General features: G+C 43.7%; 6 protein-coding genes across 9 annotated transcripts; 5 read left to right on the forward strand and 1 right to left on the reverse strand.

Moving 5' to 3' along the window:
- Positions 1-2,317: 2,317 nt before the first annotated feature.
- LOC123346705 (olfactory receptor 12-like) lies at positions 2,318-3,265 on the forward strand. The gene has a single exon (XM_044984180.1). The coding sequence runs from the start codon at positions 2,318-2,320 to the stop codon at positions 3,263-3,265; it is 948 nt and encodes a 315-aa protein (XP_044840115.1).
- A 3,680-nt stretch (positions 3,266-6,945) lies between these two features.
- On the forward strand, positions 6,946-13,788 carry LOC123346196 (olfactory receptor 4D1-like). Of its 4 annotated transcripts, none has more exons than XM_044983457.1 (3): positions 6,946-6,976; positions 11,381-11,500; positions 12,404-13,788. In XM_044983457.1, the coding sequence occupies exon 3, from the start codon at positions 12,424-12,426 to the stop codon at positions 13,366-13,368; it is 945 nt and encodes a 314-aa protein (XP_044839392.1). In that variant the 5' UTR covers positions 6,946-6,976; positions 11,381-11,500; positions 12,404-12,423; the 3' UTR covers positions 13,369-13,788. The 4 variants fall into 4 exon arrangements, with proteins under 4 accessions (XP_044839392.1, XP_044839390.1, XP_044839391.1 ...); XM_044983455.1 differs by lacking the exon at positions 6,946-6,976 and adding an exon at positions 8,251-8,401; XM_044983456.1 differs by lacking the exons at positions 6,946-6,976; positions 11,381-11,500 and adding an exon at positions 8,251-8,401.
- An 8,439-nt stretch (positions 13,789-22,227) lies between these two features.
- LOC123346707 (olfactory receptor 4D2-like) lies at positions 22,228-42,678 on the forward strand. Its single transcript, XM_044984183.1, has 2 exons — positions 22,228-22,290; positions 41,711-42,678. Exon 2 carries the CDS (start codon positions 41,731-41,733, stop codon positions 42,676-42,678), a length of 948 nt encoding a protein of 315 aa, XP_044840118.1. The 5' UTR covers positions 22,228-22,290; positions 41,711-41,730.
- Positions 28,421-29,728, forward strand: LOC123346706 (uncharacterized protein F54H12.2-like). Its single transcript, XM_044984182.1, has one exon. It carries the CDS (start codon positions 28,421-28,423, stop codon positions 29,726-29,728), a length of 1,308 nt encoding a protein of 435 aa, XP_044840117.1.
- A 10,086-nt stretch (positions 42,679-52,764) lies between the features above and the next one.
- On the forward strand, positions 52,765-53,736 carry LOC123346708 (olfactory receptor 10A7-like). The gene has a single exon (XM_044984184.1). The coding sequence runs from the start codon at positions 52,765-52,767 to the stop codon at positions 53,734-53,736; it is 972 nt and encodes a 323-aa protein (XP_044840119.1).
- An 8,758-nt stretch (positions 53,737-62,494) lies between these two features.
- Positions 62,495-63,463, reverse strand: LOC123346709 (olfactory receptor 2G3-like). Its single transcript, XM_044984185.1, has one exon. It carries the CDS (start codon positions 63,461-63,463, stop codon positions 62,495-62,497), a length of 969 nt encoding a protein of 322 aa, XP_044840120.1.
- Between the last annotated feature and the right edge of the window lie 7,830 nt (positions 63,464-71,293).

The following is a 71,293-nucleotide window of genomic DNA, read 5'->3' on the forward strand; positions in this document are numbered from 1 at the left end:
ACACCCTCTCAGTTCTGGAAATAATGTTATCTTCATTTTCAGGACTGGGAACTAAGGAGCAGAAATATTAAAGCTGAGAGTTTTCACAAGAGCTTAATGGTTAGACCCCTGATTTTTAATGATATTTAGGATCAATTTACGGATTTTGGGCATTTAGGATTAAAGGTATTGATCGGAATGGCCTCTTCTGGTCTTGGAATCTATGAATCTAGGAATCTAGGAGCCTAGTGAGATTTTGCAAAAGCATCTAGATGTCCAACACTCATTGAAATCAATGAGATTTTGGTGCCTTGGTGCTTTTGAAAATTCTACTAGGCACAGAAATACCTTCAAAAATCTGGTCCTAGGTGACTAAATCCTATTGAAATGTAATGGAGTTGAGTGCCCAATTCCCTTTCACTGCTTTGGAAATTGGAAAAGATGGGGATCGAAATGAAAATCCAGAGGTGGATAAGGAACTGGTTAAAGGGGAGACTGCAGCGGGTCGTATTGAAAGGTGATCTGTCGGGTTGGAGGGAGGTTACCAGTGGAGCTCCTCAAGGTTCGGTTTTGGGTCCGATCTTATTCAACCTATTTATCACTGACCTTGGAACCAAAAGTAGGATTGGGCTGATAAAGTTTCAGAGAGGTAGCCGTGTTAGTCTGGTTCTGTAAAAGCAGCAAAGAATCCTGTGGCACCTTATAGACTAACAGACGTTTAGCAGCATGAGCTTTCGTGGGTGAATACCCACTTCGTCGGATGCATCCACCCATGAAATGCATCCACCGGATGTATTCACCCACGTCGGATGCATCCACCGGATGTATTCACCCACGAAAGCTCATGCTGCTAAACGTCTGTTAGTCTATAAGGTGCCACAGGATTTTTTGCTGCTGATAAAGTTTGCGGATGACACAAAGTTGGGAGGTATTGCCAATTCGGAGAAGGATCGGGATATCCTCCAGGGAGATTTGGATGACCTTGTAAACTGGAGTATTATAAATAGGATGAAATTCAATAGTGAGAAGTGTAAGGTTATGCATTTAGGGATGACTAACAGGAATTTTAGTTATAAGCTGGGGACGCACCAGTTGGAAGTAACGGAAGAGGAGAAGGACCTCAGAGTCCTGGTTGATCGCAGGATGACTATGAGTCGGCAATGTGATGTGGCCGTTAAAAAAGCTAATGCGGTCTTGGGATGCATTAGGCGAGGTTTTTCTAGTAGAGATAAGGAGGTGCTAGTCCCGTTATACAAGGCGTTGGTGAGACCTCATTTGGAGTACTGTGTGCAATTTTGGTCTCCCATGTTTAAGAAGGATGAATTCAAACTGGAACGGGTACAAAGAAGGGCCACTAGAATGATCCGAGGAATGGAAAGCCTGTCATATGAAAGAAGACTTGAGGAGCTCCGTTTGTTTTCCTTAACCAAAAGAAGGTTGAGAGGAGATATGATTGCTCTCTTTAAATATATCAGAGGGATAAATACCAGGGAAGGAGAGGAATTATTTCAGCTCAGCACTAATGTGGACACGAGAACAAATGGATATAAATTGGCAGTCGGGAAGTTTAGGCTTGAAATTAGACGAAGGTTTCTAACCATCAGGGGAGTGAAATTCTGGAACAGCCTACCGAGGGAAACAGTGGGGGCGAAGGACCTCTCTGGCTTTAAGATTAAGTTTGATAAGTTTATGGAGGGAATGGTTTGATAGGATAACGTGATTTAGTCAATAGGTCAATAACGTGCCACCACTGGTAATTAGTACCGAGGGTCAATGTTGGGATATTAAAAGTCTTTTTCCTGAGTGTCTGGCTGGAGAGTCTTGCCCGCATGCTCGGGGTTCAGCTGATCGCCATATTTGGGGTCGGGAAGGAATTTTCCTCCAGGGTAGATTGGCAGTGGCCCTGGAGGTTTTTCGCCTTCCTCCGCAGCATGGGGCAGGGGTCGCTTGCTGGAGGATTATCTGCTACTTGAAGTCTTTAAATCAGGATTTGGGGACTTCAACAGCTGAGTCAAGGGAGAGAATTATTTCAGGAGTGGGTGGGTCAGCTTTTGTGGCCTGCATCTTGCGGGAGGTCAGACTAGATGATCATAATGGTCCCTTCTGATCTTAAATTCTAAGTTCTAAGTTCTATGATTCTTGGCCCCAGTGACTGGGCCAAGGCCTCACAGGGAGTCAGTGGCAGAGCTGGAAAATGAACATTGATCTGCTGAGTCTCAGAACAGGGTCTATTCCACATGACCATCCTCCCTCTTTTCATGAAGCCCGTCATTGAATCTTCTTCATTTGCCTCTTCTTTAATCCTTATCTCTTGCCTTTTCCAAAGGATTTAACAGCCATGGCGCCAGTGAGAGAGTGGAACCGCACAGCAGTCATGGAATTCATCCTGCTAGGGTTTGGAAATGGTCCAGGATGCCAGATGATCCCCTCTGTCTTGTTTCTGGTGATTTACACAATAACCGTGCTGGGAAACACCATCCTGGTCCTCATCATTAGAGTCAACTCTTGGCTTCACACCCCCATGTACTTCTTCCTCATGAACCTGTCACTCTTAGACCTCTGCTTTACCTCCACCATCGCCCCCAAAGCCATGGCAAGCTTCCTATCAGGGAGCAAAGCCATTTCCTATAACGGATGTGCCACCCAATTCTTCCTCTTCTGTCTCTTCCTCACCACCGAAACGTTCCTCCTGGCAGCGATGGCGTATGATCGATACACTGCCATCTGCAACCCACTCCTGTATCCCGTCACCATGTCCAAGTGGGTTTGCATTCAAATGGTGGTAGGGTCATATATCTGTGGCTGTGTGAACGCCATGGTGCAAACAGGCTTCACCTTTACGCTGCACTATTGTGGGCATAATGAGATCGATCATTTCTTCTGTGATGGCCCTCCCTTGATCAGTCTCTCCTGCAGTGACACGTACATCAATAATCTTGTGATGTTTACCTTATGTGGCCTCATCATAGCGAGCACTGCCTTGATTGTGCTCATCTCCTACATCTACATCATCTCCACCATCCTCCGGATTCGCTCTGCTGAGGGCAGGCACAGAGCCTTCTCCACCTGCACCTCCCACATGTTGGTTGTGACTTTATTTTATGGGACCATTGCTTTCATGTATGCCCAGCCCACTTGGTTATCTTCTCTGTACCCAAGGAGAGCAGTATCTGTGTTTTACACCTTTGTCATCCCCATGTTGAATCCCTTCATCTACAGCCTTAGGAACAAGGAAGTTAAAGAAGCTTTGAGAAGGACTATGGGCCACAAATCCTTGACAAAATGAACCTTGCATTTCGACAGAGAGAAAGAACACAGTATCTCAGCATTCTTTATAATTTGCACAAAAAACTGGAGCAACAAGAAAAAACTACAAAATTATGACACACCGTTTGATTGTGTTTTTTTCTTATTTCTTATCAGGTTATAAACGAATGAGTTTTTGAGACATGTGGGTGGACATCTAGTACAACTCATCTGTATGTCCATCTCTTTCTCTCTGACTGTCACTATCGCTTCTCTCTCTAGTTAACACTCTAATCACACTTGTGCATGTCGGTGGCTCAGGAGATCATTCAGACATAGAGACTAACAGAATTCTAATATGTCTTTATCATTTGTAGAGACCTTCGTGCTTCAGGACATGAGCCAACCACTGACTGCCTGGGCTAGGATGAATTTTTCCTCACAGTTTAGCCTATAATTTTCCTTTCTCTGAAGCAGCTGATACTGGCTACCCCTGGAGAAGGGTGCCTGGACTAGAAGAACCACAGGGCTGATGCTGCATGGCAATTTCTCTGTCAAGTGACAATATAGCATGTTAAAAACAATAAAGTATTTCCAAAGACTTCAAATCTTTGTGTATGTTTTTACATTCCTATATCTGTAGAATAGGTAGGAGCCATCTCCAAACCTGGGGGAGCTGAAATTAGTGTGCGCTACAAAAGGATTTAGGCATCTAACTGCTACTTTAGGTGCCTACATCCAACATTTCGGCACCACTGAGCTCCACAGAACCCCTGCTGCTTAACCCTGTAGGCCTTTAAAATCCCTAGGTGCCTGACTTTCCAATATTCAAGTCCCCAAGGCTCTTTAGTTTCTGCCAGTCAGCAGGTGCACGTACACCATGGTCTAAGTGTCTGGGTGCCTATCTGATCCCTAAGCCCCAATGGGTTCCTCAGAGCAGGCGTGGCACCACCTGCCTATCCTGTGGGGATTGATCTGGTAGGTGGTCTCAGAGCACACCTAAACAGACACAAAATGCTGGGGGTGGGGGCAGGTCCCTTATCACTTTTATCTCCTGGGTTGAAGTACTCACTTGGGATGTAGGAAACCTGAGTTAAGTCCCCCTCCCTGTGTGATGTGTGGTTGGTATTTGGACTTGGATTTCTAGCCTGCTAGGTGAGTGCCCTAACCGTGGGCTATGGGATATCGTAGGCTGAATGTCTCTATCTCTCCTGCAGAAGCTGTTCCACTTTGTGTGACATAATTAAATATACACCGAGCAACAAAGGGAGCGAGAATGAGTCTGTTGTGCAGCAGTTTGGGCATCCAACAGAGAGATGCTATTGGGCAAACCCTTCCTCTTATCAGGCAGAAGGGGGAAACTGAATTGGATTCATCCACAGCCTGGCTTCCTACACTAACCACTGGACTGAAGGGGAGGCCTCCCAGACCCACCCCCTGGTAGTCATAAACCTCCTGCTCAGCGGCTGAATCCTTTAGGCCCCTAAACTCACTCAGTGCCTAAATTCTCAGTGTAAATGTTCCCTAGGTGTCTATGTTTCTGCCTCTGGGCATGTGCACTGCAGCATCACTTGGGGATCTGGACACCTATCATCCGCTTGAGCCCCAGCGCAAATTCCCAGGCTGGGAGAAGGTGGGTGTTCCTCTGCCTACCTTGCTTGCAGGGCCTGATCTGGTAGGATGTATTCATAAATCCACATAAAAAAAGCAGGGGAGGGGCAGGGCCTTCCTTATAACCTTTAGCCTAGTGCTTAGGACACCTTTAGTTCTAGCCCCATGTACCCTGAGGGGCAAAGGAAGCTGAACAGGAATCTGCTACCTCTCAGATGAGGGACTGAACCACTGAGCTATGAGGTATTCAGATCTAGAGCTCCCTTAATCTCTCCTGTTGAAGCCATTCAGCTTTGGCGGAATAGACAGAATCATATGGGTGGGTGGGGAGGGGGGAAGAGAGAGACTGCACGAGAATGACTGTATATCATGGTGCTTAGTGCCCTTACCCTGAATGCAGAAGACCTTGGATCTCCCGCCCCCCCGTGATGCTTTAATTATTTATTCAAAGTGGGAATACACCAGTGGGAGAGATTGAGGGGGTCCCACATGAGAACATCCCATAGGCCAGTGGCTAGAACCTTACATGGGACATGGCAGAGCCCTGTTCAGCCCAGTTCTGTCCCTCAGGCAGATGGGGGATTTGAACCCATGGTCTCCTAGGTGAGCACACGGACCACTGGGCTAAAAGCAATGAAGGAGGGAATTCTTCCCCACCTCTTGCAAGAAACACCTTGGGTGCCACACTCCAGGCAAGGGCTCACAGCTGAGGTAGGTGCAGAACTCCCTGAAAGGGGTGGGGCTTAACACTCCCCTTCTGCTTGGCACCTCCCATTGGCTAGCTTAGGCAAGGAGCCATGCAGCATGCTAGCTTTGTGAATCTCATTCTCAGGCATCTGTCTCCCTGCATTCATTGTACGGGAAGCCTGAGCACCGAACTAAGGCTTTGTGAATCCCAGTGATTTTCAAGGCACCTAAAAGTTAGTACTTGTGACTCTGATCATCACAACATCTAAATTCCTTGTTGAATCAAGGCCTAGGTACCTAAATACCTTGATGAATCAGGGACAAAGTGCCTGAAAGTTAGACATTGCAGTACCTAAGTCCCTTCGTGGGTCAAGCCCCAAATGACTTCCATGGAGCTACATTGATTTACACCAGCTGAGGATCTGGTTTTTGCAGTATCTCAGATGCCATGGTAACTGCTGCAAAATGGTCAACAATGTGACACCTGTGTCAGGTCGTGGTCACTGTGGACCAGATCCACAGAGGGAACTTAGTCATAGGCTGGGCCAGAGGGAGGTCTCTCTGTGCTCTGCTGTGAATCAAGAGTAACTCCACTGAAGTCAATGTAGTTGTACTTTTGTAAAGCTTGTGTCAATAAAAGAAGAACAAGGCACATTCTCTGCATTTGCAAGAGGCCATGAATTTAGTGACTGGAGCTTATGAAAACACATGTGTTTTTTGATCTGGCCATGAAATGAAAATATTTTGGGCCCCATTCTGTACATTTCACGGAAGCAAAAATCCACTTACCTTCAATGGGGATTTTGGTGGTATATGACTGTAGTGGTGCCTTCCCTCAGCCCTTCCACAAATGCAGTCAGAGACCAACTGAAATGCAGCACCTGTGTCCTTTTATTGTTTGTGTCTGTTCCCACCACCTCTTATTTACAGATATCTACAGAGACCAACACTCTGGGAGACTACTACCTTCCCAGCCAGCAGGGATCTAGAGCCCACATGCTTCCCTTTCCTGTCTCCTAGCCAGCTTTATAGGGCAGGCTGGTTACCCAGCCCTGCAGGTGGATCCACTCTAGTAATTACGGTGTGGCCCCTCAGCCAGCCCAACTAATACCCTTCTTCCTCTGGAACAGGGCGAACAGGGGCCTGGCTTGTTTCTCCTAGCCAGCACCCTGTTACAATGACTCATAGGTTTGGGTGCACTTTCAGCATTTAACAGGGAGGTCCCAGGACAGTGATTACTGAGTTTCTCTCCCTTGCAAACCTGGGTAATGAAAATCTGACTGCATCACCTATTTAAATAAAGATCTAATTATGAAGGGACATACAGTCTCTCTGTTTCCAGAATGTGAAGATTTAGGGCTAGAGCCTGAAAATCGTACCCATATTCAGAAGCAGTAAGGCCCAGATCCTCAAAAGTACCGAGGCATCCAACTCCCAGTGATTTCAATGAGAGGTGGGCACGTAAATATGTTTGGAGGTCTGGGCCTTTCTCCCTTGATTAACCTTATTGGCTGCAGGGAGGCTACTCATTTAAGTGCCTGCTGTGCATTCACCATCTGGCCTTTAGTTTAGTGGGCTCTTTTTATGTTTCCGTGGTTTAAATTTTCTGATCAGCTTAAGAACAATCATGCTGCTGTTACAATCACTGTGAGATTTACCACTGATTTCTATGGGAGAACATCTAGTGCCTACTGAAAACAATATGTCGACATCCGCGTATCTTCCACTTCCAGAACTTCATTCTCTCAGCCAAGATAATCATCATCAAAAGGGTGTGTTTCTAGTAGGATTCTGCAGGGATCGGTTCTTGGTCCTGTGCTATTTAACATTTTTATTAATGACCTTGGCGAAAACTTCAAATCATCACTCATAAAGTTTGCAGATAACATAGAAATTGGAGGAATGGTAAATAATGAAGAGGACAGGTCACAGATACAAAGTGATCTGTATTGCTTGGTAAGGTGGGTGCAAGCGCATTATGCATTTTAATATGGCTAAATGTAAATGTATACATCTAGGAACAAAGAATGTAGGACTCTGTGACACTGGCAGACCAGCCAACCTGTGTATGACACGTAACAATTTAACAAGAGGCATTACAGTTGTATCAGGATAATTCACTTGTGCGTGAATTTCAAACAGATATACTAGACAAGCAGTCATTAACCCATTCATTTGTAGCAATAGAAATCAAGGGTAGATGCTAAGTGTATTTGTGTGTGTTTATCTATATCCCATTAGACGTTTTACATTGTAACCAAATTAGCTTGTAGATGCTAATTCCCTTTCATATCTTAATCGCCTTACATTATGTGTGTTGTGTATTTGGTTGTCATGGTAATAGAATCTTGTGTTGCTATGGCAACTGAGTCAGAATATTAGGGGATAGCCCAGCCTGTTTGGCTGGCTGTTGGTTAGTTCTGTGAGTAGCAATAAATGGCTGCTCCAAGGTTTACAGCCTCTGTGTCTCCAGTGATTTCTTCCTAAAGCCGTTGCCCCCAAGGATATAACAATGTATGAAACTGCATTCAGTTAACCTTAAGATCAAAGATGTGAGATAATGCAGGAAACTAATATTATCTGCATTGTCTTCAGCTTATCTATCTCTGCTATAATGAAGGACAGGCTAATTGTTTTATGGAAATGAGTGTAACTAGATTAGCTGTGTATGCATAGAAAATGGAATGTTAACTTCAAAGTGGTGGGTCAGTGTATGCTCATCAGAGAAGGATCCTCAGTCACATGCTGTGCTCAAAACACTTGGCAGCACATTTCAGCTATAAAAAATGAAACCTTGGGCCAGTTATAACTCTCTTCTTTTCATTCTTTATAAATTTTAATTAGTTTACTAAGGATTGGCTGACAGCATGATATTTGGGTAAGATCTGAAATACATATTGACCTAAGGGTAAGTTTCTGATCCTTTGGGATTGGTAGAACCTTAAGTGTGGTGCACAGGGTTTTCAATAACCTCTCACTATATTAGGTCTGTTTGCCTAGATAGGAGCCAAGGACTGGAATGCTTAAAGGGGATTGTCTTTGGCTTCCTGTTAACCAGTATAGTACTATAGAAGCTCTTTTGATACTGGTTTGGTGACTTTAATTATAGGATAAATCGCCAGTTTTGGGGGACTACTTCTTGCAGTCTGCCCTGAGCGTGGCATTCTCAGTGTGGTCCATCCAGGCAACCAGTCACAGCCACACTGACAAGATGGGGGACTGTATCCTGGGAAGCAGTGACTCTGAAAAAGGTTTGGGGGTCATGGTGGATAATTAGGTGAACATGAATTCCTGGTGTAACACTGTGTAAAGCAATCCTTGGATGCATAAACAGGGGAATCTTGATTAGGAGTAGAGAGGTCAACCTCTTATCAGGATGTTTATGCTCATTAGGTTCCAATTCCAAACTTGGAAATGATTCATTATCTATACTACTTGACACTGATCTAGGGAATTTCTGCCATTTACTCCATTGGAGGGATTACCCATAGTTTATTTCTCCATTCCACTAATGTTGGTGGAGCTCTCCTCCAAACATGAGCTATCACGGATCTGGCTACTAGCAATAATTGAGTTATCAATGAGTCCTTCCTTGGATCAGTACCAAGTTTAGGCTGCAACTATGGGTTCCATAAGTGACCTAACTTTAGTAATCTTGAAAAATATATTTATTTTCCTCCAAAATATTGGCTTCTTACTGTCCTAATATCTTAGGGCTTTCCCAGCATAAATGCAGGAAGGCTGCTATATCTCAGATATAGATGTGTTTTTAGCCTTCCTCCACAGGTTTTCCCATTGTTCCAAGTGATATCTGGTTTTAGACTCTTTCCCCCATTTTCCCATAAATGCGCTCTTGTCTTCTAGATATATGGGTAGTAATTCATTGTAATAGGGGGGTTGCACATTTCATGACTTCTCTAGGCCTACCTCATTGCATACAATAGGGGCTCCTTGCATGCCTTCATTTCCCCTACTGGCTTCTTGTTTCCCCCAATCCTCCTCCAACAGGTGTTTTTCCCCCGCCATCCTCCTTCCCCCATTCTAGCATCCCCCTTTTTCTCCCCCATTCCCTCCATGTGCGCAACCCCATTCCCACCTTTCCCCCACATTGCCTCTTAGCACTCCCCCCTAGTTATTTGTTTTCTTTCTGTCTTGCTAGCAAGTCATGCCGGGTGTCAGGATGTTAAACTATAGTGGGAAGATGGGCAGAGATGCGATGGAGTATTGTCATGATGAAAGGCTTTAATAGCACCATGTATGATCTATGGAGAATTGCAGAGGTGGTTGTCCCTATGGCAGTGCTAATCAGATGGCTGGAGCTCTATGTGTCCCAAATTTCTCCCCTTTTGGTTTTCTGATTTCCCCTAAAATCATCAGGGGATGCCTAAAACATTCCCTGAAGTTTTGGAATTGATCAGATGTGGCATTCCAAAGTTTTTGCGTTACAGACAGACAGAGAAATGCTGTTGAGTTGAGTGTGAGACCTTCAAAAACTCAGCCAACCATGGGGAAATAAGTCTCTTTGAGATGTCCTTTCCCTTAAATAATGGATCTGTCATGGTTAACATTCTGCTAAAACTTAGGCTTCCGACACTGGATTATGTAGGAATCCATGGCAACTTCCTTGCCTATGAAGTCAAAAGACTTGGGTTATGCTGGGCAAAATGGTGAGCAATTCTAAATGAAGGGATGTTTGCTGGAATTGATCTGCCCCCAACCCAATGGAGCAGAATTCTTCTCTATTCTATAATATTCTATTCTAAACTAGTACAGCTGGGTCTACTCTATTCTATTGTTGTACGGATGGGTTTATTCTATTCTATTCTAGGACTAAAAGTAAGATTTTTAAAGGTATTTAGGGGGCTAGTGGCATTTTCAAAAGAATCAAGCTGCCCTAACCCCTTTGTAATCAATGGGTTTTAGTCACCCAGGGCTTTTGAAAATCTTACTTGGTGCGTAAACGTCTTTAAAAATCTTCCCCTAATTCACTGACACCCCCTGCTGCTGCCTATGTACATCCAGGTGTCAGTTCAGTGCACTGCTCTCTGCCGTTGGGTGAACAGCTCAGCCTACACACGCAACAAGGTGTACAGACCCCTGGTAGCTATCCCATCACTGTTGCTCCTGACCTGGCTGGCAAAATCAGGGAGAAAATCATACTAATGGAGATGCTTATCCCAGGCCCCTCACTGACACCATACGTTCCCATCTTCCTGTTGAGCTGGAATGTAGAAATTTGTGGACTCTGATTGCACATTGGATGTGGAATGTAAAATGAGACCAAAATTGAACTTTGACCTTTAAGTCAGAGCTCACCAAAAGAATATCAGAATATTGAGCTATGCTCTTGGCTCAAATATGTTAAAATGGATGTGAGCGACTTGGCACGACTGTGTCTGCTTGTTCCAACCACTACACCTCACTCCCCTCCTCAAACTGCATAAGTCGAACAAGTCCCGACTCCTATGTTCAGCGATAACCACTTGATCAGACTGATCTCTCAGTGCCAGGAAGAGCACCCAGGAGTCCTGTGATTTACAGTGTTTCTGAGGCGAGATGAATACCCAGTTCATCCTCTGTGTCCTGGATATCCCCCTTTGTGTCAGCACCAGTAAACACTGCAAACGTTCCCAGCCTGTTGAGTGTGGGTGGCTAAAAACAAACATGAACCAAATGAAGCATGCTGTGAACTTGTTAATGATTCCCCTTGTGACAGGAACACCAAAGCTCTGGGGAACCGACTTCTTGATCAGACCCAGTAAAGCTCAGGGGGATTTCAGAGAGTTTTTCCTCTCAGCACCTGTTCAGATATTATACATGGGAAGGATTTCTGAGAACGTGTCATTTCTGGAACTAGGGCCACTTCACCTGCCAGTCAGAAGGGCAATGAACATCTCTAAGATGTGACTTCCCCACGCCATCCTCAATCATAAGGAGGCAGCCAGCTCTGAGATCACAGGCACAGTAGTTTTGTGAGGTAATGACTCTTATTGCAGAAAATCTGCAACATTCTATTAGTGATAGGCATTGTAACTGCAGGGGGAGGAGGTGGGTGGGTGGATCTTTGGATATAAGCTTTTATTTTTAGAGGAGCAAAAGTGAGTGAGGAGAACAGCAAACAGAGACTTCCCCTGTCTGGGCCTCATTTCCCAATTCTAAACCAGGGATAATGAAAGTGACCTCCTTTGTAAAGTGCTTTGAGATCTACATATAAAAAACACTTAAAAGACGTAAGAATTATTAAAATTGAAAAATATTATTTGTTTCCCAAAAAAGGAATCAAAATGAAAATTCCATGCAGAATTTGAAATTTGGAAAAAACCCATGTTTAAAATTGAAATGAAAACTTGGATTTCAATATCAGGGAAATACAATTTCTTTGCTTATTTAATCACATTTTTTTTCAAAAAACCAAATATTTCATTGATGTGATTTTTTGGGACTATCTAGTGAGGATCTAGCTCTCTCCCATTTAGCATCTGAGATTCCCAGGAGGAAGCGCTTTCCTTGTGATCCACAATCTTCCCTACACTGAACCCCTAGGACCCATTAGGAATCTGTGGACCATCAGAGGTGAGCCCCATAAGGGCTGCAGGAAGATGAATGGAGACAGTGGTTAGCAGAGGGCTTGTCTCAATGTGTAGACTGCTCCTCTTCACTCCCAAGGACCCCAGGACTGGCGATGACCACTGGTGGAGCTCACAAGTTCTACTGAAACAGAGTTACTCAAAAACGGGCCTGAGGGGAGAGTGGAATTTAGTAAACAAAGGGAATTACCAAGCAAGTGGTTTTTTTTGTTAAGATGGAGTTAATATTCATTTGATATCAGTAATGCAGTGGGATTATATCATAATCCTTATCATCATTGTTTCTTCTGCAGGCACATTTTGCAAGTAATAAATGGAGAAGAATCTCACCACCCCAGTAACAGAATTTGTCCTCTTGGGTCTCACTCAGAATCCTAAGCTGCAGCGATTCCTCTTTGTGATTTTCTTCATCATCTACGTGAACACTTGGCTGGGAAACTTCACCATCATCACCACCGTGATCACCGACCGCCAGCTCCACACTCCCATGTACTTCCTGCTAGCCAACTTGGCTTTCTTGGATGTCAGTGAATCATCAGTAAATGCTCCAAAATTGCTCTCAGGTCTCCTCACCCAGAGTAAAACCATCTCATTCAATGAGTGCATCCTCCAGATGTTCTTCTTCCACTTAATTGGAGGCGCTATGGTCTTTTTACTTGTGGTGATGGCTGCCGATAGGTACGTGGCCATCTATAAACCACTGAGATACATGACTATCATGAACCGGGGTGTGTGTGTGGTGTTAGTGTTAAATGCATGGCTGGGTGGATTGGTTCACTCTGCTGTTCAGCTTGGACTGCTCCTCCAGTTGCCGTTCTGTGGTCCAAATGTCCTGGACAATTTCTACTGTGATATCCCGCAAGTCATCAAACTGGCCTCCACCGACACTCACTTGGTTGAATGGCAGATGGTCTTCAATGCTGGAGTGCTGCTCATAATAATATTCATCATTCTGCTGATTTCCTACACTGTCATCTTAGTCAAGATCAGGACACATGTCATGGAAGGGAAGCGCAAGGCTCTGTCCACTTGTGGAACCCAGATTACTGTGGTGTGTTTACAATTCATTCCCAGCATCTTCATTTATGCTCGGCCTTTCAGGCAGTTCAGGCTGGACAAGGTAATATCCGTCATTTACACTGTAATCACCCCGATGCTGAACTTGATGATCTACACGTTGAGAAATGCCGAGATGAAGAAGGCCATCAGGAGACTGACGAGGAGAATGCTCTTCTCGGGGAGGGAAAGAGAGACATAATTGATCTTCCAATCTTACATTTGTGTTAAAAATCTAATTTGTGCACTGTATCAGACAGCAGATATATGTGGCACGTGAAAAGTGTGTGGAGTAAAAAGAGATCAAATACTGCACACTCAAGAGAATCTGGGCTCACAAACACATTATAGACTGAGGGCAAGAACCTCCATGTAAGTAAAAAAAGCAGTGGGTATAAATAAGACATAGCTCCATGAGGGTAAATGGGTCAGTTCCCAGCGGGAGGAAATGGGGGCATCCTTCCTAATTGGCTTCCACCTGTTGGGCTTTTGACACTGAGAATTGCTGGCTGAAATCCCTCTAAGAATGATTTCAACTAATGAGGAACTCATGAAAATCAGTTCCTTCTCCGAAAAAAGATCTGTTCAGTAAATTGTGTATCAGAACTAATGTACTGATTGTGGTGAGGAAATTACTATAAAATATTCCAGCAGGTGAATAGGCACAATCTTTTGCTTTATGGCTTATTCTTTTCTTCCTTTTACATACATACCATTTATCAACATTGATCATGTGACTTTATATCAATCAGAGTGCTTTAATAACTCTGAAATATTATTCTAAGAATTCATTGGTTTCAATTTTGTTATATAAGATTTCTATTTCTGTCTATGACTTCACAGGTTAAACTAAATTAGTCTTTGGTGGCCTTTTCTGCTAATCATGATATAAAAGTGCAGTTATAAATAGAGGAGGGAAACATTTTTTTCTTGGATTTGTTATAGTGTCCTTTTCACTGGCAATCTAGAAATAATATTATAAAATGTTTTCATATATTTTCTAGATTTTTATTTTCAAGGAAAAAAGCAACTTTCTTTCCTAAATATATTTAGATTTAAATTTTTCTACATTTCCTCCTTTTTTCTAAGAAAGAAAGAAAGAAAGAAAGAAGCAGTTATGAGATTTTTACAATATGAGGAAAACAAATAAAAATAGATGTGTTAACTTTTCCAAGAAAATTTGGCTTTTTTTCCTTTCCCAAGCAGTTCTATATTTTCAAATTTTATGTACTAAAGAAAGTTCTGTAGTGAAAAATAGTTAAAAAGGGTCTCTCTTTCCTGAAAAGATGGACCCTCCATGTGTATCAAAATTGGCTTTTCAGATCCAAAATGAATTATGACTATTTAGACTCCTGTAAGATCTCCTAACCAATGTGGCTCTAAGAGAATAGCTAGCAGCTCCTTCTGGCAGTAACATCTTAAAAAAACACTGTTAATGAATTTCAAATCAAGTACACCTGTAGATAATGAATGAAGACAACAGGAATGTAAAAAAAATAATAAAGGAATGGTTTTCAGCAGAGCTGAGTGGGGGCAGAGAATGAGGAGGATGGGGCTACAAAGGAGCACTGAGACAGGGTGTGAAGGGGACAAAAACATTTTTAAATATGTTGAAAACATTATGTATCATAAATATTTCTTTCCTGGCATGAGGATTTTAAAATAAGGTGGCTTTTTACTGATATTAGAAAATAAAGTGAAAATATTCTAATACGTTTTTGAGAATTTTTGGAGCATAAAAATAAAAAGCATAAAATCAAAATATAATTAATTCACTCTTTGAGTTTACTATTCTTCGCCTTTTTCTCTTCCTCTCTTTCATTTCTCATTAGAAAAAGGGGAGAAAATACAAAAAGATTAAAAGGGGGCAGTAGTAAAAAACCAACAAAAGAAAAAAAACTGAAAAATCAAAACCTAATCATTTTAGTCAAATATGTCACAAATATTTATTTTTAAAAGAGTAAGTTATTTTTGAAACCTTTGAAATGCAAATGTTGAAAATTTTTGTGAAATATTTTGTCTATAACTAGGTTAAAAAGAATTAGATACATTCATAGAGGATATGTCCATCAATGGCTATTAGCTAAGATGGTCAGGGATGCAACCTCATGCTCTGGGTGTCTCTAAGCTAGACTGCAAGATGCTGGGAGTGGACAACAGGGAATGGACCACTTGATAATTGCCATGTCCTGTTCATTTCCTTTGGGGCATCTGGCATTTGCCACTACTGAAGAACAGGATACTACGCTAGATCCACCATTGGTCTGACCTAGTATGGTAGTTCTTATATTTATAACTTTTAAGGAGTTAAATTGTTGTTTGACTGTGAAAATTTATTAAGCAAAGAAAGGCCTCTTCTTAGTCAACCGATCTGCAATCCAGGTGTATCAGTGATTTTCAGTGGGACTTGTGCTAATAAAATCTTAGAATCATAGAATCATAGAATATCAGGGGTGGAAGGGACCTCAGGAGGTCATCTAGTCCAACCCCCTGCTCAAAGCAGGACCAATCCCCCACTAAATCATCCCAGCCAGGGCTTTGTCAAGCCTGACCTTAAAAACCTCCGAGGAAGGAGATTCCACCACCTCCCTAGGTAACCCATTCCAGTGCTTCACCACCCTCTTAATGAAAAAGTTTTTTCCTAATATCCAACCTAAACCTCCCCCACTGCAATTTGAGTCCATCACTCCTTGTTCTGTCATCTGCTAGCACTGAGAACAGGTAGTTGAAAGCAGCTATCAAATCCTTCCTCACTCTTCTCTTCTGCAGACCAAATAATCCCATTTCCCTCAGCCTCTCCTCATAAGTCATGTGCTCCAGCCCCCTAATCATTTTTGTTGTCCTCTGCTGGATTTTTTCCAATTTTTCCACATCCTTCTTCTAGTGTGGGGCCCAAAACTGGACACAGTACTTCAGATAAGGCATCACCAATGTTGAATAGAGGAGAATGATCACATCCCTCGATCTGCTGGTAATGCCCCTACTTATACAGCCCAAAATGCCATTAGCCTTCTTGGCAACAAGGGCACACTGTTGACTCATATCCAGCTTCTCATCCACTGTAACCCCTAGGTCCTTTTCTGCAGAACTGCTGCCTAGCCATTCAGTCCCTAGTCTGTAGCAGTGCTTGGGATTCTTCCGTCCTAAATGAAGGACTCTGCACTTGTCCTTGTTGAACCTCATCAGATTTCTTTTGGCCCAATCCTCCAATTTGTCTAGGTCCCTCTGTATACTATCCGTAACCTCCAGCATATCTACCACTCCTCCCAGTTTAGTGTTATCTGCAAACTTGCTGAGGGTGCAGTCCACGCCATTCTCCAGATTATTAATGAAGATATTGAACAAAACCAGCCCCTGGACTGACCCTTGGGGCACTCCACTTGATACCATCTGCCAGCTAGACATAGAGCCACTGATCACTACCTGTTGAGCCCGACGATCTAGCCAGCTTCTGTCCACCTTATAGTCCATTCATCCAGCCCATACTTCTTTAACTTGCTGGCAAGTATACTGTGGGAGACCATATCAAAAGCTTTGCTAAAGTCAAGGAATAACACATCCACTGCTTTCCCCTCATCCACAGAGCCAGTTATCTCATCACAGAAGGCAATTAGGTTAGTGAGGCATGACTTGCCCTTGGTGAATCCATGCTGACTGTTCCTGATCACTTTTCTCTTCAGGATTGATTCCTTGAGGACCTGCTCCCTCCATGATTTTTCCAGGGACTGAGGTGAGGCTGACTGGCCTGTAGCCATTGATCAATACCCATTGAGCCTGTTAAGTGCTTTCAAAATTCCATGTTTATCTGCTGTAGTGATGAAGACCATATAGTTAGCACCTACATAGATAAATAAATAGAGAACCTTGGAGAACAGTATAGCTGGTGTAAAGCCCAAGACGTCAACCAATTTAGATTCTGTTGCAAAACAATTCTAAAGTGAAGGGACCTTTACTGGAATTGGCCTGCCCACAACCTTCCAGGTTAGAAATCTTTTCTAGTCTATCTTATTCTGTTCTAAACTAGTACATTTATGTCTATTCTGTTCTATTATAAACTAGCAGAGGTGGGTCTATTCTATTATATTCAAAGCACAAATAAGGATGTTATCAGAGTTGATACTGATCTATTCAGTAAAATTAGGAAATAGAATATTCCAATTGAGATGTTTTATACTAGGTGCCTCACAATAAATTACCATGTTCCTTTTCAGCTGGAATGTTGAAATTTGGGAACCCTGATTGGCTGCTGAGTCCAAAATGAGGCCAAATTTGAATTTGACCATTCAGTCAGAGATCATTGAAAAGTCATCAGTATTTTCATTTCCCCATCAACTCACTTTCTGGAACTGGCCTAAACCCAAGAAATCCAGACTAATTTTCTACAGTTCTAACCCTTTGATCAGATTTATATCTCACAGTGAGGAAGAGAACCCAGGAGTCATGGGATTTATACTACTGCTGGGTATAAAAGGTAGGTGGGCAGTTTTTCTAATATTGGCTTGGGTTCTTAGAGGAGTCTAAGTGAGTTAGGAGGAGAACAGCCCACAGAGCATTTACTTCTAAAACTATCAAAGATATTTGTAAGACTAGCCCTGTCTGACAAGGCTTTTCCTTAGACAGGAGTGCTATGCTGCTCTGATCTGTAAGATGTTAACTCTGGAGCAGACTGGAGCCAGGAAGTGAAAACTGGAAAAAGCCCAGGGAAGTGCCCCTATCTGTAGATGAAACCTGAGTGAGATTCTCTTCACCCACCTGCCTTATTCTACTCTGAAAATCCAAGACCAAGAGTGGATGTGAGTTATGGAGGGTCCCAGAAGTTGTCCATAGCGGGGTACAAATTGAACCCAAATCCCCAGAAGCCAGTGATTTACCCACAAAGCCATCCTCCCTCTCTCCCCATAGTAACAGAGCACTGTCCTTTAAGGATGAGATTTTTCGTGCTGGTTAATGTGCTTTGCAGGAAACAAAATATCCTGCCGAAATTGAGGTTTTCTCAAAACCCAAATGCTGGGGAGGAAAATCTCTTATTCCATTTTTTATACCAGAAACTTTGAACTGGACATTTCCTTTCTTACTTTTTCAAGTGTAAGAAAAGTAAGCAAAAGTGTTTCCCCACTCCCTGCCACATACCACTTTCTCAGATATTTTTATTTTCCTTTCATTTTTACCTTTGGAGAAAATGAGGTAAAAGAAAAAAAGAGGGAGAAAACTGGGTCATGGGGAGATTGAAAGTGGCATAGCCAAGCAAAGAGTGCACTGGGGTGGAACTCAGAAAAGCTGTCTTCTAGTCCTGGCTCTGCAAGTTGTCTGCCAGTTAATTGGACAACTCACTTCTCCTCTTTCTCCTTCAGTTTTCTCATCTGTAAAACTGGGATGATGATAGTGTCCTCTGCTGTAAGGTGCTTTGAGATGGAGGAAAAGCTCTATAAAGAGGTAAGTATTATTAAAATTGAAAAAGATTTTGTGTTGCTTCCCAGAAAAAGGAAACAAAGTGAAAATTGCAATTAGAACTTTGATATTTGAAAAAAAATGGTTAAAATTGAAATGAAAACTTGGATTTGAATAGCAGTGAAATCCAAAGTTTCATTTTCTTTGCTTTAGAAAATAAACCATTTTTAAAACAAAAACAAAACAAATATTTTATTGGTGTGTTTTGTTTTAAAAAATGACTCTTTCCATCAGCTTTAGAGATTTTCAAAAATGCTAATGGGAGTTCAGCATCCATAATTCAAGGCAGCTTTGAATGTTTCACTTTAGATGCATGCCTGGAAACCTTTATGTGTTTTCCAATGCTAATGTTTAAAGTTCAGCACCGGAATCCATTGGCACCGAAATACAGCAACCTGATTTTTCAGAGATATTGAGCACATGCTATTCCTGCTGAAGTCAATCAGACTAAATTCCTTCTCTTTTTGTAGCCCCGAGAAAATGCCAAAGGGGTCAAAGGCCATCACTGTGTTAAAGTAGGTTACAGGTGTTCAGTACCTCTGATAACCAGGCCATGAATTGGGCATCTGAAGCCTCAAAATTGGTAGTTCTTAAATTTTGCATTCCATCTCCCCTCCAATCTAGTGGGAATCTAGGTGGGATCTCCCTTCCATTTAACATCTCTGACCTCTATGTTGAGAAGCCTTGGGCTCTGAGAATCACCACCTAAGCATGCTCTCTCCACATCCACATTCTTCCCAACCCTGAACTTCTAGGTCCCCATCAGGAATCTGTGGAGCATGGGAGGTCTTCACCATCAGGGCTGCAGGATGGTTAATGGTGACAATGGCTGGCTGAGGGCTTGTTTGGGTGAGTAGTCCACTCCCAAGGACCCCAGAACTGGAGACAATCACTGGTGGAGCTCATAAGTTTCACTGAAGAAGAGTTATGCACTATTGGGGCTGAGGACACCGTGTGGAATTTAGCAAATAAAGGTAATTCCCAAACATATATTTTTAAAGGTGGAATTTAATATTAATTTAATATCAGTAATGTACCGGGATTATATCATAATTATTATCATCACTCTTCCCTCTGCAGGCACACTTTGAAGCTAATAAATGGAGAAGAACCTCACCATCCCAGTGACAGAGAATGTTCTCTGGGGCCTCACCGAAAGTTCTGAGCTGCAGTGATTCCTCTTTATGGTTTTTTTTTCATAGTCTATGTGAGCACTTGGATGGGAAATTTCATCATCATCACAATCATGATCACTGACCACCAGCTCCACACTGTGATACATCCACACTGTACTTCCTGAACAGATCTTCACTCCCTGTGTATCAGAATTCGGTTTTCAGATCCAAAAGTGAATGATAACTATCTATAGTCCTGTAAGCGGTGCTTAATTTGTGCCAGGGCTTGCCAGGGCTGAGCCCCAGCACTCTATGCTTGTCAATTCATAGCCCCGGCACCTCTGGGATTGCTGTATCAGTTATGAATGTAAAAAAATTGCTTGAGTCCCGGCACCTCTTTCATTACAAATTAAGCACTGCCTATTAAGATCTCCTGAACCAACACTGCTCTGAGAAAATAGTGACAAGCTAGTTCTGACAGTAATATCTTTAAAAAAAATCAGGGAATTTCAGATCAGTTACACCTAGATATAATGGATGAAGTCAATGGGAATATTAAAAAAAATATAAAGAACTGGTATTTAGGGTGACCAGATAGCGAATGTGAAAAATCGGGACTGGGGTGGGGAGGTAATAGGAGCCTATATAAGAAAAAGACCCCAAAATTGGGACCATCCCTATAAAATCGGGACATCTGGTCTCCCTAATGGTATTCAACAGAGGTGAGTAGGGACAGAGAGTGATGAGGGCGGGGCTGCCCTGGCATCCTTGAGAGCAGCATGTGATGGGTACAGGGTTGCACAGGGGTCACTGAAAGCAGCGTCTGAAAAGGATGTGGTTGTACAGGGCTCACGGAAGAGAGAGGTTGAAGGATAAGAGGATGCCCAGTGTTAAAGTTGGGCAGAGTGCTATAAGGACACCTCACTCTTTTTCCCTTGCCCAGTGACTATCCACTGTCATCATGAATGACTGTGAATTGCCAATATGAATGGCAATATCTAGTCTTCGCCTGGGTGATAGTGAGTATTGCTCTACCGCTTGGTTGATGATGTGGTCACCTGAGATGGGGGAGACACAAGGTCATGTTCCTGCTCTATTGGAAGTTTAATTATTTATAAAAATAAATATTGAACAGCTTCAATAGGCGAGACAGAGAAGTACTCAGCCCAGACTATCCCATAGCCCAGTGTCAGGGTGTTTTCCTATAATGGGGGAGACCCTCATTCAATTCCTTTATTCTCATTAGATGGGCATTGAGGGGGAATGAATCCAGGTGTCTTACATTTTTTATGATTGCCATGCTGCCACTGGGTAAGGCTTATGAGGGAGCACCCTACCACTACCACCATGCTGTTTGCCTTCTGTGGTTTTGGAAATATTTCCTTTGCTTTTGGCAAAATGCCTGAAAGTCTAAACAAAATTTCTCAGGTTGATACAGAATGAAACACTTTGCTTTGACATTACCAATGTGTCAGTTTGTTTCGAGGTCAAAACTTCTTGGACTTTTCAATCACCAAAATGTTTTTTTTAAATGTTATTTTCTGTTTGACCTGAAACTGAACATTAATTTCAAATTTGTAAACAGCCAGTGAACCAAAAAAGTGCATTATTCACCCAACTCTACATGTAATGACTTGGCATGGTCAGAATCCAACAGGTTAGGTTTCTATTCTATTCTATTCTATTCTATTCTATTCTATTTTAAGCACTAAAAAGGCTCCCATCACTGTTGTTACTGAAAAAGCAACAAAGACTCCTGTGGCACCTTATAGACTAACAGACGTTTTGGAGCATGAGCTTTCATGGGTGGCTGCTGAGCCTCAGTATTGACATTTCAGGTCTCTGATTGTATATTGGCTGCTGAGCCCGAAAGCAGACAAACTTTGAACTTTGATCTTTTTGAATCATATCTCACCAAATGTTACCAGTTCTTCAGTAAAGCTCTTGGACAATATATGTCAAAGGGGCCCATGAGGGATCCAGAAATACAATTACCCGCTGCTCTAATCGTTGAGATCATTCCCTATCCAGAATTGACATGGAACCGAGAAGCCCTGAATTTTTTTCACTCCTTGTTTAGTTCTATCCTTCTCAGTGCCAGGAACAAAACCCAGCAGTCATGGGATTTCCTCAGCTTCGGAGGCCAGTCAAATATCCAGTTCTTCCACTGTATCCCAAGTAGCCTCTCAGCACAGGAAGAAATTTTCAAAGCCTCTAAAGTTTGCATGGCTAGAATAAACACATAAAGAGACTGAAAAAATGCCATGAAGTTATTAATGACTCCTCTTGTGAACGAATCCCCAAATCTCCAAAGCAGCAACTTTTTTGGTTGTGCCTACCAAAGCTCAAGGGTATTACAGACACTCTTTGCTCCCAGTATCAGCCTTAGTTGGGATAAATAAGCATATAAGGGAAAGATTTCTGGGGCTGTCCTCCTTGGGATGAGGTCTTCTTCCCCTGCTGCTCAGGACCACAATGATCAGCTCTGAGGTTTGACTTCCCGGGTCATTCTCGATCGTTTGGAGGCAGCTGGCTCTGAGATCACAGACACGGCAGGTCATGTAAGATATTGACTCTTGATTCATGAAACCTGCAATGTGATACTAAGGATAGGTACTGTTATTATAAGGAGGACAGATGCTCAGAGACCCCACTGATAAAGAAAGAATGATCTGGTTGGGGAGATAACATTTAACACTTACAGAGTCATCTGAGTTCTTCCTGTGCCTAACTCTCTCAGACTAGGTTTCTCCCATGGCACGGCTGTAAGCTGCTCAGATCTGAGAGAGATATCACTGGGACAGTGTGAAGGTGTGAATGACAGTGAGAAAGAGCCCAGGGAACTGTCCGGATATGCAGATAAAACCACAGTGAGATTCCCATTGTAGGCTTCTTGCTTTTAGAAAAGCTTACCTGTTTTAGCTGTCTAATAGCGTTAGTCTGGGATTTCAAAGCTATCAGAATTTCAACAGGAGCTGGGCACCTAACTCCCTAAGTCTCCTTGGAAACTCCCAGCCTAAAAGTGCCTGAAATGTTCAAAAGCCATGTGTCTAACAGGGATCAAGGTGCAGCCCATGCTAATGCAGTGTGCCTCTCTATTTGATTGGCATGAGCATGGACAGAGATTTATGGGTCTCCTACAGCAGCTGACCTAATAGCTGTGGTCACTTAATTTGGCTCATGCTTTTACATCAAGATACCTTGAGTTCAGTCCTTGGACATGTCCCCTGTAAATCTCCAAACCTTAAAAGCTGCATCAGAGTAGGGAGTCTCTGAGGTCTACAGGATCCTGGTGGACAATGCCTCCTCCCCACAATTTCACTGCCTTCCCCGCAAAGTTATCCATCTCATCGCCATTGTACCTTGAGTATTTCATGGTCATTAGAGGATTGAGCCTCACAGCCCTCCTGCCAAGCAGGGGAGCTGCAGAATTACCCCCATTTCAGATAGGGAAACTGAGGCACCGAGTTTGTGATATTCAAAGGACTCTGGAGAGGTTAGGAATGCACTGATCAAAGGGAAGATGAAGTGGAATTGATCACTTAACTTCCTTATTCTCTTTGGAAAATCCCACACCAGGAGGGGATGTGAGTTATCCATGAGCACAAAGATTGTCTGTGGCAGGACAGAAATCGAACCTCACTCCTCTGAGCCCAAGACTAGTAGTTTACTCACAAAACCATCCCCCCACGCTGCTCATAGCAATATCTTACTGCCATTTAGAGCTGGTTGACATTATTTTACAGAAACAAATGAATAAATAAGTAAATACATAATTCTGTCAACAAATTGTGGATGGGAAAATCTGTTTTAATATTTTTTTTAAAAAATCATCTGAATATTTCAAAGACAAATATTTGTTTCATGAAACCTTGAACCAAAAATTTCAGTCTTTACATTTTCAAGTGGGCAAAAAGTAAAGTAAAGCCATTTTTTCACCTTCTCACTCTTTTTTCTTCCCTTCTCCTCCTCCCCCCCCTTTTTCCAAATGGCAAACTAAAAATGGGAGAGAAAATGCATGAGAGGATATGGAGAATACAAACACCAAAAAATGAAAACTAGAATTTGTTTTTTTTTCCAAATGCCGAATCAAAATTAAAATATCAGTATGAAAGGGATCTAAAGAAAAATTGGGTTTTGAATAGAAATGAAATGAACACTAACATTTTGTCACATTAAAAAAAAATCCCTGTGAAAAAAGTTTGAACCAAAAATATCATGTTTTTCCTTTGAAAGATTTTTCTGGAAATAATGTCTTTTTCAAGCAGCTCTAGATATTTTCCAAAATTTTAATGAAAATCGGGTGTCCACATCCTCTGGGTAGGTGCATACATGGACATCAGTAGTATAAGGGCCCTACCATCAATCAAACCCTAACCCCGCCCCTAACCCCTCCCCTTGACCCCTGTAGTCCCTCCCACCTGTCACCGGAAGTCCCACCCTATGGGGGTATTACTTCCGGGGTCAAGATGGCCACATGACCGGAAGTGAGGTGGGTCATGTGACCCCTCTAAGAACTCCTCCCACCCCCCTCTACCAATCAGGAGGGGTTTCGTCCCGGAAGGACCACCCCGAGAAGAGATTTGCCCAATCAGGGTGACTTCCGGGGCGGGTGACCGGAAGCGAGGTGGGTCATGTGACCCCTCTAAGAACTCCTCCCACCCCCCTCTACCAATCAGGAGGGGTTTCGTCCCGGAAGGACCACCCCGAGAAGAGATTTGCCCAATCAGGGTGACTTCCGGGGGGTGGCCACATGACCGGAAGCGAGGTGGGTCATGTGACCCCTCTAAGAACTCCTCCCACCCCCCTCTACCAATCAGGAGGGGTTTCGTCCCGGAAGGACCACCCCGAGAGGAGATTTTGCCCAATGAGGGTGACTTCTGGGTTGGGGTGAGCGGTCCGGAAGTGGGTCGTGTGACCCCTCTAAGAACTCCTCCCACCACCCTCTACCAATCAGGAGGCGTTTTGTCCCGACAGGACCACCCCGAGAGGAGATTTTGACCAATCGGGGTGACCCCTCTAAGAGCTCCTCCCAAGGCCCTCCGCCAATCCGAGTGCAGCACCCCATAAGTCCCAGCGCCGGACAGAGGAGGCCATTTCTTACCAAGCACACGTGTTTTAGAAAAGCGTGGAAAGGCTGCCGAGAGGAAACATGGACTCCTTCACCACCCCCGGCAGAACTTCGGACTTTGTTTTAGACCCAAGCACCATACTTATGTGGCGCAGGCGCTACGTCAGCGACAGTTCTGAGGAGGAGGAGGGAGTGACCGAGGGGAGCCCTTTGGCCCAGCCGTTGATGGATACGTCGGAACCCAAACCCGACACCCTCGTGAGGCACCCCGAGGAGCCTGATGGCCTCTCTTTGTCCACCCCCTCAGAGCCTGATCGCCGCTCGGAGGAGTCACCGGTGGACAAGGCAAACGGAAAAGACGGCGCTCAGGTAAATGAATGATTAAGAAACGACGGTAGAAGAGGGGGTAATGAGGCTAGGAATGGGGTTTGTGTAAATTTAAAAAAAAACAAAAACAACCAAGCAGTTGGTGTACTTATACTGTTTCTTTTTCTGAAAATCTCTCAACAGCTCGACGATGCCTTTCTAGACACCTTAAAGAACTTGCGTATCAGTAACCCGGAGGGAGTAAATAGATCGAACATCAGCTGTTTTTGCTCATGTCCTTTTCACAGATTTTAAGCCAAAAAAAAAAAAAAAAAAGGACAAAATGGAAGAATGAACCAGCTCAGACTTACCAGGGGGTGATGGCGTCCATTTTACAGCCGTCTGTAAAAACAAAACAAAACAAAAAGATTATGTTAAACCAGGCAATTAATAAAATTTTTATTTAAATGTGTCAATATGAGCGTGCGTGTCCATTTTTCATACTTGTGGTAGTAAAAGAATGAACCAGCTCAGACTTACCAGGGGGGGGTGATGGTGGCCATTTTACAGGCATCTGTAAAAACAAAATGGAAGAATGAACCAGCTCAGACTTACCAGGGGTGATGGCGTCCATTTTACAGCCGTCTGTAAAAACAAAATGGAAGAATCAACCAGCTCAGACTTACCAGGGGGTGATGGCGTCCATTTTACAGCCATCTGTAAAAACAAAATGGAAGAATGAACCAGCTCAGACTTACCGTGGGGGTTATAGCGTCGATTTTACAGCTGTCTGTAAAAACAAAACAAACAAACAAAAAAAGATTATGTTAAACCAGGCAATTAATAAAATTTATTTAAATGTGTCAATATGAGCGTGTCCATTTCCATACTTGTGGTAGTAAAAGACGGTACCGGTAGCAGTCATGTCTACGCCGACGGCTCTTTTAAAGAAAATATATTACAATCCCAGGGAAGTTGGGAGCTTTGGCGGAGTGAACCCTCTTTTTCGAGAGGCTAGAAAGCATAGTAAAACTTTAAATAGAAGACAAGTAACAGCTTGGCTTTCAGACCAGGATGCTTACACTTTACACAAACCGGCTCGAATACATTTTAAAAGAAACAAGACCATTGTTTCAGATGTGGATGCGCAGTGGCAGGCAGATTTGGTGGATATGCACCGGTTCTCCAAACACAACAGCGGTTTTAAGTACATCTTAACAGTGATAGACATTCTATCCAAATATGCCTGGGCCTTAGGCCTAAAAGACAAGACGGGTGGTGAAGTATCCAAGGCCTTTAAAGCTATTTTCAGCGAAGGTCGCGTGCCTCAAAAATTACAAACCGATCGGGGGAAAGAATTTTTAAACAAACCTTTAAGTGGATTGTTAAAGCGGCATGGGGTTCACCATTTTGTTACTAATAATGAAGTCAAAGCAGGGGTTGTGGAGCGATTTAACAGAACTTTAAAAACTAGGATGTGGAGATATTTTACAGCCCATAACACCTTTCGCTACATTGACGTCTTACCTGACTTTATAAAGAGTTACAACCAGAGCTTTCACAGAACTATACGTACCAGACCCCTTGATGTTAACCCTTCAAATTCTCTGAAGGTATGGAAAACGGTTTACGGAGATGGTTTTAAAATAAAACGGGTTGTTGCCCCTTTTAGAAAAGGTGACCACGTGAGACTATCTAAAACCAAAGGCGCTTTTGAAAAAGGTTATGAACAGATGTTTACCGATGAGATATTCATAGTGGATGAAGCCTTAACCAGGAGCCAAAGACCTGTCTACCGATTAAAAGATTATGAGGGTGAGGTAGTGACTGGATCTTTTTACCCTGAAGAATTACAAAAAGTAAACCCCAAACGAGACAGGATTTACAGGATTGAAAAAATTCTAGCGGAGAAAGGAAAAGGGAGAAAAAACCAGCTACTGGTGAAATGGTTGGGTTGGCCTGATAAGTTTAACAGCTGGGTGGAAGCTTCTCAGCTCTGTGACATTTAGACACGAAACAGAAAAAAAAAAATTCCTCCTGCAAAGACAGAGAGAAGAAAAATAAATAATAATGAGCGATGGCGGGTTTTACATCACTTTGCCCAGCAATGCCAGCTCTGCAGTTTTTCCCCAAAACACCATCTCGAACTTTACAATACGGCTAATTAAGCCCTTGGATCTCCCTGGTGCCTGGGAGGTGGGGTTAGTGGAAATACAATACCCGCACAGCTGGAATACTATCAATGAAGACACCCCTTTTGAAATCACCTTTGGAGATACGACGTGGAATTTTATCCTACGACGAGGTTATTACTCGACCATACCTGAATTACTGGAGCATATGAACAGCGCCGTGGCTCGTCACCCCGGACCACCTGAGGTGGTCATGAACTACGACCCTGTGGGCAGAAAAGTGAGACTTAAATCTACCGCTTTTATGTACGGGTTTTCTACTGGCGGGGAGCTAGCTAACATTCTGGGTTTGGGCCCCAAACGCAACGTCCAAAAATTTTCCTTCTCGGCAGACATCACAGGTGGTTTTAACTCCTTGTATCTGTACACGGATATCGTAGAGTACCAGTTTGTGGGGGACTTTTCTGTTCCCCTGTTACGCTGCGTCCCTGTCCGAGGAAGGAACAATGAGTTTGTTACCATCACCTACGATAAACCTCATTACGTCCCTGTCAGTAAACACCACATCGACACCATTACCATTGAAATAAAGACAGATCAGAACAGAGGCGTTTCATTTCGCTTTGGCAAGGTGATCGTCAAGCTGCATTTGCGACCGCGGAGAGAGCGAGGTTTCTAAAAAGAAAAAAAGCAAAACACTATTATGGCGATCGTAAAAAATTATGGCGACCCCACCATCTACAGGAACTATTACAAAGCCCAGGCAGGATATGCCCTTCCTGGATATCATGGGGCCCCCGTGATGTACGGGGCTGGTGTGGGTGGAATATTTCGTAGCCTCTTTCGAAAAGCTGTACCGCTTTTGAGGAGAGGGCTAGAGATTATTAAACCCCACGTAAAAACTGCCGCTCAAAACATAGCTAAAGACGTGGTAGGTCATGTCTCCTGGGCTGTTCTGGAGAAGGTGGGGAATACAGCTTCACAGGAAGGAGCGGGGCTGATGTACATTAAAAGGAGGAAGAGAAAGAGAAATACGTCATACCCGCGACGCACAGGTCCCCCGAAACCCTTTAAAAGAAGGGCTTTGACACGCAGGGCCAGCCATAAACGAAAGTCCAAGAGGAAGCCTGGGCAAAAGAGGAGACGCGCGCTGCCTGCTATAAGAGACATATTTTAATCGATATGGCTTTTGTTCACTGTGGGTCTGAAGAGTGCGCCAAATCCGAACTAGACTTGTTTCAAATTGCCCCTACGCAGACCAGCATCGAAAAAAGCATTTACATTGAGGTGCCGCCTCTATCGGCCGTTACGGAGTCTGCCCCCATTGACTTTTTTATAGCAGGGAATGGCATAGATTATATGGATTTAAACAACACGCTGCTTTACCTGTGTTGCAAGATTGTAAAAGGAGACGGAACCGAACTTGCCGCGGACGCCGAAGTGGGCCTGGTGAATTACCCTGTGGCCTCTATTTTCAGCCAGTTGGATGTTACGCTGGGAGACCGCCTTGTAAGCCAAAGCAACAATTGTTATCCTTACAGGGCCTTTATAGAATCAGTGCTCAATTACAGCGATGACACCCTCGCCACGCAATTTTCTGCCGGTCTGTTTTACAAAGACACTGCTGGACAACATGAAAAAACAGAGTTGGATGGAAGGAATCTAGGGTTTGTGAGGCGTGCAAAGCTGACGGCCGAAAGCAGAACGGTAGAGCTGCTGGGCCATCTACACAGTGACCTGTTTTTTCAAGAAAAACTTTTGTTAAACGGAGTGGATGTGAAAATTAAACTGACGCGCAGTAAAGACGCTTTCTGTTTAATGGGCAGCGCGGCTGAAGGCTTTAAACTGCGCATTGTATCAGCGTCCCTTTTTGTGAAGAAAGTACGGGTGGCCCCGGGTGTCCGTCTGGGGCACGCGGAGGCCCTGCTTGCCTCTAATGCTAAATACCCCGTGGACCGTGTGGGAATGAAAGTGTTTAGCATCCCTGCGGGCAGCAGGGTCAGTAACCAGGAGAACCTGTTTTTGGGACAGTTACCCAAAATGCTCGTCCTAGGGTTTGTGGATAACGATGCCTTTAGCGGAAGTTACACTAAAAATCCCTTTCATTTTAAACATTACGATATAAATTTTGTGGCCTTGTATGTGGATGGTGAACAGGTACCGACCAAGCCTCTGCAACCGGACTTCGAGGCAGGACGCTGCGTGAGAGAATACATGAATCTGGTACAGACAGCTGGTAAACACATGAAAGATCGTTCTTTGTTAATTGACCGGGAGGAGTTTGCACAGGGTTACACCTTGTTTGCCTTTGACCTGTCTCCCGACCAGGAATGTGCAGATCATTATTCCCTAATTAAAACTGGGAACCTGAGAGCAGAAATACGTTTTGGAAAGGCTTTGACAGTCACCGTTAATATGATCGTGTATGGGGTTTTTGACAATGTCATAAAGATAAATCAGAGAAGAAACGTTCTGTTTGACTACATGTGAACATGGACACCGTGCAGCTCTCACGTGTCTTATCAACGGATCCTTACACGAAAAAGAATTTCTTAGATGTGTTCCCTTGTGATTGGCTCCCTGGAGGCAAGCTGTCTCAGAGACCCCTAGGTTTGGTGGTGAACACGCATCCGCACAACCAACCGGGTGAACACTGGCTCGCCCTGTATCTGGCGGAGCGTAACCGTGGAGAGTTTTTTGACTCATATGGGCAACCCCCGAACAGCGTGTTGTTTCCTAAAAGCATTATGAAATTTTTAAACAAAAATGCCACAGACCTGGTGTTTCACAATAGACAATTACAAGACCCCCGCTCCGTCGCCTGTGGCTATCACTGCGTGTTTTTCTTACATCATCGTAGCAAGGGTTTATCTTTTGAACGGCTTTTAAAATTGTATTCTAATGACTTAGTGCAAAATGACCGGATGGTAATGAATTTTGTAAAGAGTAAATTTAAATTCTTGGGCATGCCTAGCCTTGCTCAAAACATGTTTCAACAAGCCCAGACGTGTGTATCTTGTAATGATTTTTATAGCCGTGTTACCCAATAAAACACCCCAAGTGTGGGGTTTAAAGAAATTGATGTTTGGTGGGGGTTTTTTTTTTGTTTTTTAAATGACCAATTGAGAAAAATTACACAGATTTTTTTTTAAAAAGTATAGAAATGTTTTATTTAAAGCAAAACATTACAAGTTTTAAAAATTTTAGAATGTGAAAAAAAAACATTACACACTGAGCCACTGGGCTCTTTTAGCCAATTTTTTTTTTTTAATAGGGCAAAAAAGGGGTCACGGATTCTTGATCCGCCCCGGTGTCAGCGGTCGAGGCCTTGAGGCGTTCCAAAAGGTCTCTGTTGGCCGCATTGCCCATGATGGAAGAGGGTACATTCAGTTCCGCCATGGCATTCATAAACACATCCCATCCTTTAGGTACACGTTTGCTAGGTACAGAGCGCGTTTGGGTGACGGCCCTGACTAAGTCAAGCATGTTAGAACCATTAACCACAGAGCCTTTGTACACAAAAGACCCTTTATCGTCCCATGAAGAGAGATTTTTATCCTGGCCCAGTTTATTTAGCAATACTATTGCATTTTTTTTAAAACGCTTATTCACGTTATCCAGCACCTCCTGAGCAACAGAGTCTGAGTTCTTTGGTGTTTCTGGGGGTTTGGCAGTTACGCTTTGTTCCTGTTCCGGTAGAAACAGACTTATTTTCCCTTTATCCGCATCGCTTTGCTTCACGTACGTTAGGTACCTTTGAAGCACGGCGCTGTAAAGTTTAGCCTTTTCGTATTCGGCCAGGTCAGTTCTTTGAAGAACAGACTTCATTTCAGCGTCCAGTAAGCGAGTCGCTGTTGTTCTGATATTTTCCTCTGCCGGAGGGGGAGCCCTTAATTGCTCCAACTGGTGGCTGGGCACCAGGTACATTTTTTCTGCATACTCCATTATCGATTAGTTAAAAGCCCTGTTATCAGAGGGATAGCAAAACTTAACAGAGGCCCGATAAACCCCCCAGACTGCTTTACCAGAAGCTTTTTTCTTTTAAGCGAAACGCTCTTATTACACAAAGTTTTTATAAGCGTGCGTTTCTTTTTTAACACACGCACTTGATTCTGTGTCAAAGGTACGTTTCCTTTTAAGGTATTGAGCGCTATTTCTGAAATGGCCGCTACTAGATCGTCAGAGGCCGAACACAGTATAGCCCTCCTTTGCTGCGGGGACGATTTGCTAAGTAATTTTAAAAGGCCCAGGTTTCTCTTCACGCAGCTAGACATGTTTTCAGTCAGCAGCCCCAGCTGTTAAAAAGGGGCCTGCCGATAAGTCATCTCTTTTTATACCCAGCTGCTGTTTTTTTTAAAGTATAAACCACCGGCCAGTCTGGAGGGAAAAGACCGGTTCTTAGTCTATAAGCTTCTGGTGTGGAAGCATTTAAATCCACCACCAGGTAGCCATAAGGTCTTTTGGTAGCATCCTCAAAAGCTTCTAGAAAGAATTGAGCTTTGCCGGGGTACATTTGCCGAGCGAGCGTGGTGATTTGTAATTTGTCCCTGGGGTTTTTGAACAGAACCATGTACTTTGTGTTTAGGTTAATCGTGCGACTCTTTTTTCCCTGACAAAATACGTTCTGAACTATATACATAATGCTCAGGTTTCTGTGATGCACGTACTTGGTAAAAGCTTTTTCAATTTCATCGCTTTCACAAGCAGAGTTCATCAGATCGTCTATGATAATCATATTTACTTTATTAGTAGGAAACAAACCGTCATCATCCAAAGCATCAGGCAACCCCTCCACAAAATTGATAAAGGGATATTTACAGAGCAGTTCTTTATACAGAGGTTGCCAACAACTGTAACACCACACGATATTCTCAGGCATAACAGACAGTGTTTGTTTGGCATTATCCAACACATTTTTTATAAAGTAACTTTTTCCGCAGTTGCTAGGCCCTGCTAGAATTGCAGAAAAGGGGTGTTTCCACCTCGTATCCATTTTTTTTTTAAAAGCCGTAGGGCAGGGTTGTAAAACCTTTTCCTAGGACCCTCTTGTTATAAACCACTTTTTGTGTTTTTTTAAGGGTTTTTGTCTCTATTTGCCACTGGTTTTTGTTTCTTACAATAGAGGGCTGCTGCACCTCTATCTTTTTCGAGGTGTTTTCTCGCAGACCCGTGCAGTAGTCCAGGACTAGGTCTTTCAAACTGTCAAAGCTGACCTTTTCACAGTTTGCTACGTTTAGGGTAATACCTTTGACTTTCATACAGGCCTTTCCTCCAGACAGCTTATACCCGTATGTTTTTGGACCTGCCGACACAAACTCGGTGATGTGTTGATCTGGTGGAATCTCGCTTGTGAGGTCCCCTAAATAATCCCCCAGAGGGGGATTCCAGACACCCTCCCTTTTCACAAATATCACCGAGTCAGTGTCGTGGTACAGGCACCGCTCTTGCAAACCGTCTAGGAGGCTGTATAATTCTAAGCGGGCATAAGCAGTGGTGAAACAGGCTATGAAAACATTGGTATTGCCAGAGACCGTGTACCGTTCTTTTGCATGCTTCCAAGACACGCACGCTGTTTCATCATCGATAAACTCGCAGGATGAAACCTCGTAATTGGGGGAAAATAGGTACTGCAAGAGTTCATCAGGGTCTCTCACGATGCTGGTGTTGGGTAGGTTGGTTCTTTGGCCGAATTTACCCCACAGAGAATTTAAAAACAGTTTAGCGATTTGGCGTTTAGCAGGGTTTGATCCGATTTCGTGTTGGCGTAAATGCACGCCTTCTTTCTGGTAGAAATCGCTGACATACTTATTTTGTTTTTCCTCGTTTGTGCACCAGCTGGGATACCCTGAAGCCTCTTGTTTCTGGCGGAGGTGTAATTTTATGTACTCTGAAAAGAGTTTATCAGATTTTTCATTAAAATGCCAGATTTCATAGATTTTAGCCACCACGTACCCCTTCGCTATGGCCGCGTTCAATTCCACCGTGCACCAAGTCCCCAGGATGGCCCGCTCCTCGTCAGTATGGGCGCATGTCTCCCGCTGCTCGGTTTCAGCACAGGTTTGGCATAGCGGGAACATAAGCTTGCCACCCACTCTGACAGGTAACAATGGGAAAAAGAGGCCTCGTGGGGGGTACACTTTAACTTTTGCGATTCCAAAATAATTTGCCAGGGGTCCAAATTTGTCATAAACTATATCGGGGTGTCCGATAGGGTATTCTTTGGTTTTGTTTACAAAAGGGTACAGGCTGGTAAAGTCATAATAGTGGATTTCTTCCCCAGGGTTAGGCTTGTAATACAGACGGATAGCGTTTGTCCTCCCCCCAAAAAGAGCATCCCTAGGCACAAGAGGTTGGGGTAACTGGGCTCGGTTTAAAAAGTCTGCCAACTCCCTGTCTGTTTCTTTCATTACCTCCCACTCGTGCTCCCAAAGAGTCCTCACTACAAAACCAAATCGTTTCAGATAGTCAGCCTTGAGCTGCGTCTTGTAATAAAGAAACCCAAAAGATGTCCCCGTCACAGGATTTTGTGCTTTTTCACAATAACAGGTGACACAGCCGTGGAAAAAACATCCATTAAACTCAAAGGCTGTGCGTACCCCATCAACATCGGCATAACCGTCTAAAAAGTAGGGGCCTACCTGTAGTTCCCCACCCTGTAAAGCATGCCGTATCTGTATATTTTCTTTGTGAGAGGTATACAACAGCCACTGAATAGACGGGGTCGAATATCTCTTTTTCTGCCTGTGATAGTTGTCTGGAGGGAGAAGAGCTACCGTGTTAGGCTCCAAAAACATAAACCTGTACATAGCCATGCAAACGGATGCCAGTGTTATGTACTGGAATGGATCTATGCACAGTTTTATCTCGGTGAATTTACCAGGTTCTCTCTCTACTACATCTCCCTTCTCCGTCATTTTCATAATCTCTCCTCTGTATAGGATACAAGCCTGTCTCAAAATGTTGACATCCTGCTGACAGTAATACGCGAGCTCTTTCTGCAAGTCAAACACCTCAGAACTGTGGTCCTGATACCAGTAGAGAAACTCTGCTTTTTCTCCGGGCATCATGCTTTCTACACCATAGTGTGCCACACCGGGCATAGGCCCCACATAATTTTGATTTTCTAAAGTGTTAAAAAAATGGGGAAAATACCCTTTGCACCCTTCAAACCCCATTGCCTGCGGTAGCTTGCTAAGCTTCATGGGCAAGAAGTTTAAAGAGTCTATAAAACGAATCCCCAGGGCCTTCACTTCCACGCACATTAGTTTACTACCCTGAGTAATCAGTTCTATGCACATCTTTTCCTTCAGTAACTGCCTAACGATGAAATACGCATCATAACCTTTGGAATTGTGCGCTAGGAACGTGTAGTCCCGAAACTCTTTGCCGATAAAGGTCTTAACAAAGACAGACAGACACTCATCGCCCTTAAATTCCCAGGATTTTTCGGGCTTTAAGGACGTAGCAAAAATGTAATTGGGAGTGTGCACCCCAGTCTCCTGCATGCATTCGAAATCATAAAAGATATACTTTTCTGAGGATTCAGGCTTTCTAAGGCTATCCATAAAGCAAAAGTGACTGTCTACATCACCAACGATCGAACCCTGACACTGCTTACATCGTCTCCCTTTACACTTATGCCGCTTGTTCACGTAAGACTGACACTTATCACATAAAGTTTTAGACAGGCATTCAACTTGGTTTTTTGACGCACAGTCGACATGTCTGTCTAAACACTCTTTGGATCGACAATATAGTCTACAGCTAGGACACCGCAGCTGCACACCCACGCTGTCTGAGCACGTTACACTCAAGCAGAGGCGGCAACGATACCTGCAAGAGTGGTCGTGACTGTACACCGTATGGCAAAAGTCACAATAATTTTTCGCTCCGAACAACTTTTTCACATCCAGAACTCCATAGTAATGCTCATCGTGCAACAGGATGAAATAAGTCTTGGGGTACGCTAGGCCTCCTGTTTTGAAAAAGCCCCAGCCACCTTTTTCCGTATACAGCACCACCTGTATGTTCACTCCTAAATGCTGTTCAAACTTTGCTACGTCACTCAACAGAACCTTTTTTTGATCTGACCACCCCAGTTGCTCATGCAACTTTCTCGCCTCCGCTAACAATTTCGCGTCCGTAGGTTTACGATCGGACATGACGGCCAAAAGGCCACCCGCAAAACACAGATTGGTACCGGCGTAAGTCAGGTCTACCAAACACTGTCTTTTTTTATGAATAATTTGACTACTCAGAATAGAATTTAAAACTCTACGAGCACCCCCACCCCTGTTTTTTACAACTGTCACAACAAGGCGCAATGTCCCATTGAGATGCAACTCTCTATTGCTCTGTAGCAGCTTTGAGGTGTGATTTAAGAAATCCTCAGCAGATAGCTCATCCCTAGTTCTTCTGACTGAAAACAAAGCGTTAGCTAAATTACGGCTCTCTAAACGTAACTGAACGTAATCATCAGGGCCTACCCTACCATTACTGTCATCGAGGACCAACTGTATTCCCCGGTGTATGGCTTCAACAACCTGCTGAGCTGAATTTATTTGCTCAAGGTTGACAAAACGAAATTCCTCACAATATACCGACCCCCCGAATCTAAGTAATTCACGTTGCCAACTTCTCACTCTTTCCATATACACCTCTGCATTTTTGGGGTTACTTGGGGGTTCCTCTACAGGATCGTTAGCGACATCTTCTACATCAGATGCTATTTGAGGGTCATTGGGAGAGGAACGGGGCCCATCTAGAGAGCCCTCTGGGGAATTTACTAAACCAGAGTCTGATTCCATCTCCCCATTTTCAGAGAAGCCAGTCTGAGAGCCTCTAGTAGGAGGCATCTCTTTTTGTTTTTTTTTCCTCATGAACTCTTTAGCCCTTTTAAAAAGTTTTACAACCACCCTGGCCTGGAACTTTTTGGCAGCCATCTGTTTATCCCCCAAGCGCTGTCCCCCCTTTTGTTTACACATGAGCTGATGTGAACCCTGGAGGGTGCCCCTTTTACCCAGGCCCCTTTCCACGACTAGTCATGCCTGCTTAGAGACACCCTTTCCAACCCTCCTGTCTTTCAGCATCGCTCTGAACAAAGAATCATATTTTTCCCAAGTCTTTCTAGAAGGCCGTTCTTTTAGACTCCCCGAGGATACAGCATCCATCACTTTTCTGATGGAAGCATCAAACTCTTCCCAAACACTAGAACTCGGGGGAGCTGCGGCGAGCTTATGGTTTTGGGAGAATGTTTTGTCAGTGCTCGGTGTTTTATTCACAACCCCTAGAGCGCATGCTCCGGGTTTGTGAACGTGGGCATTTTCACTCACAGTTTTCTCAGGGCTTGGTGTGGCGGTGGCCGCTGAGGAACTGGAATCGTGTTTGTGTGGTTGCAACACCTCGGCATTGCAGAAGCTTCTAGTCCATGGTTTTTTATATGGAGCCCATACACTACATGCTCCAGGTCTGCGCACCTTCAGAACCCCTAGAGTACGTGCTCTGGGGTTGTGAACGTGGGCATTTTCGCTCACAGTTTCCTCAGGGCTTGGTGTGGCGGTGACCGCTGAGGAACTGGAGTTGTGTTTGTGTGGTGGTTTTTTACCAGAGTCTTTTGTTTTGTCCTTGGGTTTCACATATATGAGGTCTGGGCTGTTTTGCGTTGTTAAAGGTCTCAAAGCAGATTCCTGGTTCTTTAGTGGTTCTGGAGGAGGTGTCCTTGTCCTTGTAGCGCTGACAACAGCATTTTCAGAAAGGTTGCCCCTGCCTATGAGGGAGAAAAAAACCATAACATTTTACAAAAACTGAACTTTACCATCTACTCTCTCACCCATACCTATGTATTTACTTAAAATACAAAAGCTCATAGAACAACTAAACCAATAAGCAAAGTATATTTACAGGGCTTCATGCATCCTTCAGTCACTGATGCTGGTGAATTTTCCTTTTCAGCTGTCTCCTTCCTTTTTCTTTTGAGTTTGTTTTCCCTCTGGTCTAAGGATTTCTCATGTTTTGACTGTACTGTGGAGCAAACACATAAAACCATCTTGTAAAACTTAAAAATTATATATTTCATTCAGTAGGGTGTTTTTCTATTTTAAAAAAAATCATAGCTTTACCACAAAATAATCCATTTTTGGCCCTACAACAAACAATTTTTTAAAAACATCTTATTTTGCAAAATAAAAACCAAAACTGCTTTTTAAAAAAAAATCCATTATGCACAGTAAAAAACCTAATACTTTTTAAAAACCCTATGCCCCAGCTTTATAACACACACACACACACACACACCAAATCATGCTTGCAGCCACACACACTTTTTCAAAAAGCCACATGTTACTTTTCAAACAAACAAACAAACAAACAAAAAAAAGCCCCAAGCCATGCATTTAAAAACCCATGTGTGTTTGGGCCTTCCCCACATTATGTACAGTAAAAAACCAAATACTTTTTAAAAAACCTATGCCCCAGCTTTATAACACACACACACCAAATCATGCTTGCAGCCACACACACTTTTTTCAAAAAGCCACATGTTACTTTTCAAACAAACAAACAAGAAAAAAAAGTCCCAAACCATGCATTTAAAAACCCATGTGTGTTTGGGCCTTCCCCATAAACCCCCACATTATGTACAGTAAAAAACCAAATACTTTTTAAAAAACCTATGCCCCAGCTTTATAACACACACACACACACCAAATCATGCTTGCAGCCACACACACTTTTTTCAAAAAGCCACATGTTACTTTTCAAACAAACAAAAAAAGCCTCAAACCATGCATTTAAAAGGCAGTTGCAAAAAAAAAAAAAAAGTTACCTTTTACTATGGGATAAAGTGTTGCAGGGACATGGTTGTTCTGTTCCCCCCCATATGTGTTTGGGCCTTCAGGTTATAGAGCAAGCAGAAACATGTTAGTATTGCCACCAAATCCCTATACAACCTGGGTAATACTTTTCTTTTTTTTTTAAATTTAACAGTATTAAGCACAACTATAGTTAAAATGGTTTTTACCTTGGCCTGGTTCCATGCTAAACAGATCCACCCCTGAAATACATACAGGCACCATTATTTACTAAGACAGCCTGGGCAAAAAGTGGCTTTATAGTTTCAGAGTTAAAGGCACAAGGTCTTACCTCTTTTTGAGTCCAGCAGCTCTCCAAGAAGGTTTTCTGTTAAAAAGGACAAACTCCAGCACACCTAAGATTTTTATAGCCTCTCATGCCCATTGTTTTTCAAATAGTTGCTAAAAGGTTAATTTAATCACCACAGGTAAACTGCAACACACCCTTTTGTGAGCTGGGTTGTGGGGGAGAGGGTTGTATATGCTTAAATCCATTCATTTCAACAGAGCCTGGATAGCTCAGTGGTTTGAGTAATGGTTTGGTAAACCCAGGGTTGTAAGTTCAATCATTGATCTGGGGTAAAAATGAATATTTGGTCCTGCTAGTAAAAAGGCAGGTCTTATGAGATAAGTATATCTCTGTATTATACTCAAACATGTCTGAACTAGTCCTGGCTCTATTTTTTATTGTAAGCACTTTTTTTTTGTTTTTTGTTTAAGGATATTTCCCCCCCCTCCCACAACATGCATTTCACACACAAGCACAAAAGCTAATTCTCACAAACTATTTTATTTTAAAAAGACATACAACTCCTTCAAACAAACCAAGATGCTTCATTAAAACTTAAGGGCAAAAGGCCTTCTAACAAAACACAATAATCACAAACCCTTTTTTTTTTTTTTAAATTTACAGCTACCAAGTTTTATATCGCATGTTTGCCCCCTCACCATTCGCTAACTTAAGCCTTTTAGATTTCTTACAAATAGTCTTTTTCTTAAGCAGGGTTCTGTAACTTTTTGTGCGAACTAGACGATCAATATAACGTTGTAAGCAGGCATCTTCCGGCTTGGTCATTTTCTTTAAAACACGGTCAGGGTCTTCACTGAATTGCACAGCATTTATCAAAGTCACCCCTTGTGCTAAATGTTCTTGGGTTAGGTACAGACATTGCATAGCATAACCTATGGCAATAACAGTGTTTAATAAGCTTTCTAAACACAGCTCAGCACACAGGGCCCGGAGCTTGCAGTTTATATCCACTGAAGTCCAAGTCACACAGTCATGGTGTCGTTGGGCTGGCGCATCTATAGCACAGCCCTCACAATCTTCAAAAAGCTTTTCCCTAAGGCAGTGTTTAAGAACAGCATAAACAGCAACGCGTACAATAGTCCGCATAACTTTTTTACGCTCACGACGTGGCACTGGCTCGGATAGTTCTATGCCAAGCCTCCTCCTAAATTCCTCGAACCCATCATCCTCGGAGCCCTCTTCAACAATTTGTATTGGTGTTGAGCAAAAACATGGCGGGCCCGGTTCATCTTCGCTGCTTGATGCAACGCTGTCCAAGGGCTCAGGGTCCTCTAGAAAGGCATCGTCGAGCTGCTAAAAAAAAAAATTTTCAAAAAAAAAAAGAAGAAACAGTGTAAGTACTCCAGCTGCTTGGTTGGTTTTCTTTAATTTTTACACAAACCCCGGTTCCTAGCCTCGTTACCCCCACCACCGCCGCCGTTTCTTAATCATTCATTTACCTGAGCGCCTTCTTTTCCGTTTGCCTTGTCCACCGGTGACTCTCCCAAGTGGCGATCAGGCTCTGAGGGGGTGGACAAAGAGAGGCCATCAGGCTCCTTGGGGTGTCTCACGAGGGTGTCGGGTTTGGGTTCCGGCGTATCCAACAACGGCTGGGCCAAAGGGCTCCCCTCGGTCACTCCCTCCTCAGAACTGTCGCTGATGTAACGTCTTTTCCGTGGACGGTCAAAGACCCTCGGGTCTAAAACAAAGTCCGAAGTTCTGCCGGGGGTGGTGAAGGAGTCCATGTTTCCTCTCGGCAGCCTTTCCACGCTTTTCTAAAACACGTGTGCTTGGTAAGAAATGGCCTCCTCTGTCCGGCGCTGGGACTTATGGGGTAATGGTGCTGCACTCGGATTGGCGGAGGGCCTTGGGAGGAGCTCTTAGAGGGGTCACCCCGATTGGTCAAAATCTCCTCTCGGGGTGGTCCTGTCGGGACAAAACGCCTCCTGATTGGTAGAGGGTGGTGGGAGGAGTTCTTAGAGGAGTCACACGACCCACTTCCGGACTGCTCACCCCAACCCAGAAGTCACCCTCATTGGGCAAAATCTCCTCTCGGGGTGGTCCTTCCGGGACGAAACCCCTCCTGATTGGTAGAGGGGGGTGGGAGGAGTTCTTAGAGAGGTCACATGACCCACCTCGCTTCCGGTCATGTGGCCACCCCCCGGAAGTCACCCTGATTGGGCAAATCTCTTCTTGGGGTGGTCCTTCCGGGAGGAAACCCCTCCTGATTGGTAGAGGGGGGTGGGAGGAGTTCTTAGAGGGGTCACATGACCCACCTCGCTTCCGGTCACCCGCCCCGGAAGTCACCCTGATTGGGCAAATCTCTTCTCGGGGTGGTCCTTCCGGGACGAAACCCCTCCTGATTGGTAGAGGGGGGTGGGAGGAGTTCTTAGAGGGGTCACATGACCCACCTCACTTCCGGTCATGTGGCCATCTTGACCCCGGAAGTAATACCCCCATAGGGTGGGACTTCCGGTGACAGGTGGGAGGGACTACAGGGGTCAAGGGGCGGGGTTAGGGGCGGGGTTAGGGTTTGATTGATGGTAGGGCCCTTATACTACTGACATCATTGTGTTCACAATTTTTAAATGCTGGTTCAGCATTTCAAGTTCAGCAGCAGAATCCATAGGCACCGAAACACAGTGACCCAACTTTTCTGCTCACCTCAGAAAAGATCAGTCAGTAAGATGGAATCTCTTTGGTGGATGAGCCACTATAAAGGGAAAAAGTTAATATGCTCAGCACCTCTGGTATTGAGGCCATACATTCAGCATCTGAATCCCATAATTTGGTGGCTCTCAGGTTTTTCCATTCCAGCTCCCATCCCATCTAGTTGGGACCTTACTCCCATTTAGCCATATATGTAGGTCAATCTGGTCATAATGACCTTCTGACACTTGTTTGTGACCCTCAGGCTGAGAACTCCTGGACTCTGAGAATCTCTACCTAAGTGCAACCCTTTGCAACTCCTATCCTTCCCAATGCAGAACCTCTAGGCTCCAAGAAGACTCTACGGACCTTGGGAGCACTGCACCACCAGGGCTGCAGGAAGAGGAATTCAGACTGGAGTTAGCTAGTGCCTCTTTGATGAGCAAACCACTCCTCTTCACTCCCAAGCGCCCCATGCAGATCCCCAATGGGGTAGCTCTTAGGGTCTGCCGAAGCAAGGTTCCCCTGCAGTGGTACTGTGAAGATAGTGTTTAGGAAAATCAGGAATTACCCATAACCAATGTCTTTCTTAAGGTGGAGTTAATATTGATTTAATATCAGTAATTTAAAGGTGGAAAAATATAAAAACATTTTATTAATTATTATTACTTTTCCTTCCGTTTCCAGGTATATTTTAAGGACACAAAATGGAGCAGAAGAACCTCACTGCCACAGTGACAGAATTTGTCCTTTTGGGCCTCACCCAAAGTCCTGAGCTGCAGCGATTCCTCTTCATCATCTTTTCCATAGTCTACCTGACAACCTGGCTGGATAACTTCATCATCATCACCACCGTGATCTCCAACCACCGACTCCACACCCCGATGTACTTCCTGCTGGCCAACCTAGCTTTCATAGATATTAGTGATTCTACAGTCAGTGTGCCAAAAATGCTGTTGGGTCTCCTCTCCCAGCACAAAACCATCTCATACAATGAGTGCATCCTCCAGATGTTCTTCTTCCACTTCATTGCTGGTGCTATGGTCTTTTTACTTGTGGTGATGGCTGCCGATAGGTACGTGGCCATCCATAAACCATTGCAATACTTGACTCTTATGAACCGGGGTGTGTGTGTTGGGTTAGTGGCAGGCACATGGATGGGTGGACTGGCTCACTCTGCTATTCAGATTGGACTGGTCCTCCAGTTACCGTTCTGTGGGTCAAATGTCCTGGACAATTTCTACTGTGATATCCCACAAGTTGTCAAACTGGCCTGCACCGACACCTACCTGTTTGAGTTGCTTATGGTCTCCCAAAGTGGAGTACTTGCCATAATTATCTTCATCCTCCTGCTCATTTCATACACTATCATCTTAGTCAAGATAAGGACACACCTCAAGGAAGGGAAGCACAAGGCTCTCTCCACCTGCGGAACGCAGATCATGGTTTTGTGTTTAATATTCATACCCTTCATATTCATCTATGCTCGACCCTTCCGGAAATTCCCCATAGACAAGGTGGTCTCTGTCCTTTACACTGTAATCACCCCAATGCTGAACCCTATAATCTACACACTGAGGAACACCGAGATGAAGAAGGCTATCAGGAGACTGATGAGCAGAATTCTCTTCTCAGGGAGGGAAATGAAGACGTAAGTTTTTTTTTTAAATGATCACTTCTTAAAATTTTGTTTTTATCAAGTTTCATGAACTTGTTGCACAGTGTTAACAAATTTTATTCAGAATCTGTGTTTGTTCCCTGTATAAGAGTGTCACCCATGTGCTTTTAGTTCTATCATTAATATAGTGGAAGTAATACTTAACTCTTTTATGGTAGTACTAGAGGCCAGGGCCCCATTGTGCTGGATATGGTAGAAAATCTCTCTTCCTTAAAGCTTACAATCCAAGGCCTAGACTATTCACTACCTGAAAACTTTGTTAACACAAAGCTAAAGCTGACTGTCATTGCATCTAGTACCTGTCTAGAAAGTCAAATGCCCTTATACTTAAACCTCTGAGAATCAGCCCCATAACCTTAACTGCCCCTAGAGCTAGCAAGAGCCACTGGGGATATACTGTAAGCATGGTTCAGTCAGGAGCTGCTCTATGAGAAGTAACCACAAAGAATGACTAAACAAAGGTACCCTTTTATCTGGTGTGGGTTGTCCCACAGATTTCATCTGCACTATTATCATTATTGCGCTAGTCCCAAGTGGTATGTCTTCACTGCAGCTAAGAGTGAGCCTCTCAGCCCAGGTAGACAGACTAGTGTGCTATAAACAGCTGTGTGGACTTGTGACATCAACAGATGCTCAGGCTATCCACCTGAGCTCAGACACAGGGGATCTCCTACTAATCTCCTTGTTTCCAGGCTATCTTGTGACTGTGAATTTCACTGGCCAATTGCTAGTGGATGATGATCTGTGTTTTATGTTATATTACGGTATCTCAGTGACGCATTCAAGAACTAAGGTTTAAATGAAAAGAAACCCAAGCATTTTAAAGTACAGAAAATAACTCAAAAGACCTATTTAGGTCTTTGCAGGATCAGGGCCTTAGATTGTCGGCTCTTTATGGCAGGCCACTGTTTTTTTCCCCCTCTTTGTGCAGCTCCTAGCACAATAATTTGCAGTACAAATTATAAAGGGAAAAGAATGGACAGACAGACAGATAGGAAAGAAAGAAAGAAAGAAAGAAAGAAAGAAAGGTTATGTGTCAAAATGTGTGTGTGTGTGTGTGAGAGAGAGAGAATGAGATGGCATTTTGTGTGCCCTGAAGATCTGCCTCACTCAGACAAGGGCTGTGTCCAACCAGTCTCATGTCCCACCAATCACCCAACAGCTACTGCATTCTCAGATTTACAGATCTGAATTGAGAATGTACCTAATGTGTATATGTTTCTCACGGTGCACTATTGTGCATTTGTGAATGCACAAAATTGTGTTTACCAGTGAAAAATGTTGTACGAGTGTGTTATGTTGTTATGTATTGTAAATGGGCATTATTGAGTGTGTTTAAATGTGCACATTAGTATGTGTATGCGTGTGTTTATCAGAGAACATTAACAAGAACTTAAACTCTGATCCTAGTATTAAAAAAAAAAGACAAAAGCAGCTATGTTTACACTAGCACTTTTGTCGGTATAACTTATGTCACTCAGGGGTGTGAAAAAACACCCCCCTGAACAACATAAGTTACACCGACAGAAGTGCCAGTGTGGACAGCACTATGTTTAAGGGCACAAGAGCAAACTATCCCAACTGTGTAGAAAAGATAGGAAGTATAGTGAGAAAACGCCCTGGTGTAACCAGGAAATCTTCAATGATCTAAACCAGGCCTGCACAACTTGTAAAGCGGCGAGGGCCACATTCCTCCAAAGAAAACAGCTAAGGGCCGAAACCTCCGGGCCCTGCAGAAACACCCCGCCCCAGGGCCGCCCAGTCCTGCGGAAACAAACCCTCCTTCCCCAGCGCTGCCCCACCAAAACAGCTGTGGGCCAAAAAGGAAGGTTGGGGGTGGGGAGGTGATACTTTATTTTAAATCAACCAGGGGCTCCCAGCTGAAGAGGTGGCTGGGAGCCCTCAGGGACAAATTAAAGGGCCTGGGGCTCCGGCGGCTGGGGGAACCCGGCAGGGCCAGCTCTAGGTTTTTTGCTGCCCCTGTACCCCCTGCTGTCCCAGTCCTGGGCTCTCTCCCCACCCACACCCCCTGCCGCCCCAGCGCTGGGCTTCCCCCTTTCCTCCCCACCAGTGCCCTCCTCCCCACCTCACTGCTGCCCCAGCCCAGGGCTCCCCTCCACCAGTGCCCCCCCACACCTCCTGCCGCCCCAGCCCTGGGTCACTGGTAATTCGCTCCCTGGGTAGGTCATTCAGCAGGAATTTTGGATGTGCACAAAACAGAGACAGGATTGGTTCCCATATGGTTACAGAGCTGCAGTAAAGTGGAACAATTTTCGGCTTGTGTGATTGGAGGATATCTAGATGCATATTATAAGACTGTCCTCCATAAATGGGGAAAAGTTGAGGTGCCTTTATTATTCTTTTATTCCACTCTTTCTTTCTATGGGGAATTTGCCAATGCAATATCACTGTCTTCCTTTTAAACAAACAAAAAGGCAATGGCTGTTGAAAATAGCAATTCCAGTCCTAATAAGCATTTCTTGCTCAATTTTATCCTACTTTTTCTACAGCAAGTTACAGTGGATCAGTATATTTGATTTGGGAGAAATGAAGTAACAGCTGCCCAAACTGAGCTTGAGCACTCCTGAATTGTGAGGTGTTCAAATCTGGAAGGCAGGTGCTGGGGGAGGGAGGGGAGGGCTGGGGGCTCCATGGGGGATCATGGCAGCAATATATCTGGAGCTGCATGGAGCCAGACACGTTGGTCTGAGTGGCACGGTAACGGGGCTGGGGGTGGGAGAAGGGGTAGGGGGTTCCGGGGGGCAGTCAAGGGACAGGGAGCAGGGGGTGTTGGATGGGGTGGAGGTTCGGGGGGGCGGTCAGGGGACAGGCAGCAGTTGGATAGGCATCGGAGTCTCAGGGGTTCATCAGGGGACAGGTAGGGGGTGAGGTCGTGAGGGGAAGTTGGGGGGATCTCAGGAGGGGGCAGCTGGAGACAAGGAGAAGGGAGGCTTAGATAGGGGCTGGGGTCCCTAGGGGCAGTTAGGGGCAGGGGTCTCTGGAGGGGGCAATCGGGGGACAAGGAGCAGTGGCATTTAGATAGGGGGTGGGGTTCCTGGGGGGCAGTTAGGGAAGGGGTCCGTGGAGGGGGCAATCAGCGGCCACGGGCCAGGATTCAAAGGACTCTGGGCTGCTCTCCACTGCGGGCAGCGCAGAGCACTTTGATTCCCCGCCGCAGCTGGAATTTAAAGGGCTCTGGGCTCCCCGTGGCTGCGGGCAGCCCAGAGCCCTTTGATTCCCGGCGCGGGATCAATTCCCGGCAGCTGGAATTTAAAGGGCTCTGGGCTGCCCGCAGAGCACCGTGTGCGGGGGATTCAGAATCCCCCCGCGGGCCGCACAGTGAGGCTCCGCGGGCCGCATGCGGCCTGTGGGCCATATGTTGTGCAGGCCTGACCTAAACTCAAAAAAGAGTCCTACAAAAAGTGGAAACTAAGTCAAATTACAAAGCATGAATATAAGCAAATAACACAAGTATGTAGGGACAAAATTTGAAAGGCCAAGGCACAAAACAAGATTAAATTAGCAAAAGACATAAAGGGTAACAAGAAAACATTATGCAAATATATTAGAAGCAAGAGGATGACCAAGGACACGGCAGGCCTGTTACTTCAATGAGGGGGGAAAAACAATACCAGAAAAAGTTGAAATGGCAGAGGTGCTTACTGACTTCTTTGTTTCAGTTTTCACCAAGAAGGTTGGTGGCGATTGAGCATCTAACATAGTGAAGACCAGTGAAAATGAGGTAGAATTAGAAGCTAAAATAGAGAAAGGACAAGTAAAAAATTACTTAGACAAGTTAGATGTCTTCAGGTCACAAGGGCCTGATGAAATGCATCCTAGAATACTCAGGGAGTTGAGTGAGGAGATATCTGAGCCATTAATGATTATTTTTGAAAAGTCATGGAAGATGGGAGATATTCCAGAAGACTGGAAAAGGGAAAATATAATGTCAATCTATAAAAAGGGAGGATAAGAACAACCTGGGAATTACAGACCAGTCATTTTAACTTCTGTAGTCAAAAAGATAATGGAACAAATAATTAAGTAATCAATTTGTAAACATCTAGAAGACAATAAGGTGATAAGTAACAGCATGGATTTGTCAAGAACAAATGATGTCAAACCAACCTGATAGCAGGCTAACAAGCCTTGTGGATAGAGGGGAAGTTGTAGATTTGTTATATCTTGACTTTAGTAAGGTTTTTGATACTGTCTCACATGACCTCACAAACAAACTAGAGAAATACAACCTAGATGGAGCTACTATAAGTTGGGTGCATAACTGGTTGGAAAACCATTCTCAGAGAGTAGTTTTCAGTGGTTTACAGTCATGCTGGAAGGGCATATCAAGTGTGATCCCATAGGGATCAGATCTGGGTCCAGTTCTGTTCAATATCTTCATCAATGATTTAGATAATGGCATAGAGAGTACACTTATCAAGTTTGCGGACTATGCCAAGCTTGGAGGGGTTGCGAGTGCTTTGGAGGATAGGATTATAATTTAAAATGATCTGGACACACTGGAGAAATGATCTGAAGTAAATAAGATGAAATTCAATAAAGACAAATGTAAAGTACTCCACTTAGGAAATAACAATCAGTTGCACGCACACAAAATGGGAAATGACTGCCTAGAAAGGAGTTCCACAGAAAGGGATGAGCCCCACAAGCCCGAGGCAGCTGACACTGGCCAGCTGGGGGTGTTAAATTTCAGTATAGACGTATCCATAGATCAGTGCCTAACACTGGCCAGCCCATTGTAGGTCCATTGCCTTCAAAGTTCTCAGCCTCTTTGGCTGGAGGTGGCCTCAGAGGTTATGTCTGCACTGTAGTGTAAATTCAGGGTTCAAACTCAAGATCAAGCCTAATCCCCCTTCCATCTACATGCAAACTGTGCTAACCCAGGGCTTAGATCAAGGATCCCACAGGGGTGGAGGATCCGAACCTGAGTCAAGCCAGGGCCAGGGTTCAAACCTTACTGCTTTACAGTGTAGACATAGCCCCACTGGACTTGTGCTTTGCGGGTATGTCTATAGTGCAATTAAACACCTCACAGGGAGGGAGGGTCCCAGAGCCTGATATCTGACCCGAACATCTACGCCACAATTTTACAGCCCCACAGCCTGAGCCCCTCAAGACCAAGTCAGCTAACACTGGCCAGCTGTCGGTGTTTAATTGCAATGTAGAGATACCATGGGCATCCATCAGAAGTATTCCACAATCCCATGGGCCAGCTTCCTTTGTCCTCTAGACAATCAAGTTCAGTAGACAGTTAAGTTTTCCCAGGCTGCCCTATGAACAAATGGCTAGAGCATTTGGGGAGGATGCTAGGAAGTCTAGGATGCTAGGACTCAGGCCCACATAATACAGTGTAGATGCTGGAGCCCCAGGTTGGAACACAGGGATCAAAAATTCCTAAACTGGATTTACAAATGAGTGTAGACTCTCAAGCCCTAGGTTACCAAACACAGGTTCTGCTAACTCTAGTTCTACTAACTCTAGTTCTACTAACCCTGGCCTTACATTGCAGTGTAGACATATCCAATGGGGCCAGTTCATGTCAGAGGTGCTGGTCAGTTTCAGGATGTGTATGTGTTGACAAGGGCCCAGTTTGTATGAGCAGAGTCTGCTCCAATTTACTGCAGATTTCCCTTATTCAGATGGGCCCCAAGGCTGATCGTACACTGAGAGTCCATTGCTGATACTAGGAGAAGTGAACCCTACACCGGACCTTTCACTGGCAGGTGCCTTCTGTCCACTAAAAGGCTGGTGTTGCTAGCACTGATCAGACTCAGCTGGCCCCAATCCTGGCTTCCAGCTCAGACGAAGTAAAGACCTTTTCCTTCAACAAGTCTCTGGCACTGTGTTGCAGCTATTGGGTGTGTCTGGTTCTTTAAAAAGCTGATCAAAACCAAAAAGCTCGTTTTGCAAAACATTCCAATTTCTAAGTTTCCCCCCGCCTCCAAAAAAGGTTAAAAACAGACCAGGTCTGTCTTTGGATCAGGCTAATGGGTTTGCAATATGAGGATCTTAATCTCGATTCACAGGGATGTAACTCAGGCTAACATCTACATTTGGAGCTAGGAATGTGACTCCCAGCTGGTGTAGACATACCTGTGCTGGCCTTCATTGAGCTAATGTGCTAAAATTAGGAGTGTGGCCACAGTAGCACAGGCAGCGGTAAGCGACAGTACCGTGTGCTAGTCACCCTGAGTACAAACCTGCTCAGACCCCGTGGGTGTATACTTGAGGCAGCTAGTCTGTTCCGCCACTCCCTCAGCTCCCAGTGTAGATGTCGCCTTAGAGCAGAATTTGGCTTAGCTGACCCGAATCTCATTGACATGGAGGCTGCCTTGTACGACTCTAGCAGTGTAAAAAGTGCCTGAAAATGGAGATAAATTACATTCACTCACAAGGCTCTGTGACATTGCCAGAGCCACGTGAAGTGGTTTTAATGTGAATGAGAATTAGGCCTAGGGACTCTCAAGCCAAAAAAAGGGAAAAGTTTACACTGAAAATCCTAACGCTGCATGCTTTTTACAGCCCAATCAGAGAGAAGCAATGGGAATACATGGGTGTAAAATCCCCCAGTGTGTTGGGTGTAAGCTCCAGCACAATACCGCCCCAAAGGTCATCTAAGGGGGCTCAAATAGACCATAGAAACCAGCACATTCATTCTGCAGAAGGAGGTGACCAGAAGGAGCTGGCGGTAGGAGGAACTTATTTTGAATCTAACTAAATTTTAGTTAATGTTCACTTTTACACGGATTGAAAACATAGCTGAGGGCATGTTGCTTTTGCTCCTGTGACTTGAACTATCTCAGCATAGAAACCTGGGACAGATTTTCAGCTAGCGTCATTTGTAACAAAGAATTTTCACCACCCGAGAGTCAGCCCTTTAGTATTTCTTCTTCTTGCTCTTCTCAAGAAATTTAAAACTACAATTAAATAAGTGCCCATCTTCGGAAGTTCCTGACATTAGCCATCCCAGGGCTCCATATAGAAATGTAAAATCTTCCAAAAGGAACAAGGAGTGTGAAATGATGGAATTAGGCTATATGTTCATTGGGGGGCAAGGGCTGGCTTTTTGTTCTGGGTTCGTCCAGCGCATAGGTCACTGGAGTCCTAATCGATGACTGGGGCTCCTAGTTATTAAGGTAATTCAAAGAAAGAAAGAAAGGAAGGAAGAAAGAAAGAAAGAAAATGTGTCCAACAAGTGATGCAGACCCGAACATACAACTAAACCAAACAGAGATAGTTCTGTAACTTGCAGATTCTGGCAATTGCAAAGAGATAAATCAGTGTCTTATAATTAAGTTGAAGCAAATGGGAGTTTGCATCAGGTTTGATTTCATCAAAAGAGATTGTTTAAAATTAACACTAATGATGAAGTATTTGTTCTGCTTTTTTTTTACTTGTTTTTCTAATCCCCTGTTTAACTGAGCAGACTGTGATTTCCAGGTCATTTTGCCTGGTCATATGATAAACACAGAACTTCCTAATTCTGTAACATTAGAGAAGTTTAGCAGTCAGATAGGATTGTGGGCTTTATCACACATTTATCCGGGGCTCAGTTTCACAAATACACACATGAATGACACTCCTTATGTGGCAAAGTGTGCTAGATCAGAGCCTTTGGTTATAGGCAACTCCTAACCATGGGAGTAGTTTGGAGGGAGGGCAGGAGGGGCGTTGCTCCCCCCAAATTGCAAGCCTCAGGCAGGCGTGGAATTTGCCCCTCCACACATGCGGGCCCTCCATTGGCCTGATGGAGTTGCCCCCCCCCCCAATATAGACGTTAAACTATGCCTATGCACTGACAGATATTATTATTCCCCAAATCCAAGCTGTCAAGGCTGGGGTCTCTGCAGCATCTGTAGTCATGCAGCCTTTACTGGTGTCTTTAGAATGGAGCACCTTGAGAGCCAAACAATGGGACTGTATCGATGGTTGGTGGATGCATGAGATGAACTGTTTGTCTGTCTATCTCTCTGTATATATATATGATCCCCATCTCTGTAGTTTGATTAATCGTATATTTGGTTTTCTGCAGACGGGAATACTCTCACATCTATAGGGAATATTCAGGGGCAGTTCTGTGCTTAGACCAGGGTGACTTATGAGATCTGGAATCTCTTCCTGCACCGCCACACATTAGCTGTGCAACCTTGGAAGAGAATCATGTCTTGCCACTCTGTGGCTCAGTTTCCCCATCTGCAGAAATGGGATAAATACTGACCTGTCTCAGCCAGAGGTAGTGAGGCTGACACAACTGATGTTAGTTGTTGAGAGGTTCTCAGATGGAAGGTGCTATATAAATTACAGGTGACAGATTGTGATACCTTCATATTGAATGAGACCTTGTTCTGTAAATTATCACAATGCTTTCTGTGGAATTGCTCATGGAACAACTAAAATGATAATCAGTAAGTCTAGCATAACAGGCTCAAAAATTGGCTTATATTTATTATTATTAATTAGTTATTATTATTATTATTATTATTATTATTATTATTTATGACAAATAAGAATAAGAGCAATGCCTTACCTTTTTTTCAGAGCTGGTCAAAAAACGGAAGTTCTGTCCTGCAAGAAATACATAGATTTCAAAATTGGTTTTAATCCCAAATAAGGCCAAAAGGTAAAAATTTCATACTTTTTCATGAAACAAAATATTCTGAAATACTCCATATCAGTAAGGAAAAATATTTTTTTAATAAGGTTGAAACATTTCATTTGAACATTATCATTTTATTATATTATCTTTCATTTGGACTTTATCATTATATTATATTATATTATATTATATTATATTATATTATATTATATTATATTATATTATATTTACAAAACAAAATATTTCAACCTTATCAATTTCCCATGGAAAATTTTGACAAAATCAATGCATTCCAGCTAAACATTTAGATTTTGTTGAATTAGCATTTTCTTATGGGGAAAACATTTATCTAAAAATTTTAAACCAGCTCTACTTTTTGTTACATTTTTTAACATGCCTATATACAGTTGTTACATTTCCTTGTAGACCTGTAGTTACGTACTCCTGTTCTCTGGTAATGTCTTCATACTTTAGATTCACCGAGCAGGGCAGAAAACTCTGTGCTGATTAGATGGAATTCTAGGGGTAAAAAGCTGGTGCAGATCAGCATAGCTCCATTTACTTCAAAGCAGTTTTGCTGATCTGCACCACTTGGGTATCTGCATAGTGTACCATTTAGAACATAGTGTAGTCAATCTGTTCCTTATGAATTGCCAAGTCAGAAACTGGTTTCAGAGCCATACCAGTCTCGTGGCAACACCCATTTTTTCATGTTCTCTGTGTATATATATCTTCCTACTGTATTTTCCTCTGCCTGCATCCAATGAAGTGGGTTTTAGCCCATGAAAGCTTATGCCCAAATAAATTTGTTAGTCTCTCTGGTGCCACAAGTACAAACTGTGCATCCTTATTGGAGCAGGAGGGAAGGTGGGATGGTGAAAGGAATGTGAAAGAGGATAGAATTTAAACAAGTAACTTGGGTCCAAGTGCAATCTATCCATTGGTCTACTGGTCTATCTATCTATTGGTCTATCTGTATTTCTATTGGTCTGCCTATCTAACTGAGGGGTCCTTTCCAGGCAGGCCTGACTGCTCACACAGAAATTATGAGCTTTTGGGGGTGATTCTTTTTCTTGATACATTTTCTCCCGTTTTCTGGCCATATCTAGAATAGGGAAATGCCAATCAACCCACACAGGGATTTTGGAAGGAGCCTCAATGAGATTTGAACTGGGTGACATGAAGAGAGAATTTGCCCCTATGGCTTTTGGGGAAGATTTTCAAAGGCACATGTGGCAGTCAGGCTCCCAGAGACTTTAAAGTATTTAGGTGCCTAACTCCCCTAGAAATCAATGGGAAGTAGCCACTCACATACCTTTGGGGATGTGGGCCACAACTCCTACTGAATGTCCATGGGAATTGGGTCCATAAATTCCATCCCCCACTTAGTTCCTGCAGTGGGTCATTCCTTCACATGTTACCTAGATATTTATTGTCCCTCCACAGATGAAATATGCAGAAGAATCAAGAAAGGGGAACCTCACTGTGGTGACTGAATTCATTTTACAGGGATTGTCCAACCACCGCGAGCTGGAAGTGCCTCTGTTCTCCATCTATCTGTTATTTTACACCATTACCCTGACTGGGAACATCCTTCTCATCGCAATCACCATGGACCCAACACTTCACAACCCCATGTATTTCTTTCTCCGGGTCTTGTCCTTCCTGGAGATCTGTTACACCTCAGTCACTGTCCGCAAGATGCTGGTGAACTTCCTCTCAGAGGACAAGAGCATTTCCAACATGGGCTGTGTTGTACAAATGTATTTCCTGCTCTTTCTTGGGGCCTCCGAGTGCTTCCTTCTGGCTGCCATGGCGTATGATTGCTATGTGGCCACATGCAACCCACTGAGGTATAGGCTCATCATGAACAGGATGGTGTGCCTTTCATTGGCGGTTCTCTCATGGTTCAGTGGGAATGTGGTGTCCCTAGTACAGACAGTCTCGGTTTTCACCTTGCCATTTTGTGGCTCCAATAAGATAAACTATTTTTTCTGCGACATTCCCCCATTGATTAAGCTTTCTTGCATTGACACCTCTCAGTATGAAATGCAGTTGTTTTCAGCTTCTATACTGGTCATCTTCACTCCATTTACTCTCATCCTTGTGTCCTACATCTTTATTATCTCCACCATCTTAAAGATGGCATCGGCTGAAGGCAGACACAAAGCCTTCTCCACCTGCTCCTCACACCTCATTGTGGTGACCTTGTATTATGGGTGCAGCAGTCTGATCTATTTAAGACCCAACTCCATTAACTTACCAGACAGCAACAAAGTGCTGTCTCTGATATACACAACTGTCACCCCGACCTTGAACCCTTTTATCTACAGCCTGAGGAACAAGGAGGTAAAAGAGGCTCTGAGGAGAATATTGGGGGACATGCTGAAGAGAAAAATATTTTCTCATAGAAAGTAATTTGGGTACACATCTTTTTTCTGATGTCAGTTATACAACTGTGCAAATCTGGACTAGCTCCTTTGAAGTCAATGGCATTCAATGCTATGGTTGAACTAGTGTCCAAAAACTGCAAAAAAGAAACACATAAAATGTTAATGTTCTATCCAATTTTTATGTGCATTGGAATTAGAAATTTTGGCCAAAAAGCATCATCAAAGTTTCAGAAATAATAATCATCTCCATAGCTGATTGAAACACCGAAAAAAATCACAAGAAATCATTTGCATTTAATATAAATCGGCTTTCATTATTTTCATTTCAACTCAAAATTGCAATGAAGAATGTTGATGAAATATCTAATTTTGGAAAATAATATCCTCTATGTAAAATCATTGTATTGGAGACCACATGGGTATATGATTGTCTTCTAGATATGAGTATTTATTGAGGAGATCTTGCATGGGAAGGGGATATGGATAGCATCACTTCTAAGTTCATTGTACCATTAAGATTAATGTTGACCAAATGCTATTAAGTTAATCATGAATGTTTGGTTGACTGTGGCAAGGTAAGCTGGTGGTTCAGTCATTCCTTCCTATATGTGAGGAAAGTTCCTCTGAATTTTCATTCATCCCTGCCCTGTTTGGCCAAGGTTTGAAAGAAACTGTGGATTCCACCACCTCCCTAGGTAACCCATTCCAGTGCTTCACCACCCTCCCAGTGAAATAGTGTTTCCTAATATCCAACCTAGACCACCCCCACTGCAACTTGAGACCATTACTTCTTGTTCCGTCATCTGCCACCACTGAGAACGGCCGAGCTCCATCCTCTTTGGAACCCCCCATCAGGTAGTTGAAAGCAGCTATCAAATCCCCCCCTCATTCCTCTCTTCTGCAGACTAAATAATCCCACTCTCCTCAGCCTCTCCTCATAAGTCATGTGCTCCACCTCCTAATCATTTTTTTGCCCTCCGTTGAACTCTTTCTAATTTTTCCACATTCTTCTTGTAGTGTGGGGCCCAAAACTGGACATAGAACTCCAGATGAGGCCTCACCAATGCCAAACAGAGGGGAACGATCACATCCCTCGATCTGCTGGCAATGTTCCTACTTATACAGCCCAAAATGCCATTAGCCTTCTTGGCAACAAGGACACACAGTTCACTCATATCCAGCTTCTCATCCACTGTATCCCCTAGGTCCTTTTCTGCAGAACTGCTGCCTAGCCATTTGGTCCCTAGTCTGTAGAAGTGCATGGGATTCTTCCATCCTAAATGGAGGACTCTGTACTTGTCCTTAGTTGAACCTGATCAGATTTCTTTTGGCCCAATACTCTAATTTGCCTAGGTCCCTCTGTACGCTCCAGCATATCTACCACTCCTCCCAGTTTAGTGTCATCTGCAAACTTGCTGAAGGTGCAATCCACACCATCCTTCAGATCATTAATAAACATATTGAACAAAACTGGCCCCAGGACCGACCCTTGGGGCACTCTGCTTGATACCTGCTGCCAACTAGACATGGAGCCTGACACTACCTGTTGAGCCCAACAATCTAGCCAGCTTTCTATCCATCTTACAGTCTATTCATCCAATCCATACTTTTTTAACTTGCTAGCAAGTATACTGTGGGAGACTGTATCAAAAGCTTTGCTAAAGTCAAGGAATAACACCTCCAAACTTTCATCCACAGAGCCAGTTATTTTGTCATAGAAAAGCAATTAGGTTAGTCAGGCATGACTTTCCCATGGTTAATCCATGCTGATTATTCCTGATCACTTTCCTCTCCTCTAAGTGCTTCAGAATAGATTGAGATTTGCTCCATGATTTTTCCAGGAACTGAGGTGAGGCTGACTGACCTGTCGTTCCCCAGATCCTCCTTCTACTTTTTTTAATGATGGGCACTACATTAGCTTTTTTCCAGTCATCCGGGACCTCCCCTGATCGCCATGAGTTTTCAAAGATAATGGCCAATGGCTCTGCAGTCACATCCAGCAACTCTTTTAGCACCCTTGGATGCAGCACATCCAGACCCATGGACTTGTGCTCATCCAGCTTTTCTAAACAGTCTTGAACCACTTCTTTCTCCACAGAGGGCTGGTCACCTCCTTCCCATACTGTGCTGCCCAGTGCAGTAGTCTGGGAGCTGACCTTGTTTGTGAAGACAGAGGCAAAAAAAGCATTGAGTATTAGCTTTTTCCACATCCTCTGTCACTAGGCTGCCTTCCCCATTCAGTAAGGGGCCCACACTTTCCTTGACCTTCTTGTTGCTAACATACCTGAAGAAACCCTTCTTGTTACTCTTAACATCTCTTCCGAGCTGCAAATCCAAGTGTGATTTAGCCTTCCTGATATCACTCCTGCATGCCATAGCAATATTTTTATACTCCTCCCTGGACATTTGTCCAATCTTCCACTTCTTGTATGCTTCTTTTTTGTGATTAAGATCTACAAGGATTTCCCTGTTAAGCCAAGCTGGTCACCTGCCATATTTACTATTCTTTCTACACATTGGGATGGTTTATTCCTACAACCACAATAAGGATTATTTAAAATACAGCCAGCTCTCCTGGACTCCTTTCCCCTTCATGTTATTCTCCCAGGGGATTCTGCCCATCAGTTTCCTGAGAGAGCCAAAGTCTGCTTTTCTGAAGTCCAGGGTCCGTATTCTGCTGCTCTCCTTTCTTCCTTGTGTCAGGATCCTGAACTCAATCATCTCATGGTCACTGCCTCCCAGGTTCTCATTCACTTTTGCTTCCCCTACGAATTCTTCCCTGTTCGTGAGCATCAGCTCAAGAAGAGTTTTGCCCCTACTTGGTTCCTCCAGCACTTGCTCCAAGAAATTGTCCCTCACACAATCCAAAAACTTTCTGGATTGTCTGTGCACTGCTGTATTGCTCTCTCAGGAGGTATCGGGGTGAATGAAGTCCCCCATGAGAACTAGGGCCTGTGATCTAGTAACATGACATCACCTTTGTTGCTCACACTTCTAAACTTAATGCAGATACTCTCTGGTTTTTTCTGCAGTTTCATACCAGAGCTCTGAGCAGTCATACTGCACTCTTATATACAATGCAACTCCCCTACCTATCCTCCCTGAACAGTTTATATCCATCCATGACAGTACTCTAGTCATGTGAGCTATCCCAACAAGTCTCTGTTAGTCCAATCACATCATAATTCCTTGACTGTACCAGGACTTCCAGTTCTCACTGCTTGTTTCCCAGGCTTCTTGCATTTGTGTATAGGCACTTAAGATAACCCGCTGATCGTCCTGCTTTCACAGTATGAGGCAGGAGTCCTCCCCTCTTGCACATTCCTGCTCATGCTTCCTACTGGTATCCCAATTACTGCAGGGCTTTGGTCTTCTTCTCCCAGTGAACCTAATTTAAAGCCCTCCTCACTAGGTTAGCCAGCCTGCTTGTGAAGATGCTCTTCCCTCTCTTCATTAGGTGAATCCCGTCTCTGCCTATCAGTCCTTTTTCTTGAAACATCATCCCATTCTTTGGTTAAAGAATCCAAAGCCTTCTTTCTGACACCACCTGCATAGCCATTCATTGACTTCCATGATTCAATGGTCTCTATCAGGGCCTTTTCCTTCCACAGGGAAGATGGACGAGAGCACCACTTGCTCCTCAGACTCCTTTATCCTTCTTCCCAGATCCATATAGTCTTCAGGGATCTACTCAAGGTCATTCTTGGCAGTATCATTGGTGCCCACATGGAGAAGCAGGAAGGTGTAGCGATCCGAGGGCTTGATGAGTCTCGTCAGTCTCTCCTTCACATCATGAATCCTAGCTCCTGGCAAGCAGCACATTTCTTGGTTTTCCGGTCGGGAAGGAACCAAAGCCCAATGAAGTTGTGGAAGCCAGTAAATAATTAACAAGGATTTGAAGAAATCTTAATGAATGTTAGTTAGCAAGAGTCAGGCCATACTGTAACCTTAATGACGTAAGACTTGTAGGAGCAAAGATAGTGCGAGGCGACAGGACAGGAACTGTGTACAAAGTTATTACGACCTTGCAATCACTAACCAAAATGCAGGCTTGCTTTTCCTAGGATTGAGACAAATAAGATAAGCCTTTTTGCTATGTATAAACAAAATGTAGTTGTTGCTTTTTACTGTCTGTATTATTGTTAGAAATTGTCTGTAAAAGGTATAAAGGCTTGCTGTGATTGTTTACCAGTTGAGAGACCTGTCCAGGACTGGGGTGACCCTGTGTCCTATGGCACTCTCTCCCTCCATGGTAATTACTGGAGAAATTAAAGTATTTGGTTTTGCTGCACCCAAACAAAAAGCGAGAACTGAGTTTTTCTTCGACAATTTGGGGGCTTGTCCGGGATGGCAACGCCCACGGACCCACAGACGGCTACTACGGATCATTCCCCTTCGAACCCCATGGCGCCACATGAGAGGTATGAGACCTTTTGAAATCTCTATTGGGGTATCGGAGGAGGACTTTCCGTGAGGATGTCTGTCTCTGTTGGGCTCACGCCATCTGAACTTATTGACTGTGCAGCAGGATCAGATGCAAGTGGTATTGGGGAGAGGCCCCAATAAGGTTAGTTTATAGCAGTACTGGGAACTGCTGAGTTGGCTAAGGAAATGCATAAGGTAATGCATAAGGTAAATGCATAGGTAAATGCATTAGAATGCACCGGTGCTGAGGGGTTTTTACCGCCTCAAGAGGGGTTGTCATACCGCCTCATGGTATTGGTCCGGACCAGGTAAAGATGCATCATGGTTAAAATAAAAAAAAAAGAGAAAAAAAGGGTTAAAAAAGAAAAAGGGTTAAAAAAAAAAAAGGAAGAAAAAGAGGCCTTGGTGTGTGTGTGTGTACACCAGTGTGAGTGGCTGTTACCGGGGTAGCCCAGTAACTAGTGGATCTTTAGGAGATTTTTCCTGTGAAAAATGTAATGGGAAATATCCCCATTAGAAAGATTCCTGTCTGGAAATTCCAATTTTCCTAAAAGAAATTTTGAAAACATAGGAAAGTATTATGGGAAAATATTGTTTTTTACGTACTTTCTTACTGTTTCCAAACTATTTCCACCTAACACTGAATATTGTTAAGTGTTGAAAGCATTTTCATCAAAAGTGAAAGTATTGCTTTATCTCTGACAGTAATATTTTCAACACTTAATTATTATTTTCCAAATGGCAAAAGTTAGAGGGTGGTCAAATAGTAGGGGATAGTAGTCAAATAGTAGTAGATTTTCCCCCAAATCTTTTTATCCTTTTCCAAATTTTGCCATTTGGAAAATATCCTACTGAGGGGAGGCTCCTGGGATGGGAGTTTCCCAGGACACCAAGGGAGCTGGGTGCCCAATGGACACCGTGAGATGTGTGCCATTCAGTAGGTGACATTGAGACTGGGGTCTATCTATATGTATGGCTGGCTGGTAATTTTACATATTGTCATGTTTTTAAACTACCATGGTGATTAAAACAAAATAAAATATTATTATATGAATTTAAAATAAAAAAACAACAACAGTAATAACAATAAAATAATCAATCGTACAAAATCAGAGTAGTTAGTACAACATGATTTTGGGGCAAGACATTTTTTTCTTTGTTTGTATGTTAAATCCCCATGCAACCATCTGTGGTGTTCTAGAAAAGCTAAATAAGAATAATCTGCTGTTTGAGCTTCCTGATTACAAAATGGGGAAAATGATAACTATCTACCCAGGTGAAGACTTACACTTTGATATTCTGGCTGAACTTTCAACATACAAGCCGTGATTCAGCACTCTGCTTTATGTCAGCACAACAGCTTTGATTTCAGGAGTTTCTATCAATGTATAACAGGAGTAACACACAAATATCTCAGAGCCATTCTGTAAAGGTCTCAATCAATAGGTCTGGTAGCAACAGACCAGGTGAAAATGAGCTAAAATTCATAGAATATGAGTGGCTTCTGGCTTCAATGAATGAAGAAGACTCCGGTGATCTCTGGTTACCCAGACTCAGATCCACAAAGGGACTTAGGCACCTGAAGACTAGGTTTAGGCAGTTTCAGGCACCACGGCAATCCACAAACACTGGCTCTGCTGCCATTTAACTATGTAAGCACCTAAACTTACTTCTGGCCAGATTCTTAAAGATATTTAGGTGCCTAGTGGGATTTAAGCACCTAACACTCATTGAAATCCCTACCTTTAAAAATACCTTTAAAAATGTCGCCCTAGGCCCCTATTTGCACTGTAAACATTCCCAAAGTGTCTTACTTTGTTCCTCTGGGCATGTGCCTCTGGGCATGCATCTCTGGAAGCCCCAGCATGATCCACAAACCTGTGAAGCTGAGTGTTGCCCAGCTTATCTCACCTGCAAAACCTTATCCAGTAGGCAGGCTCTGAACACACCTAACTCTACACAAAATGGCCAGAGGGACACAGGGGTGCTGGAATAGGGGGGACCAGGGGACTCATCATTTTTTACGGGAGTTAAGGGCAAGTGAGAAGGGGGAGGGGCAGAGAAGAATGAGCAATGTGCAGGGCCTTTGGGGGAAGAGGTTGTGTGGGAGTGGGGCGTCGGGGGAAGGTGCGGCATGAGGGAGGGGCCTCGAGGGTAGGGGTGGTGTGGAGGCAGGGCCTTGGGGGAAGAGGCGATGTGGGGCCGTGGCCTCAGAGGAAGTGGCAGTGTGGGGGTGGGGACTCAGAGAAGAGGTCGTGTAGGGGCGGGGCCTCAGGAAAGAGGCAGTGTGGGGGCGGGGCCTTGGGCAGAAGGGGCAGGGCCATGGTTCCGGCAATGGTAGCCCCCCAGCTTCTAGGGAGCTTCTGGTGGTCTTTTAGGGACATGGGAGGAAAAGGAAGCAACAGCAGCATCTTCCCTTATAAAATTTAGCCCAGTGGTTAGGGCACCCACCTGGGCTGTTGGAGACCCCAGGTCAGTTCCCTCCTCTGGTTGATCAGGAGAAGGAATTTGAACAGGGATCTTCCATCTCTCACATGACTGACCTGACCACTGGGATACAGAGTCACTTTTGCTCACTATGGGCCCAATGCATATTTAATTGTTTATACACAGGGAAACAGCTTCAATAGGAGAGACTGGAAGAGCACCATATTAAGAGATCCTTTAGTTAGGCTTGGCAGAATTCAATTATTATTTTTTATAATTTCAACGTATAATAGCAGCGTGTACTTTTAAGCATTTTTTTCCTATTTTTATCAATTTTCATTTTCACAGTTGTGTAAAATTATGAGTTTTAAGGATTGTTTTTTTCTGATTTGTATTGATTTTAACAATCACAGGTGTGGGAAATTGTGAGGGTGAGTCACACAACAGAGTTGGTCAGACAATAATTATTTAATGACAGGAGATGTTGATTTTTAAAAGTTAAAGCTTTATAACTGTTACAGCACACGCTGACAACATCACGTGTCAAAATACCACAAGGCAAATATACATAAATCAAACTCTAATAAATTCTCAAGCAGCATTTTTCTTACTTTGCCTATCTGTAAATTTCTATTCTTATCAATGGAAGTATTTTTTTCATTATTTTGTGTATTTTGATGTGTACAGGTAATTTACAGATAAAAATCTAATCCTTTAAGTCTATCTTTTGCACTGGGGTTAGAGCAGGTATCTAAAATGTCGAAAACCAATGTTCAGAATTAAACTGGGGGTCTCCAATATTCTTGGTGAGTGGCCTAAGCAGTGGGCTAAAGTTTATAAGAGAAGTCGTCTCCTCTCCCTGCCATTTGGTAGGGCTTGCTCTGAGAAAGCCTACCAGCTGAGGTATGCCACATGTTGTGATAGCCATGTGTAGGTCCCATGGATCCGGAAACATGTGTTGTGGTAGGTGTTGACCATCATGGCAGTGGAGATATGTCGGCAGGTTTCACATCTCTTGTTATGGCAGGGGCTGGTGCCTCTTTGAGTTGGTGGTTCCTGGTTTGTGGGGAACTTGCTTCTGATAATGAGGTTGGAGAGGTTGCAGGGGTATGTTTGAAGGCCAAAGGAAGGGGTTCGGAAAGATGTCATTCAGGATGTGGTCCCCAGTGAGTATGGGTTGTAATTGTTTAATGATACTTAAATTCATAAATCTGCTACACAGCAAAAATCATGGGGCCTTAATAAAGACACTGGATTTATGGCTCATTCCAGCAATCTGTAACTCACTAACCCTCTTTGTCTTGTGAATGGAGAGGTGTTAACTGCCCACTTCACCTTGAATAGCCTCTTGCAACATGTGTTAATGCCTTATCTGTTCCACATTTGTATGTAGCTGTGACATGCTGAGTACCTGTCCCCAGTCTGAAGAAGACCTTTGTGTAAACTCAGAAGCTTGTCTCTTTCACCAGCAGAAGCTGGACCAATAAAAGATATTACCTCATCCACCTTGTCTCTTTAATATCCTGGGGGAAAACACAGCTACAACAATAGTGCAAACATCGTATACCTCATGTAGACCCTCTGCACTGCAGGGAACTTCATCATGAATAAATCCCTTAAGTCCCCACTGACATTGGTGGAGTTCAGTTAAGGGTGGGCTGGACATGCTCTGTCCATCTCACAGTGCAGCTCGTTTAGCTCACATTAACCCAGGCAGATCCAGGATCCATCCAGAATGTGCCTGATGAGTCAGTGAATACCTGGCCCTGCAGTCATTACTTATAAACTAGCCCTTCTGCACACCAGGGGTCTCACTGTAGGTAACAGAACAGCTCAAATAATTCAGGGCTCCCACATGCGCTTTGGTTTGCTACATTACACCGCTTAATGAGCTCCTACTATATATATTTTATTGCTACTTACAATAAATGTCAAGAAAAAAGTTTGTGATTGGTTATAAAAGTCATAGTCTTACTCAGAGCTTTTCTCAGGGCTTCCTTGACCTCCTTGTTTCTCAGGCTGTAGATGAGAGGATTGACCATGGGAGTCAGGATGGTGTAGAAGGCAGAGGACACTTTGTTGAGGTCTTGCAGTACAGCAGTATCTGGGAGCATGTAGACAATGAATAGAGTCCCATAGAAAATTGTCACCACGATGAGGTGAGAGGAGCAGGTGGAAAAAGCCTTTTGTCTCCCAGTGCTGGAAGAAATTCTCAGGACAGTGCTGATGATATACACGTAAGATGCCAGGGTTAATAGAAATGGGGGAAGAATGAATATGAAGCAGAGAGGGAAAATCACAAGAACCATCAAGCTGGTGTCACTGCAGGACAGTTTTATCAATGTGGTGTAATCACAAAGGAAATGGTCAATTTCATTGGGGCCACAGAAAATCAATTGTGATAGCCAACATGCTGTGATTGTGCTGGCTACAGACCCAGTTAGCCAACACCTGACTGCTAGCTGGAAGGAAAATCTACTATTCATGTGGGCTGCATATTGCAGTGGTTTGCATATAGTTAAATACCGATCGTAAGACATCACTGATAAGAGACAACATTCTGTAGCTAACAGAGAACCAAAGATATCAAATTGTACGATGCAGCCACTAACAGAAATGGATCTGTCCCCAGTCAGGAGACTGACCAGCATCCTGGGCAGGAGGGTGGAGGTGTAGCAGGTCGCCAAGCAGGACAAGTTCCCCAGGAAGAAGTACATGGGGGTGTGAAGGTGCTGATCAGCCACAACTAGTGCAACAATGAGGATGTTCCCAGCCACTGTCACAATGTAGATCACTAGAAACAGTGGGAAGAGAAGAATTTTCAGTTCATGGAGATTCCCAAAGCCCAAGAGGATAAATCCTGTGATGGATGTTTGATTTCTCTCTTTTGTGTCTGCCATGGGTTCTATCAAGAAAAATAAAATTAAAAAAGTAGTAATAATAGCCTGTGAAATATGACATGAAACAGATACCTTTGTGGGGAGGGGTTACTTCGTCTTTGTTGATGTTTAAATTTGGTTAGAGAGGGAGGGACAGGTTGTTTTGGATTTCTGCTCTTGAACCTTTGCCCTGCAAATATCATCAATGTCCCTGTACATGCTCTAACCTCAAACCCTTTTGCTGGGTTGGTACCTCAGTTATCCCCAGTAACACTGTGCACTTCAGCATTGTGCAGTGTAATGGGCAAGACTGGGAGTCAGGAGATCTGGGCTTCAATCATGATCCAGTGTGACCTCGAGCAAATCATATCATTCTGTGCCTCACTTTCTCCATCTGGAAAAGTTCAGAATAATATTTTATGCCCTTTATAAACTGGCTCACCATCTGCTGAGAAACATAGGTACTGAACGTCTTCATGGTGCTATGAGACCACTCACAGCTTTCTGCACACACTAACAAGCGAAGCCAGAATCATCTGTTGTGGTGTATGTAAGACCCAGGAGGTAATTGTTCTGCTCTACTCATCACCAAGAAGGCCGCAGCTGGAGGACTATGTTCAGTTTTGGCCTTCACCCAATAAGAAATACATGGACAAACTGGGGAGAATCTAGAAGTGAGCAACAAAATGATAAAAGGTTTAGAAAACCTGACCTATGAGGAAAGGTTATAAAAATTGGGCATGTTTAGTCTAGAGAAGAGAGAACTGAGGGGGAACCTGATGAGTCTTCAAACATGTAAAAGTTTGTTATAAAGAGGACAGTGATCAATTGTTCTTTATGTCCACTGAGGGTCGCATAAGAAGGAATCAGCTTTATCTGCAGCAAAGGAGATTTAGTTTAGACAGTAGAAAAGCTTTCTAACTCTAAGGATAAGGAAGCCTCAGAACAGGTTACAAGGCAGTTTTTGGAATCCCCATTATCTGACTTTTTAAAAAGCAGCTTAGACAAACACCTGTCAGAGATGGTCTAGATGGTCAGCCCAAGAGGATGGACTAGGTGACCTCTCAAGATCCTTTCCAGCCCTTCAGTTCTATGATTTATTATTCTACCTCCTTGTCACACACATATCTGAATTTTTTATTGATGCTTTAGTTAGTGATCAATTTGTTTGTGAATTTTGAGTTAAGAAGTACAATAATTCTTGTTTGTTATTCTATGTCTTTGTTTAGGTAGTTTTAACAGAAGTACAAATACTAGCAATGCAAATATCAGATACAATACAATATTCATTTTAATACCTGCCTATTTCTTCTTCCTATCTGCTAGACATTGCATTTTTTGTAATCATACTGAACTATAAACTCATGTGTTTTAGGGTTGCTTTTATCTTCTGTAACTTAGAAATCACTCTGATGGCAAATTAATGAAGTTAGATAGATAGGTAGACAGATGAAGGGGAGACAGAGACACTGCCAGAGGCAGAAATAAAACTAGATTGTGGACTGAAGGATAGATAGCGACCAATGGTCAGACAGTTAGCTAGCTATATACCTCATTTAAGATTTCCTATTCTAAGGATTGTTCCTCCTACTGAATTTGTGTTACATTTATTTTTATCCAGATGCATTATATATGTTACTCTCAGAACAAGTTTATTTTCTCAGTTTCTACCTTCTCTCCCTGCATCTGGGGTCTCACTGTCGCTGGGCTTTAACCAGCATTGATCGTGGAGGTTGGCTTTTATGCAGTGAACGACTGGGGAGGCACATATTCTCATAAATCCTCACAAATTCCTGCCATCTAGCTCTGGCTAGGGCTGACTCTGAGTAAACCCAGGGTGTTCTACATACATCTAAACTGGTCTGTTCAGGGGTGTCTCACAGAAACACAGTATCTCTGTTTCACATTATTCATGACAATATACATCATCCTTTACCTTCTGTGAATCTGATGAGAAAGGTTGTGCTTCCTCAAAAACAGGTATAATAAAAGCTGGAGTCTCTGATGGGACCTCTTCATACAGCGTTTCAGAGGCCAGGATCCAGAGTCTATCACCATGGACCTCAGCAAAGAGACCTAAGAGTTCTACAGACGATCCCCTGTTCTATTCTCCTGATTGGCACAGATGGCTTTTATCTGATCTCCAAAAGTGAATGCCTTTTCTGATTCATTATATAAGAGTGAAACAATTCCCTGGAAACTTATGCAATTGGGAATTTGCAACTGCCGCAAAGGCAGCATTAATGCTACATTTTGTTATTAGAACTTACAAACAAGTTTAATACATGAACTCCTAACCTCAGTGAGAAAGTTGTGGAGATAGGACAACTTCTAGTTTCAAAGGAATAGTTATGGAGATAGGAAAACGTCTAACATCAAAGGAGGCGTTTCTCTTTACTAGTTCTAAGGAACATAGGAATTGCCATTCTAGAGGAGGCCAGTCATCCATCTTGTCCGCTATCCTGTCTCTGAATTATCTAGTACCAACTGCTTTAGAAGAGGGTTCATAGATTCACCGATCTTAGGACATCAGGGACATTAAATCATCTTCTCTGAGCTCCTGAACATAGCAGGACATTACATTTCACCTAGTTTACCCAATAACTTGTGCTTGGTTAAAGCAACTTTCAGAAAAGCGTCTGGTCTTGATCTGAAGATATCAAGAGATGGAGAATTCACCACTTCTCTTGGTAGCTTGTTCCAATGGTTAATCAACTTCTCAAGAAGTATGTCTCCCTGGCTAGCGTGTCTCCTCATGGCTGGGCATGGCATAGCAAGGTCGTCTTCTTCTTTGGCACTCCATGCTGACTGTCACTCTGGCCATGCTGTGATCTACTTCTCATAACTCAGCCCTCCAGCCAAGTCACATATATTCCCACCCAATCTGAGGTAAACCCAATCTAGCTCCTCAGTAGTCCAGTGGCTTCATGCCAGGTCTTCATCCTTACTTGAGGCTTTATTGGCCTTCCAGCTCATCTCTGGGGGTCTTCGTGCCACCGTCCTCAAGGGCCTGGTAGGGGAACCCAGGAATACTATCTACTCTGGGTACTCTGTAGTAAGCAGTTCAGGTCTGTCTATTCAGACCCATTGCCTCCTCCTTGGCTGCTTTCTAACTCAGCCTGTCATAGAATCATAGAAGATTAGGTTTGGAAGAGACCTCAGGAGGTCACAAATCCAACCCCCTGCTCAAAGCAGGACCAACACCAACTAAATCATCCCAGCCAGGGCTTTGTCAAGCCAAGCCTTAAAAACCTCTAAGAATGGAGATTCCACCACCTCCCTAGGTAACCCATTCCAGTGCTTCACCACCCTCCTAGTGAAACAGTGTTTCCTAATATCCAACCTAGACCTCCCACACTGCAACTTGAGACCATTGCTTCTTGTTCTGTCATCTGTCACCACTAAGAACAGCCTAACTCCATTCTATTTGGAACAGAACCCCTCATCAAGTAGTTGAAGGCTGCTATCAAGTCCTCCCTCACTTTGATCTTCTGCAGACTAAATATCCCCAGTTCCCTCAGCCTCACCTCGTAAGTCATGTGCCCCAGCCCCCTAATAATTTCTGTTGCCCTCAGCTGGACTCTCTCCAATTTGTCCACGTCCCTTCTGTAGTGTGGGGACCAAAACTGGACACAATACTCGCGGTGTGGCCTCAAAAGTGCCATAATCACTTCTCTTGATCTGCTGGCAATGCTCTTAGTAATACAGCACAATATGCCATTGGACTTCCTGGCAACGGAGGCACACTGCTGACTTATATCCAGCTTCTCATCCACTGTAATTCCCAGGTCCTTTTCTGCAGGAAAACTCAAGAGGGTTTATTTGAACTCAGGACCACTTTCACTCACAGCAAGAACCATACCCCTAGACCAACAAACCCATCCGAAAGTGTTCCTTACAGCCCCTTCTCAGGCTCACTCCTCCACAGATCCCAGAAGGAAAGAGGATTCATTATGGTGAACAAAGCATATCTACAGGCCCCACACTGGGTCTATCTGCCCCAAAGAGGATCTGGCACCTAGCAGGCTCAGGACAGCCCCTGGCCCCAGACCAGCCTGCCTCCGCACAATCTATAGGTTTTCTCTGAGCCCAGTCAGGCCTTCCTTCAAGGTGCTAGCACAAGAGGTCCACTCCTTCTCCTGCTGAGACGCGACTGTATTGGGCTTTCCCTTTTGCAATTGCTCCCTCCAGGCTTTGACCCCTCTCATAGGTGTAACAGGGTAGGGCTGACTGAGTGCCCAGGCCCTCATTAGCCTCTTTCCAGACAGTGTGGGGTCATTGTACCCCTTCAAACCCTCACTGTTAAACATTTGTGCCCTATTTCTAATTTGCATTTGTCTGGCTTCAGCTTCCAGTCATTGGTTCTTATCCTGTTAATTTGAAAGTGCCCTTTAGAACCAGGTGCTTTCTCCCCATGAAGGAGCATATACGCTTTAATCAAGTCACCTTGCAGTCTTCTATGTGATAAGACTGAAAGGTGGAACACCATGGCCCCATGGAAAGTCCCCATGTATCCTAATCAGTTAGCAGTTGGCTTAATATGGGATAAGTCCTCTGGTAAATCTGAAGCAATAAATAATTTATCACTACAAGCAGTAAAGTCCTGGAGTCCTAACCCTGCTTTCCTTGTTTACCCAAATTTCCCATTGATCCTTGCTGGTAAGGAACTGGGCACTATAGGTTGATATGCAACGTTGCACCCAAAGTCTTACTCATAGAATGGGCTGAGCAGAGAAGTGCACGATCTCTGAATCGGAGTCCCATTTCTTCTCCTGAGTGGCCTTGCTAATAACTTGCACATCACCCCTGTCAGTGAGATAAATATGTTAAAATATAATGATTAGAGCTGGTAAAAAATTATCCTATTGAACAATTTTCCACTGGAACATGCTGTTTTGACAGAATCGGAAGTTTTCATTGGAATGTGTTGAATCCATTGAAACTTTTAGTGGAAATCAGGCAGGCTCTGGGTTGACTTCAGCTTGACTGCTGCCCAATTCTTCGGATGCCCAGATGCCCATGCTGTCTGGCTTCCCTGCTGCCCAGCTCCCAGCTGTCCAGCAAGAAATGCAAATTTTGATGAAATCACATGTTTCTAGGGAAAAATCTCTGATGTGAAAAATCCCAAACAGCTCTTGAAAGAAGTTAATGGAAAAACTAAAGGCAGATTTCCTCTAGCAACCTTAACTCTGCTCCTCTGGGAATGCCAGTCTTCTGTCTCCACCATGGATCAAACTAACCCCTCTCTGCATACAACTCTACTACATCAATATCCACAAATTATGTGGATAGGAGAGGAAAGGGTAGTTTGGTAAAGGGACATGTAAATAGAGTGGCCACCTCTGGAATGCCACTTCATGACTTGGGGTGACTCCTCAGTGCCTGGCCTTCATTTCCTTCCTTGGAGCTCCTCAATTACTCCACAAAGGCGCATGTGTCCCTTCTTAGGGTCTGGCTTATTAACATAAAATTGAAAGTAAGTACAAAAGAGTCTTCCAGCCTGGGCTCAAGCTGGACCCAGCCCCTCCTCCCTGAGGTCTCTCTGTCTATCTTCAAGTTTCCAAGTTGGGAACAGCTTTTCATCCCTTCCCAGGATCTGCTTCTGCTCTCCCCTCAGTCAAAGGTCTGTCTCCTGTAGGTGCCTCCTGAGCTCTGCAGCCTCTGCCACAGCTTCCTCCCCTATTTCCTCTTCCTCTCTGGCTCTTTAGAAAGACCAGCTGCTCTCTATCAGGCCTTATTGAGAAGCTGTTAATAAGGCACAAATGGGTTGGATCCATTCCTTCATAAAGGCCCAACTCACCCAGTGACAGGGTGTGTGAAGAAAGGGAGGTTGAGAAGGTGCAGTTCAGGTTATGGTGTACAGTCTGAAGTTTATGGGAGCTGATGAAGTCAATGAGCTGTCTCCTTGGTTCTTGTAAATCAACCTAGCTCCATTGACTTCAACTACATTGCTTTGCATCAGCTGAGGACATAGCTTAATAGCAAATTTTTAATGGTGTGTTTGCTATTGTGTGAAGCAAGTTGAGGTCTCTGTACACCGAGTTCCAGACCTTCTTTAACACTGTTTAATGTTGGACAGTGACTGGATTATGTCAACACCTTTAGCCCATTTATTCCATCTAAATGAATACATGAGAGTGTGGCTGTATTAGGTTTAAAATGATGAAGACGCCTGTCCAAGGCTCGAGGTCCCCTAACATGTCATTACTAATACAATACAATTCCAGCATCATCAAAATAATCCTTTCAACAGGAACTCAGCTATCCAGAGAGCTACAGCAACACCTTTCCACCCCATGATCAACGTGGAAAGCAAACCTTAAGCTCACTCAGTAAACAACATCAAAGTGATGGCACGTTGGCTTCCCAAACACAAGACAGAATATTGCTGCCTCCCCACGCAATAAACATTTCCCTCCTCTCCCCAAAACAGAAAAAAGAACTAAAACCAAATTGGAAAACTGATAAAATAAAACAAAAGCCAGATAAGCAAAGTGTTACAACCTGGCCCATTATCCAACAGGACTGTCACCTGTCTCTTGCAAGGGAGCCCAATCAATGGGAGCCATGAACTTCAAACATAACTGCATCTGGGTAGAGTGTCATCTTTGTTTCTAGCTCTGGGGCTATAGGAAACACTCTCCAGCTCAGACTCCTTTTCTGACACCCTTCCTTTGTCTATGGGATGCCACTGTCCAGCTGCCTTAGAACTCGGCCAGAGCTTCACCTAGGCTGTGCTCACTCTGGGCTTCTAGCTGAATCCCTTTAAGAAGAATGTGGCAGGGAGGCAAGTAATACAGGTTTAGCAAAGGGTTTAGCAAAGGGAAACTTTATGTAGTAAGCCCTCGACAGATATCGATCTGCAAAACAAGACAGTTATGTCCTACAATGGATGGCAGGGGAAAGGCAATGGTCAATGTTAGATTGAGAGAGAAAATGACCTAATTCTCTCTCCATAATATCTCATGATGGGAATGTCAAGGGTGCACAGGTCTCATCACTTCCACTGACTAGGATTTGGGAGTGCTCCTCACCCCTGTCAGTCAGAGCACTAATGAAATGCATTATCACATCAGCGAATATTTGATTATCTCCTTTAAAGTTAAGGGAGCTGGGTCAGTTTACACCATCAGAGGATCTGGCCCAAGATGTGGCTTGATAAGATTCAGTACGAAGGCTGGAACAAAGTACAACCCAAATCCTACAATTCTAGCCAATATAGTACCCAATTATGACAAACAGCAGGTTCTAAATTTGGGCATGAAATTTAAATACTAACATGGCTAATACTATTGATAACGCTAAAATATTGATTCCCACTTTCTGGAGAAATACAACATTGATTCACCCATCCTCCTACATGGCAGCTTGTCTGTAACGGTTCCATCCCAACACCACGTAAACGGCCAGTTACCTATTTACACATTGATTTGTGGCAAGACAAGCGTAAAAGAATAATTAGGCAGGCCAGAAAAGAATATGAAAAGCAACTAACAAAACACAAAAACTAAGAGCAATTTTTCTTAAGTACTTCAGAAGCAGGAAGCTTGCCAAACAACTAGTGGTGTCGCTAGATAGTCAAGATGCTAAAGGAGCACTCAGGGAAGGCAAGGCTGTTGCAGAGAAGCTAAATAAATTCTTTGCATCAGTCTTCTTTGCAGAGGATGGGAGGGAGATTCCCACACATGAGACTTTTATTTTTTTAGGTGACAAATCTGAGGAACTGTCCCAGATTGAGGCGCCGGTAGGGGAGGTTTTGAAACAAATTGATAAATTAAACAGTAATAAGTCTTCAGGACCAACTAGTATTCACCCAAGAGTTCTGAAAGAACTCAAATATGAAATTGCAGA

This window comes from Mauremys mutica, chromosome 12 (genome assembly GCF_020497125.1).
Source record: "Mauremys mutica isolate MM-2020 ecotype Southern chromosome 12, ASM2049712v1, whole genome shotgun sequence".
Lineage (NCBI taxonomy): Eukaryota > Metazoa > Chordata > Testudines > Geoemydidae > Mauremys > Mauremys mutica.

Bases quoted from the DNA above. Each gene is read 5' to 3' on its own strand.
- LOC123346705 (XM_044984180.1), top strand. From the start codon at position 2,318: ATGGCGCCAGTGAGAGAGTGGAACCGCACAGCAGTCATGGAATTCATC.
- LOC123346196 (XM_044983457.1), top strand. From the start codon at position 12,424: ATGGAGAAGAATCTCACCACCCCAGTAACAGAATTTGTCCTCTTGGGT.
- LOC123346706 (XM_044984182.1), top strand. From the start codon at position 28,421: ATGGCTTTTGTTCACTGTGGGTCTGAAGAGTGCGCCAAATCCGAACTA.
- LOC123346707 (XM_044984183.1), top strand. From the start codon at position 41,731: ATGGAGCAGAAGAACCTCACTGCCACAGTGACAGAATTTGTCCTTTTG.
- LOC123346708 (XM_044984184.1), top strand. From the start codon at position 52,765: ATGAAATATGCAGAAGAATCAAGAAAGGGGAACCTCACTGTGGTGACT.
- LOC123346709 (XM_044984185.1), bottom strand. From the start codon at position 63,463: ATGGCAGACACAAAAGAGAGAAATCAAACATCCATCACAGGATTTATC.